At 33.8% G+C, this 72,089-nt stretch overlaps 1 protein-coding gene and 1 long non-coding RNA gene across 2 annotated transcripts; both read left to right on the top strand.

The window, feature by feature from the left end:
• Positions 1 to 21,201: 21,201 nt before the first annotated feature.
• LOC131652793 (uncharacterized) lies at positions 21,202 to 33,131 on the top strand. The gene is made up of 2 exons (XR_009298805.1): positions 21,202 to 23,687; positions 25,864 to 33,131. It is a non-coding gene; the product is annotated as an uncharacterized LOC131652793 (long non-coding RNA).
• A 14,836-nt stretch (positions 33,132 to 47,967) lies between these two features.
• LOC131650481 (uncharacterized) lies at positions 47,968 to 48,729 on the top strand. The gene has a single exon (XM_058920187.1). It carries the CDS (start codon positions 47,968 to 47,970, stop codon positions 48,727 to 48,729), a length of 762 nt encoding a protein of 253 aa, XP_058776170.1.
• Positions 48,730 to 72,089: the final 23,360 nt, after the last annotated feature.

Genomic DNA, 72,089 nt, shown 5'->3' with positions numbered 1-72,089 from the left:
ACAAAAAGTTAGAGGTTAGGACATGGTGGCCTGAGCGAATCGTGAGAATCAATCCTGAGGGAACCTATGGATGGTGTCATCGCACCATTGAGGAGTATGGTTGGCTTAGACTTTGTGAGCCTGCACCTAAGTTTCATTTGGAGATTGTAAGAGAGTTCTATGCTAATGCCGTTCCAAATGAAGAATTTCCGGTCGAAGGTGTCCCCTTTGAGTTCAAAACTTGGGTGCGTGGTAAGGAAATTGATTTTTCTCGTCAGGCTATCCGTGAGTTTCTTGGAACTCAATTACCTTTTGAGGATGGTGAGCTGTGTGGGTATCATGTGCAATTAGCAAGGGGTAATTTCGATTGGGAGCATCTGAGGGAGGTCTTGTGTTCGGTTGGGCAGTCTTATGATCTTAACCCTTCACTACAGCCCCAGAAATTCTCTAGGAAGTCGTTGTCTACTAATGCTCAGATTCTCATGTTTGTGGTCCTTCATAATTTGAGGCCTAGGAGTCACACTTCTTCTTTACCTGCTGAGTCTGCTGCTTTGGTTGCTCGTATGATTGAGCATGAGCCGATTGATATTACTCGCATTATTACGAATGAGCTGAAGAGGGTTGCTTTGAGTGGAACTCGCCATGGTGATCGTGCTCCCTGCAAGTTGATATTCCCGGGTTTGATCATGAATCTGTGCAGGAAAGCGAGAGTGCAGATTCCTTCTGAGGGGCTTATGTCCATTGACACTTTTATTGATGATACTTTTATTGAGCGTTATTGTTTATCCAGGTTAACTGTTGTTCCTGTTGCTGCTGCTCGCCCTGCTCGCCGCCGTAGTGATCCTGATAGAGAGGAGAACTTGGCATTTCATATGGCACATCAGAGAGCATTCATGTTTATGCATGACGCTATGTCTCAGCTGAGGTTGCAGATGATGGAGCCCCATGTGGCTCATCCGTGGAGTTCTCGCCAAGATTTGGTGGATTATGCTAATTGGCCTGAGGTCAGTCCATTTCCTGAGGAGGAGGGAGAAGGTGGCGAGAATGAGAATGTGGAAGATGATGAGGATGAGTAGTTCTTTTTAGTTGATGCTTAGTATGTTTAGTTAGTATGTTTAGTGCTAGTTTTTTTTTTATTTTTGACTGAAGCTTTGTAGTTTTTTTTGTTTTTTTTGTTCCGTCCTTTTATAGGATGAGGTATTTTGAACCTTAGGCATTGCTATGCCTTTTTGGATATTTTGACACCTGTTGGTGTTTGTTTTTAATTTATTAAGTTTTTAGTTTAATTGCTTTTATTTCTATATACATATGCAATTGTGTTTTTAAATTTTTGTTGTTGTTCTTGTGAAAGTGTTTCCTTGAGGGAGCAAGTTTTACATCCAATTGGGGCGGTGATGATATAATGTGAAACTAGTACGTACAAGGTACATTTTTATCGTTTCTTTAATATACCATGAAGTAGATACTTCTAATTGTACAAATTAGATGTCATATTTTATTTAACAAATATAGTTCAATAATGAATCATTTTAGCTCTAAAACTAGTGTGAGGAGCATTTCCATTGTACATATATATATTATTTTGTGGTTACCAACAATGTGCGTTTAACTCGTGTTTATTATGTTTAATCTTGCGGTTTTATTTAATTGTGTAAAGCATGAAAGTGATCAAAGCATTTTGTTTCGCATTACGAGTATAACTTCTCTTCCAAATATACCCTACCCGGTGAGTGTGTGAGTATTTGCTAACCACTTGGAGCCATTTTGCCAAGATTCAATCGATATCATGTCATGCCTTATAATTGCCGATTTTTGATTTGAATCTTGATGACTTTCTTTGAACCTTGAAAAGTACCATGAAATGTGGTTAGGATTGATTCCTTTTCGCCTTAGAATAGGGAGCATTCGTGATTATGTGGTGGTAATATTCAAGTTGGGGAGAATAAAATTTTGATCTTGGTTGTATTGGTGTGTAGAAGAAAATAAATAATTGCTCAAGAGAGAAAAAGAAAAAAAAAATGAATGAAAAGAAAAAGAAAAAGGAAAAGAAAAGAGCTTTGTATATAGCTAGTTCCTTTAAAATAAAAAGATGAACTCTTGGGCAATAAAATTGTGTGATCGGTTGATAAGGATGTGTGGATATAATCATGATTTGAATGCTCTCTTAGGAATTGACCCCTTTTGTTTCAATGGCCTTGAGAAATGACATTTCCTTGTTAACCAACCCAAGTTTCAACCCTAAAGTCTTTGTGATTCTTGCTTTTACGTTTTTTATATAAATGTTGTGTAGATGAATGCATAATTAATTCTGGATGTTGGCGACATTGTTGTGTGAGTGTTAGGACCTCAATTTTGTCTCTTACTAGAGAAGTGTATAGGTTGTGATTCAATTTTGAACTTATTTTGTTTTAGGAATTTTAGACATCAAATATGTATTTAGTATTAGTATCTGCATCATGGTGTTATTTTAGTAAAGGTAAGATGTTACTTGTGTGCTTATGGAATTTGAACCACCCAATTGTTTTTGTCTTACCTTGTGATCTCTTGGTGTATTTGTTTTGTTTGAGGACAAACAAAGGTTTAAGTTGGGGAGAGTTGTTAGTTACCAATTTGTGTAAATATCTTAGGTAATTTTTGGTAACTCTCAAGTCTTTTTGTGGTTAATAGTAGTATTTTATTGTCATTTGGTATATATTTATTCTTATATTTATATTATTGTTGAATAGTTCTTATCTTTGCAATCTATGTTGGATTTTGTAGTTTTTATAGATAATTGGAAGCTTGGACCATGGAAAAAGCACTTTGAAGATGTTCCAAGACCAAAGCCAAGGATTGCTGAAAAGAGGTAGTGCGCTAAGCGAGGGGGAGCCCGCTAAGCGCGCTTTTGAAGAAAAGAAGGAAGTTCTGGCAGAGAGTTCCGCGCTAAGCGAGGTCTGGAGCCCGCTTAGCGCGGTTGGGCGGTTTAAGCAATTATTGATAGCGCGCTTAGCGGGCTGCACCGCGCTAAGCGCGGTCTGCGAAACTTTGTTTATTTGTTTATGGGCCAGATCACTTTTGGAAGTAAGTAGAGATATTTTAGAGAGAAACAAGAGCATAATACACTGTAGCAAATATAGAGTTGAAGATTGGAAGCCTTGATCGTCGATTAATCGCCTTTGATGCTTGTCGATCTTCATCCTTTCCTTCTTGTGCAAGCTACCATTCTCATGGATAGCTAAATCCCTTTTGTATCAAGATAAGATGTAATCTTCCTAGCCTTTTGTATGTTTTTCTTGTGAATATATGTGTATGAACAAGTGATGATCAATATAGATGGTTTAGTTTGTTTATTAAAGCTTTTTCTTTGGTATAAATGTTTGAGACATCAATGTTTGTATCTAGACCTAACTCATCATCTTTCAAACTATAAGTTGCAGACATGGATTTAGAGTTTGATGTTTACTAAGTATCGGATTTAAAACGTTATTTGTATTGTTTAAACGGTGGAGAAATCGTCGGTTAAACAATACGGTAAATCTAACTATATCGTTGCGGACACGGACGATATAGGTGTCGATACGTAATTATATTGATCGTTAGCAGGTTCATAAGCATCTATTTATAAGGAAACATACAAATTTAGGTCGATGAAATCGAATCTTGATACATTTTCTTTAACTTAGAATTTTCATTAATTTACTCTTTGCTACTAAAAGAATTGAATGATCTTTTGCAAACCTAAAACTAAAGTAACATTAACTCAAGACAAAGTAGGCTATAGAACGGCGGTGATATCGCAATAATCCCTGTGGATACGATAATAACGAAAAGTACACCACAATACTCTTTCAACAGATGCACCATACCTAACAAATGAATAAATTATCAAAAGTTGGCCAAAACTATTTTTTTTTACTGCCAGGCCTATTTTCGGAAGTTCATTTCCGAAATATGTTAGGTAACATATTTCGGAAATGAACTTCCGAATTCTATCAGTGTTCAGCAGAATTTTGATGAATCAATGTAGTGAAATAGGGAATGAAATAAGTGATGTTTACCTGAAATTGTAGCTTTTTATGCTCCCTTTAACGTGATCAACGGTTTGAAACTTGATTTTAGGACGAAAAATGGATGGAGATTGATTGGGTTTTGTGGAGGGTTTGGAAAAGTGTTGGAGAAAAATGATGAAATAGTGAAGGAGGGAAATTTGTATATGCAGAAATATTTTCGGAAATGAACTTCCGAAATATTAACGGTTTTGACATCTTCGGAAGTTCATTTCCGAAGACAAAAAATTCAAAAAAAAAAGCGCTTCGGAAGTTCATTTCCGAAGCAGGGGTAGTTTTGGTTTTTTGCTGGGGGTCACCCCATAGGGAGGTGGCTAAAGAAAAAATCTTTTGACAACTCAAAAGTTTTATGAGAAATTTTGGACGAGGGCCTTAGGGTCATGCACACTTTGTAGTTGTCTTTATTGATATCTCATTATCACAAGGAGTCGGAGAGAAAGCTAGGCTTCTCTTATTGAGAGTCTGTGTTGATTTAGATGGTCACTATCTAAACATTATGATGATTAACATATATTTTGGGTTTTAAGGTTTAATTTAAATTCTAATAAATTTAACCAGAGAGTTACAATATATTTACCTAAAAAGTCCAGTACATACCAATCCATGAATATAGCTGCTGCAGCAAAATCATTCAAAATGTTTTAAACAGTTGAGTCAATAAATGTTCTAAGCACTGAAAGTTTTACTTACATCAATGGCCATATATCTATAAAAGGAAAAAAGTTTTGCAACAACCAAGCTATGAAAGTTGTCTAAATAATTGACATAATAGGAAAAAGCAATTAACTGTACATGATGGAAACTGAAGAGAAATGACCACTTTGAGAGTGAACACTATATAGGGCCAAGCATGCTATTTGTGTAGTGAGATAGTGCTCTTGATTAATTATAGGAGAACAGCTAAATATGATATTGCCTTATATGGCCTGTCATTCCATTTCAGCATCAATTTGAAAAAGACTAAGTGCTAATGGGGAACAAAGATGAAAATGCTACTTCTTTAAGTCACAAAGAAAGGGACAGGACAAGATTATATGGAGAACCATGTTTCAAATATGAGGAGAATCTTAAGTGTTAATGGACTCTTATTAGTTCTTTTATTGAATTTTGCCACTTCAATTATTTCAGTAATCATTTTCTCCAATATGTTAATTTATATTTATAGCTAAAGAGATACATATACAATTATATTATTTTATATATATATATATATATATATATATATATATATATATATATATATATATATATATATATATATATATATATATATATATATATATATATATATATATATATATATATTAGAGTTTTAGGGTTATCAATATGATTGGGAAAGAAACAAGGATAAACGAGTTCGGAAGCAATAATTGATCAATGTTGTGACTCTCGGCACGAGCTCTAGATTATTAGGGTCCATTGAACAAAAATAAAGAAAAAAAATTAATTGAAATAGTTGAATTTTGGGTTTATTTTAATAAATAAATTATTTGCAATTTAAATCACAATTAATTAGCAGATGAATGATGAAGCTCAACTGATATCTTTATTTGTTAGTTGAATAAAAGTGTAAACTGCTTATTTAGATTTTAATTTTTAGTGACAATATTAATTTAATTTATTTATTAATGTAAATATTTAGAAATCAATATATTTAAAAACAAATATTTATCATAATAAAATAAGTACATAAATATAAATTTATATAAATAATTTTTAAAGTATAAGATAAAATAAAATAAATTTTTTTTTTTATATACTATAAACTATTTTTATAACTTACCTTGAAAAGTTTATGGGAATAAGCTGAATTTTTTTATGAAAAGATTATAAATTATAATTTTATTTTTAACAATATCAATTTATGTCCGTAAATATGTTTAACTAAGTTAATTTAAATCGATTTTTATTATATTCTTTACTTATTAATTAATTTTTTTTATGTGGTTAGAAGTTTGTTATGTTTCTTTCAAATTAAACTTTGAGTTTAAGATTTAAAAATAAGAAAAAGAATAGACGGGGAATAATTTTAAATGAGTGCATATAACTCAATACTTATTAAAGAACAATCAAAATACTAAACACTCCTTCGCATTTGTTTAAATATTGAAAAATTAAGAAAATTTCTTTAGCCACCTCCCTATGGGGGGTCACCCCAGCGAAAATCCCAAAATACCTCTGCTTCGGAAATGAATTTCCGAAGCGTTTTTTTTTTATTTTTAAATTTCTACATTTCGGAAGTGCATCTCCGAAAACACCTCATGGGGGGGTGTCTTCGGAGATGAACTTCCGAAAACACCTCATGGGGGGTGAATTCGGAAGTTCATTTTCGAATTATGCAGAATCTGTGTTTTTTTTATGTTTTATCTAAAACAGTCTCGCATTTTTAACGGCTCTCGCTCCTGTTGAAAAAAAAAACAAATAAACGACATATATTAAATAAGCGATATATATTAAGTGCTTGACATACCGAATAATGGAAATTAACTTTATAACTTAAATTCTACAACCATAATTAAGTGTTAAGCACATAAATGTAAAACCAGCAAATTATTTTAACACATGATTAGATAAATCAGTCTAAAACTGTTGACATCAATTGAGAGGAAAAAAAAACATATTCAAACAGAAAAACCAGTAAGCAGCGGCAATAGAGTTAGACAGAAGAGAAGGCAGAGTTGAGGAACATCTCATCTTCATGCTCAATATGTAGATTCTTGGATTCCATTAGAAAATCAATTTCTTCGCTTTTAAATTTCAGAAAGAAACCGAATGTGATTAGTTCAGCGAGTACATCTCCGAAAACACCTCATGGGGGGTGTCTTCGGAGATGAACTTCCGAATTATGCAGAAACTGTGTTTTTTTTTAATATTTTTTCTTAACAGTCTTGTATTTTAATTAAAGGAAACCGAAAAATAAAATAAGCGACATATAAACTGAAAATACTAATATGATAAATCCAATCCAAAAACACTGTGTGAAAGATACAATCCGAAATCAAAACAAAACAAAACAAAACACATCAAACAAAACAAAAACACGTTATTCTGCCCGACGATCGAACTCCTCCGAATGAAGATACTGATACCAATCCTCATCCCACTCAGTCTCAGAACCATCAGCGTTGATCATGACTCTCACGCCTGAAGACTGAGCCTGCACGTCCGAGCCATGGACCTCCAGGGGACGAGAAGCAGAACCAGTCAAAACCTTCTTCTTCTCCTTCACCTCCTTCACTCCGCGAGAGCCCGATGTTGAAGAACCCTTTCTTCCCTTAGCGCCACCCATTCCTGCGTAAAAATGAAGAAAGAAAGGTTCATGAGACCTCCTTTTATAAAAGAAGAAAGGGGACAAAAACGCTTGGGAAACGGACAAGTCATTAAAGAACAAAGACATTGGAAACCAGCGACACGCCGTCAAAGAAGTCAGAACGCATGCACACAAACTTCAAAGAAACAATCACAATAAACAAAGGCGTTAAAAATAAAGTACTTGCAAATTAAAACGGACACTCCCTACCCTGTCTAGCCGACGTAGTCTGGGTCTCCCTACCCTGTCCGATGCGTGCTGGTTTGTTGCCTGACATGTTCCTGTAAACAATTGAAATCGATTAATATGCGAGACAAAATAAAAAACTAAAAAATTTGAACTTCTGATACAATTCGGAAGTTCATTTCCGAAAACTGGGATGGAGGTGTTTTCGGAAATGAACTTCCGAAACACCCCTGCGATGGAGTTTTCTGCAACTTTCATGGCAGACCCCAAAATCAAACATAAAACCAATTCAAAAAGCTTCTAAACAACCTAAATACTACTAACAACCAGTCCATATATCATTTATGCAATTGAAACCCTAAATAACATGCATTTGAATAATGAATCTAACAAATTTAAAACTTACAAATTGAGTTATTTGTGGGCTTTTGAATGCTGTATAGCAATGTGATTGGAGCCTTGATGCAGCCTTGGAAGTGTGTTTGCACAAATTTTCGCCTTTGTTTGTTTTTGATTTGAGTTAGGGTAAATGAATGGGGGAGGGGGAGTGTTTTGATAAATCTGCAGAACGCGCAGTATTTCGGAAGTTCACTTCCGAAATGCTGTTTTCGGAAATGAACTTCCGAAATAAGTTATTTTTTTCAAAAAAAAAAGGCGTTTTCGGAGATGCATCTCCGAAAACACATTTTTCTTGCATTTCGGAAATGCATTTCCGAAGTCAGGGGTAGTATGGGGTTTTCACCAGAGGTGGACTAGAAGGTAGGGAGGTTGGCAAAGAAATTTTCAAAATTAATCCTATCAATTGAATGAAAGAGAAAATAGTGAGAGTTAGTTTATGGTTTGCTTCGCTATTTTGGTAAGAATATCTCTTATATTTGTTGGAAAAGTCACTACCACAAAAATATCTTTCACAAGAGTTGGAATAGAGATTTCACCATAACTGATGTTTCATGGTAACGAAAATTGTGATAATAAGTTACTTATCACTACGGGTTAATAATAAATTGGATAGCGCACGATTTTTTATCATGGTTGAAATATCTAACATTAGTAAAAAGTGAAAAGGTCATGGAACTAATACACAGCAACGCCATTTTTTTAGTGTTTTTTTAAACGGTATAGCATGTTACTTATCACCACTCTTGAAAGATCCAATTGTGATTAAATATGGTGTTTTTTTAAAATATTTTTATCAAAATCTCATTATTATAACTTGTATTTTTGTGAATCAAAACACAAAAACAATACATTTGTGAATCAAAACCAAATTGCCAACTATTATGAACCAAAAATATGTATCGTTACATCAAAACCAAAATGCAACACAATGACATACATTTTACACATTGTTACCTAAAACAACTAAACAACCAACATACAAAATTATTCTGCACTCGGTTCATTATTCTGAAGGAAGGAAGATGAACAACGTGACCTAACATCTTTTGGTGTCTTGTCTCTAAACACCTATAATTTCAAATGATAATATTTATTATTATAATACTTGTGGCGCACATGTATAAACGCTTAGAAATTATTACAATTAATAAATTATGAATAAACAATAAAAAATATTTACTTGTTAATTTTCCTATATGCCTTCTTTTCCTATATGCCTTCTTCATGATCATAAGGAATAACATGCACATCATCTGTATCAACTTCTTCATATGAAGTAGATACATGTGTTACGAAAGAACTCAAATATCAAAATTTAAATCTTGATTTTCATCACCATGAGGAATAGGTTTTTCTTGGAGAATAATTAATCATCTTTTGTGAGAAGGATTAGTGACATAAAAAACTTGTTTTATTTGTGATGACATGATGAATTGTCCGGTCATATAAGTTGCCTTGTCAAGGTCAACCTATGTGAATCCTTACACACCGGTTTGTACACCATTGTTCCAGTCAATCTACTTGCATTTTAATAAAGACACTTTGAATATTACATAACCAATCTTCAAATCTCCTCAATGACTCCAAAGTACGGTATATGAATCTTATCTTTAGAAATAAAGAATTGCATGAATTTAGTCACAACCATTACCTCGTTATTTTGTATTATAATTCAACCATCCTTTGATTTTATATAAAGGAAAATTTACTAATGCCGTTTGCAGTCCAAGTTTTTATATTAAATTTAGGCATGTATGACATCCATTTAATTCTCTCAGATGCACTCCCATCATTAAAAATCCTATAATTAAACCAATGTATGAAATTCTTGCTATACTCTTTCAACAACCATTTGCACTCATCTGAGAGAATTTTTTCTTGATAAGTATTTTGCGAGTAGATAAATAAGGTTGAACATCATCAATATATATATATATATATATATATATATATATATATATATATATATATATATATATATATATATATATATATATATATATATATATATATATATATATATGAGCTTGAAGAACTACATCTCGAGCCATTGATTTAACATTTATACTTTGAGTACCTCTACCTTCATATCTTCCATCACTTCGAGATTTTAGATTTCCTATAGGATTGCAAGGGCAAAAAAAATCCTATATTGAACTCCCTTCTTTAACTAAGGATTGCAAGGGCAGAAAAAATTCTATGTTCGACATAGAAGAGTGTTGAATTTTTTTTGTCTTGCAATCTATCTAAAGGAATTATGCATGCAAGTTTGGGACGGCTTCATATAAGTAATGATTAGAGAAAAATTTGTTTAACAGGTGCTTTCATAGTAAAATCGGATTATTTTATCCCTCGGTTATATCAAAAATTGAAGGATTAGATCATTTAGTTTACACTTGTAAATAAATAAAAACATAAATTGAGATAGATGGGCGAAGCATGTCCTAAGTTGTTTTTCCCTTGGTTATAATAAAAATTGAGGGAATATGTGGTTTTTTATTTTTATAAATAATAAAAGATGGCGCGCTAAATATTATACCTCCGTTTTTTTTTGGCTGAGGTGAAAGGTTCGTCATAAAATGTATTATTTATAGTAGTGATTACACATTCCTTTCTAAAAATGTATTATATGTAAGCCTTAAAAAATTTATTTTACCTTAGGGTATAATCACACATACCTTTCTAGATGTAGAATCCTTTCTTGGCTTTCCGTTGCTAATTTGGAATTCATTTTTCCAAAACTATCTCTAATTACTTCGAGCTTTATATTGCAAACAATAAGAACATAAGCAATGTCACATATGTAGTGCACCACACCTTGCTATTTTGGTTAAGCAAGTTCTTTGTGTGTATTGGTTCGTGCACAGTAGTCCTAGAATTGCGGTTCCCAAATTCTATCAAACTCTCTAAAGTTTTCTTGGCCAGATAGCTCTTTAGCTGATAGATATTATCTACAGATACATAGGATTTAAACATCGATATGACCTCCAATCACATGATATGGACAAGATTGAAATGTTGGAGGCGAATAAAATGGTGCTCAAGATGGCATACTCAGTCCTAGCGTTACAAAATATAATTTTCTAGAAAGGCATAAAAATATAATGGTGTTCTTGTAGGAAAGTAGAACCCAAATTGTTGAAACATAATTTTTCTCCAATATCACAATGTTAACCGGCTTTGGCTAATATGCATAAGGAAATCCTTATGCACCATGCATAAGCCTACATAAGTCATTGAAAATTGAGTATTGAGTATTGAGTATTGAGTGGTGAGTATTGAATATTGAGTAATAATAATTTATGTCTAAAATTTGATCCAAGGGTCCATAATGATCTATGCATTGTGCATATATTTTTATCTATGCACGGTAACTGCACTCATGTTAAGCGTTATAAAATTAGATATATTCATTAAGATTTTTCCTCTCAATGATAATAGGTAAAATTGTAGCTTGTGAAATTCATTTTGGTTCCCCTCACCATCCTGCAAGGTGAATCCTCCAATATGTCTCATTGTTGACTTTTCATATTCCCTAACAAAAAATAGCAAAGTCAAGAGTTTTATAATCTTAGAGTCGACATTATGGTGGGTCATTAGGTCTACTTTGGAAGAATGTAAGTGCATTCTCCAAAAATGATCTAAAGCAGTGAAGTGAACTCTACAATAATTTTAGGAAAATTCTTTGGCCACCTCCCAACCTTCTATCTCACATCTGGTGAAAAACTCAAACTACTCCTGATTTCAGAAATGCATCTCCGAAGTGCAAGAAAAAGGTGTTTTCGGAGATGCATCTCCGAAAGCGCCATTTTTTTTGAAAATATTGTCTTATTTCAGAAATGGATTTCCGAAAATAGCATTTTGGAAGTTCATTTCCGAAATATTACGCGTTTTGTAGATTAAGCAAAACAGCCTCCCTCCCCCATTCATTTACCCTAATCTTCATCCAAACTCATCCTCTTTCAAAATTTCTGCAAAAAGGCAAGTGTGAAGTCAAAGAGATTGCCAAAGTCTTCTTCCAATCTCAACCTAAATAATCTCAAACACTAATTGGTAAGTTTATCATTTTTTTCAATTTTAGATCCATTGTTCATTACTCTATTAGGGTGTTTAGAATATGAAAAAATCACATTAAGATAGGTTGGTACTGATATTAGGTTGTTTAGTAGGCATAAAAGTAGTTTTGATTTAGGATTTTGAGGTCTGCCATGGAAGTTGCAGAAAACTTCTACGCAGGGGTGTTTCGGAAGTTCATTTCCGAAAACACCGCCATTCCCAGTTTCGGAAATGAACTTCCGAATTGTATCAGAAGTGCAATTTTTTTTAGTTCTTTATGTTGTCTCGCATATTAATCGATTTCAATTGTTTTCAGGAACATGTCAGACAACCAAGCACGCATCAGATAGGGTAGAGAGACCCAGACTGCGTCGGCTAGACGCTAGCGGGCGGTGGCGCAGTGGGCGTCGACACGGGGACGGGGCAGGGCTGGGGACAACATGTGCGAGTTCCCGTGGAGATGGATGAGGGTACCTCTACATCTAGATTGAGGAGTCGTCTGGCTCGGGTATCTTCTTTCCGCAAGCAAGAGGAGGAGGAGGTACCGGAGGTGGCAGTATCATACCACGAGGCGAAGGATGTACCGGATGTTGACCCTCCACTCGGGGAGGAGGATGAGGAGGAGGAGGGCTACCTAGGAGGGCCTAGAGACACTTTTGTGCTGATATCCTACCGCGAGCACGTCGCTCGGCGTATCTGGGAGGGAGAGGTATTTTTTATAATTTGCCCGACTACATTATTTAACCGTTTATAATTTAGACGTTTATTCAATATTTTCTTAACGGTCTATTTAACATACTTTTTTATTTGTTTTTTTGTAACAGGAGAGAGAGCCGTTGAAAATGGTGAACCACGTCCGGAAGGTTTTCAGTCTGTTTAAACCGACTGCCGAGTGGTTTAACGACGCTGTGAGAGGTTCAGGGTACGTATTTATTTATGTTTCGTATTTGTGTTTCGTATTTACTTATGTTTCGTATTTATTTATGTTTCGTATTTACTTACGGCACGTTACATTATCGTTTTTGTGTTTCAGAGCTGGATCATCTCTTACTTCTCCCGGATCCACGGCTTTCACATTGATCTTGAGTACGTTGACGTCATGCCCAGGGCCGCCAGATACGTTCTCTAGAGGGGGAACAATGCGGTGGGACCATACCGTGGGTACCTGGACCGCACGATGCACGATGACGTCACCTGGAGGCCATTCAGTGACTACACTCAGGTTGTCCCCTTTGACGGCATATCTTTATATTCTGGCTGGTTGGCATGCGGGACCAGCATCATGGTCCGGCATCTCCCTGAGCGGTGCATGCGGCAGTTCGGATTTGTGCAGATGAACCCATGTCACCTTTTGAGGCTTCTCCCGACACAGTGACCAGAGTGCGGCTCACTGCCATATTTGAGGATTGGGAGCATCACGTGGTACCGGAGTATCATCGCATCCAGGTCACCCAGGTCTGACACAGTGTGGAGGGGTACGTCACATGGTTCTACCGGGTGTCACATCCTCTGCTGACACCCGACGCTCCCGGCGCTCCTAGGTCAGCACACGAGGAGATCCTGGAGAACCAGCAGGCCGAGTATGACCACGCCATTGATCTCCTGCCGATCTGCCAGCGGATAGAGATGCTTGGGCGGGACGCGTTGGATCGAGGTGTCGTTCATCAGGGCGGTCCAGAGGCAGTCGCCGTGATGGAGATGATCGTCACTGATGCGGGCCGTGCGGCGGCATACAGGCGGCAGAGGAGGTCTCAGGGAGAGAGGGTTAGGCATACCCAGTAGTGGTCGGGTTTATTTTGTTTTTTTTTTTGTTTTCGGATTATATTGTATCTTTCGTACACTATTATTATTTGGATTTGGATCGGCTTATATATTACTATTTTTATCATATTAGTATATTAGTGTTTTCTGTTTATATATCGCTTATTTTATTTGCCGTCTTCCTTTAATTAAAAATACGAGACTGTTTTCAAAAACATAAAAAAAAAAAAAACAGTTTCTGCATAATTCGGAAGTTCATTTCCGAAACCCCCCAAAATCTGAAAAAAAATGTGTTTTCGGAAGTGCATCTCCGAAAACACCCCCATTTGGTGTTTTCGGAGATGCACTTCCGAAGTCTGAAATTTTTTTAAAAAAAAAATATTTCGGAAATGCATTTCCGAAGCAGGGGTAAACTGGGGTTTTCGCTGGGAGTGACCCCATAGGAAGGTGGGTAAAAAAATTTTCTAATTTTAATCTTGAAGTCTATTGGACATGCCAACTTTCTTGTTAAAACTTGAAAGTTAGTCCTAATATTGACAATTTAATGTGTATTTAACTGATTTCTCACAATTATGATTCTTTTCGCTCCAAGCAATCATGTTGAAGAAGAAATTTTGTTCCTTAATTATAGGTTTCTTTACTACTCCAAAGAATGTTAAGTACATGGTATTAGAGATTTTTAAGCTAGAAATTAAAAAATTCATAAAGTGAAGAAAAAAGGTAAAGGAATAAATAAATATGAAAATAGTTTGATTTTATTGCATTATATTTTAAATATTCGGTATTTGTGAAATTTATAGAGCAACTACTATGTTAATAACCATAAATGGTGGGTAGAGGTGGAAATAGTCCAGACTAATATGAGAGGTTTACATGTTAGTCTATACAGGCTCAGGTTAGGTCATATATTTTTTTAAATAGATAAGACATATGTTTTTTTATAAGCCTATTTAGTTAAAAATGTTAGGTCTCAGACAAAAAAAAATCTTTTAAACATATCAGACTGATCTATTTAAATAAGTATGAATAATTTTTTTATCATCAATATGTTATGTTTTATATTTTGAATTAAAATACATAAATAAAACTTTGTTATCTTAAAGAATTTGTGAAAATAAGATGAAAACACCTAATGAACATTGTTTTCATAAATTCTCTTATATAAATAGTCTTCCAGAACTTATGTTAATATGTAAGTTAAAATTAGTCAATGCACACAAATTTTTATTCTTTTGGTTTTTTAGTGTTTGTCTATTTAAACAATATTTTAATTGATTTACATATGTTTAAAACAAATACTCCCTCCGTCCCATATTATAAGCAAATTTTACCTTTTTAGATTAATTCATTCAATAATTAATGTATCTAGACTATATATAGACTTGATACATTAGTTATTCGATTAATCTAAAAAGATAAAATTTGCTTATAATATGGGACGGGGGAGTAGGCTTTTATGTAGGCTAACAGGCTAACCATGCTTTCGAAAAGTTCAGATTCAAGCCTAAAAATAAGCCTACGACAGACTATTTGTCAGACGTAGGCTTTGATTTTTTTGACAGATCAAACTTAAGTTTGGCAAAACCTAAGATAGCCCTACTTATTTCTACCCCTAATTGTGGGCTATTAAATGAGGTATCTTTAAGATATTTTTTGCGTGTGCTTTATTTTCAGGTTGTATTCCGGCCTAAAACTATAGAGCATGACCTTGATTTTCCAACTATCAAATTTTATTGGTCTTTTTTACTATTCCCTCTCATGGATCCAAGTTACTCCTAGAAAGATTTAGCTCTCTCTTATTTGAATGTAGTTTCACTCATCTTATCCTACTTTGATTAAGAAATATTTGACTAACTTTAAAATTGTCTGATTATTTTTAAATTATAAAGAAACATAAACTAAAATCAGAGTGAATTTTTCATAGTGGCTCAGATAATTCTGTTCAAGTCACTAGCAAATTCGAGCATACAATTGGTATCACTTTACCTCCTCTCATATTCCTTCCACTTAATTGAGAAGATCCCTTTCTAAAAGTAAAGCAGCATCAAGATCCATAGCACCTACCTACAACAAATATCCCACTTCGAGACTATCATTCTCTCACCACCACCCACAGTTTCAAGAAACAACAAAAGAGAAAGTGTCATGTCTTGCTCTATGTAAAACTTGGTCCATCTAATTTTGAGAACACTTTACATACATTTGACTTTATTCGTAGTAATGGGAATAAAGCTTGCTTACATGTCCCACCTCGTAATTGAGCTATGATAAGATCCTTTTCATTTTGTATTAAGAAGAATATTGAACAATACTATATACAAATAATTGCACACAACATTTGTTTTGAGTATTAGTATATTACACCGTTTTTAAATAAGTAATAGCAGTATAATCTCTATCAAAATTTTGGAGCATGAATGTGGAAAAAGGTTAGACTTCTGTAATATATTTTATAAGGTTTTCAATAATATATTTGTATTTTAATATATCTTTAGTATTTTTATTTTATGTCAGGAGATAGACTAACAAGAAGTATTGTAAATGGTACTATCTTTAGAGCCAATCACAAAATTGTGTCATCAAAATGCATAGTTTTGTCATCTTTAAAAATGGGAGATTGTTAGAACAAGATTTAGTTCTGCAATATGTCTCTGAGTTTTGATAATAACAATGAGTATGTTTGTATGAACAATTTTGTTATACTAACGTTTGTTCTGTTGAGTACTTAATAAACAGGTTCTGATTCTAATGAAAAGGTGTGGCCAAAACATTAGAAGCCACTAAGTTATGTTTTTGCGCTACACATGTTCTGATGAACTGTAGCAAAGCTTCAGAAGCATCTGAAGTAATCACTTTGATACGAAGTCTGAATAAATCATTCTGAAGACCAAGTGCTGAAGACTCTCAAGATGTGGTTCTGAAAACTCTGAAGACTAGAAGTTCTGAAGACTCAAGTTTCTGAAGACAAATTGTTTTGAAGACCAAGTGTTGAAGACTCTGAAGACGTGGTTTTGAAGACTTGAAGCTCTGAAGATCCAAAGCTTGTTTTCTTTTCTTCTAACTCATGTTGCGAGCCTCTGAAGTTCAAGAAGAATAGAAAATAATGTTATGTAGTACGAGGTACAAGGTACAGACAAATGTTTCGTTCCACTACCAAGAAAAGACGAATGTTGCGTAATATCTTGTCTCCCACTACGTTCAAGCCGCCAATTCTCTGGAAGTTCCAGGACTGCCCTTCAACGAATATATTATTGTATTGGCTATATAAAGGGCTTGAAAACTAAAGACAAAGTTGTTAATTCACGATCATATCCAATTTGAGAAAACTGTTCATAGTTTTATACTCTTAGTCTAGTTTTGAAATATATCGTTTACATTCAGCTTGTGTAAAAGCACTTATACTGTAAAAAACTCTTATTCAAACTGTTGTTTAATTTTTGCCTCAAGAGACCTGTTGGTTAGTAGTCTTCGGAAGTTTAGGACTAGAGAGTCTTAAAGTTTATTAGTCATAGACGGTTGCTTGTGCAGGGATTAGTCATAGGCGATTGCTTGTGCAGAGTCAGTCACAGGCGGTTGCTTGTGCAAGATTAATCACTTGTGGGTAGCTTGTGCATTGTAGTTAGTCACTTGCGGTAGCTTGTGTAGTGTTAGTTACCGGTGGTTGCCCGTGCAATTGTAATCAGTTTGGTTATAGTGGATTAAGACCTCGATTGAGAGAGGCGAAATCACCTTGGCGGGTGGACTAGAGTAGCTTGGGAATTTCTAGTGTTTTTCACGCCTACACATTGCATGTTACACCAAGAAATGATTTCTTCACATCTTATACTTCTGATAAATTTGGAGTGTTGAAGATGGATAATGATGGTGTATCTAAGGTAATTGGTGTTGGTAATGTTTGCTTGCAAACCAACAAGAGAATGCAATTGTTTCTTAGAGGTGTCAAATATGCTCTAGATATTCGTTTTAATTTGATCTATGTGCATATGCTTAATGATTGTGGTTATGATAATCACTTTGGTTTTGGAAAGTGGAAACTCAACAAAGGTAACTTGGTTGTGGATAGTGGGGGAAATATTTCTAAACTATATTGGAAAAAAGCTTTGGTTTCTAGGGACATTGTGACTACTATCAATATAGAAGCGTCTTTCTAGCACTGAAGAATTAGTTATATTAGTGAAAAGGGGATGAATGTTTTGGCAAAAAATGATGTTCTTCCAGAATTAAAGAATGCAGATTTGGAAAAGTGTTCTCATTAATTGACTCGTAAACAAACTAGAGTGTCTTTCAAGAGACATCCTCCAACAAGGAAGTTGAAGTTGCTTCAATTGGTATATTCTGATGTTTGTAGTCCATTAAAGGTAAAATTCTTTAGCGGTACACTTTATTTTGTTACCTCTATTGATGATTGTTCCAGGAAACTATGGGTTAATGCCTTGAAGACAAAAGACCAATTGTTGGAGAAGTTCAAATAATTCCATTCTTTGGTAGAGAGGCAGATAGGAGAGAAGATGAAATGTGTTTGTTTCGAAAATTTGGTGACTATTGTGGACCATTTGATGTCTATTGCAAGCAACATAGTATTGCACATGAAAAAACTCCTCTTAAAACTCCTTAATTGAATGGTTTATCAAAGAGGGTAAATCAAACACTAATTGAGAGAGTAAGGTGTATGCCCTCTGAAGCTAAGTTTTCGAATCATTATTGAGGCGAGGAACTTTACATGGCAGTGCATGTTCTTAATCTCACTCCTAGTATTTCTTTTAACAGTGAAATTATAGACAAATTTTGGTTTGGAAATAATGTCAAGTATGATCATTTGAGAGTATTTGGTTGTAAGGCTTTTATGCATATTTCAAAGGATGAAAGATCCAAATTGGATGCAAAGTAAAACAATGTATCTGTTGTGGCGGTAAAGCGGCAAGCAACAAAAGATTTGGAAGTATTTATCCGGGAATTATCGTGTCCACACAGATTGGTGAGAAGAACTGTCGTTCGACTATCTCGCGTTCTAAGTTTCATGATTTGGGTGCGGAAAGGTAAATGCGGGAAAAGTAAATAAAAGCAGATAAACAATCTCAATAGCCTAAGAGAAATAGTTATGGAATTGCATTTCGTTCTACCCGTCAAATTCTTAAATCTAAAGATCTATCGCTCGACACTCACATTACGCATCAACATCACCGGGCATCACTCGAGATGCCACATCGGTGTCCATGTCTGCAACACCGACGAAAGCTCAACCGTACTATTCACATCAGCGATTTCTCCACCGACACAAACAACACAGAGGCATTAGATTCGATACCCACAACGATTGTTAGTCCTAAATCCATGTCTGCAACCCAGAAACTAACAGTTATCATTCCTAATCAAGATCTATGGTGTCCATGTCTGCAACAACACAAATCCAGAGCATTTAACCAAAAAGATCAAGAACAACAACAATGATGATTTGTAAAGCGAATATATAAACGATCCCAAGATCCACAAATATACATACAATGAGAGTAGAAACATACATACAACACCCACCATTGGAATGAAACAAAGGGAAGAGAGAAGATGAACCAGAAAGATCTCATCGGTACAATGAAATCGAGACAGATCCATGATCAATCCACATGACATCGAACCCAATGATGTTTCCTAAACCTCTAAACCACCAAGAAAGGATCAGAGCTCAACTTGTCAAGAAGAGGTGATAAAAAACCTAAAAAAAACTATTATAAACTATTTATACAAACTGATTTACGCACAGCGCGCGACGCGCTCAATGCTCTCACTTATGTATCAAAGCGCCCTAACGCGCGAAGCGCCCTAAAAACCGCGCGACGCGCCCAAACTTCTGCCAGCTTATGTTCTTCAAACTCCAAGAGCGCGTGACGCGCCCTACAGCGCGCGAAGCGCCCTACACCAGAACAGCTGAATTATTTCCTCTTGCTCTCGCAGTCGTGCCTTCGACACTTTATTCCTCAAGGCTTCGAAAACGCAAGAATACCTACAAAAATACAACAAAACTATCAAACGGTATAAAAGTGTATGAGAATACAAGTATTCGTAAAGCAAACATTATTACACAAAAACGGGGGATTATTCAAATGGTATTAACAAAAAGCGTCGATAAGTGCCACTATTTACATACACAAAATAACTACAATTTGGCACTTAACAACTCTCCCCAACTAGAATCTGTTTGTCCTCAAACAGGGCAAAACACTCAAATCGCAAAAGTAAAAATCCAAAGAATCAAGAATCAACAAAGTTTAGAAAAACGAAACAATTGTACGGTTCAAACAAAAACGTACGAACAAAATAAATACTTACCACTATCCTACAACGACAACATGAAAATGAAACGATTCCTAAGTACAAAAAGTCATACAAAACATCCTAAAACAAAACAAGCTCAATAATGAATCACGCCTAGCAAAAACTCATCGGTAGATGAAAAACACCGAAAGGTGAGGAGGACTTTGAACACTTATCCAACAATCTTGAAAACAAAAGACAAAATTATGCATTCATCCAAAAATAGTATTGAAAATGCAACGGCACGAATCACAAGGGCTTTCAAGGTTGTAATGTGGCTCGGTTAACAAACAAGTGATAAGTCCTAAAGCTAATCGAAACAAAAACTTGTCTAAACCTAAGGGAGCAATCAATCCACAAAGTTTCACGCAATGAATTCTCGAATAAACTTTTTTTCTTAACCACACGTTTCACACCAAAACACAATACTTATTACACACTTTCATTCCAAACTCTTTTTTGTTATGTTCTTTTTCAAACATTTTCTCTTTTTTCTTTCTTTTTCTTTTCTTTCTTTTTCACATTTTTTTCTTTTCTTTTTCACTACCTCATATCAATCACATCATAAAGAGGCAAACATCTTCTCCCCAACTTGAATTCAACCATAACATAAAGTGAATACTCCCTACTTTCTAAGGCAAGGTAAAAATCCATCTAAACATCATAGGTGCGGGTTCAAGAAAACAAAGAATCAAACATCCATACACAAATGAAAACCAAATGCTCATAGACAAGCATTAAGCAAAAACAATATGGATACTGACAAAAATGCTCAAAAGGGGTTACAAATAGTCACACACTCACAAGGTAAAATGACATTTGGCTATGGTAGTTGTGCTCAAAATGCCTTGATCACTTTCGTGCATTCACAAAATCAATACAGACGAAAGATTAAACATAATAATATCTAGTCAAAACAAGAAATGTCGGTCACTCGCATATATACACAATGGAAATCCACCTCACATTTATGGTAAAAAGGGTAAACTAATTGTGATTCAAGTCATGAGCAAGTTATGCAAAAAGAATGAATAGTATGAAAATTGTACAAATGAAAAGTCTCCTAAACATGCTATGCTATAGAAAGCGATAAATGAGTACCTTGCGACTGTCATACCCAAAAATTTGCCCTCATATATTTATGAAGGCCACTTTATTACGAATAAAAGTGATGGTGCGTTTGGTAAGAGTGTAAGGTCTGCAAGTGCAAGGTTCCGAGTTCGAATCCCACTTACTAACATTTTTCCATTTTTATTTGATTTCTAACTTTAGTATTAATTTTATTTTCATTTATATTCAAAAATCAAAAAATAAGTTTTTTAATAATTTAATTTTAATTTTCGTATTTATTAATTAAGCTTTTTTAAAAAATATTTATTTTCACTTTTTTTCTATTTTTATGTTTTTATAGTCACAAAAATTCAAAAAATAATAAAAGTAGTAATTTTTGCTTAATTTTAGATCCAAGACAATTAACATTAAAGTTTTTGATTTGATTTTTTCTATCATTAGAAAAAATCAAAACAAATATTTAAGTTGTTAATTTGGTCATTTAATTGTGATTTTATTTTTATTAATTCCCTATTTAGTTTACCCTATTTTTTTTTACTATATAAATAGTACCAAACCTATTCCATGGGGGGACGACTCTCGACCGACAATTTCAACCCTTCTTTTTCGAACCCTACTTTTTCTACCCAGTAAATAAACCCTTGCGCGTATATTTTACCAACACCAATTTTCTTCAAACTAACCCTTATACTATATAGACTTTTTCACCTCTTTCACTTTCAAGGAATTTTTCTTACATACCATTCACGAATTCACCCTTATCAGTCCACTCACAATTTTCACTACCACTAAAACAACCAAGAACACATCATGTAATATGAACCTTTACAACAGAATCCAGATCATTCTTTTCAAAAAAAAACTTTACCAAGAACATCACAACAACACCATAATCTCACCAACATCACAAGATTCAAAGCCTGACAGTTAACACTCTATTATCATTGATTTAGCTATTAATCCATCTTCATGTTGGTGTTATTCTGCCTTGATATTTCGTTGCAGGTTCATGAACCACCGAATCGATTGTAATCTACAAAAGCATAACGTAACAACGTGTCCGTCCTCAAAACGATTCCGATCCGTGAACACTCGAAGCATCGCACAAGCAACAACAACGCGACGCCATCCCAAATTCAAATCGGTAATCGTTTCCCTCAATTTCATTTTCGGTTGACTGTGAATCATTCTCTTGTTTTTGATTTCATGTTGATTTTTGAATTTGATTGTGAAACTGTGTTGGATTGTTGCAAGAGACTTGAACTTTTATTGTTGTTGTTTTCATCGAGCGAGAGAGATAGATTTAGCAGAGAGACAAGATGAAGAACCTGTACAGACAAGTAACAAAAAAGCTTCGACGAAGACCGAAACACAGGGATCACCGTTCGAATTCCCCGTCGACTACCCTCCGGATTTGAAGCACCGACAGATCCACCGGACGTCCACCGTGACAACTCCATGCACCACCATAATCTGCAGATCCAGTAACTAATGTCGGCGAAGCTTAATCCATGGTATTTTCTCAGCTTCAACGATTCTTGTTGTTCATTAATAATGTCTTTTGGTGAGTTTACTCTACTTTTGTGTTGCTGGAACTTACTAAAAGAATGAGAGGTGGCGTCATTTTTTTTCAATGTATTTTGTCTTTGGTTGCAGTAACAATGATATGTGGTAATACTAACAATTCTCATACTAACTTTTTTTTTACTTAAAAAATATATACGTGGCAATAAAAAGAAAAGTACAAACTTATTTTAGTTACTTTTTATAATAGTTTCAAAAATTCTTAGGATTATTAGATTTTAGTTTTATATTAGTTTCAAAAATATCAAAACATTTTATTTAGTTATATTTATTAGATTATATTTCTCATATAAAAAATACCAAAAATATTTTGTTTCATGTATTAATTTAGTTTTTTTTTTTTTTGTTTTGTTTGTTTAATTTTCGATTAACAATATGTTCATATGTTTCCACTACTCATATATTCTTTTATACACTGTTACTACCACTTTCTTGTTTTTGCGAGGTACTACCATCGTGAGCATTGGACTGCTTTGCAGACATTCATAGCTTATGCATGCGCGGATTAATCCAACGTTTCAGAGGCTGCAGTCCCATGGTGGACCTTCAAGAGTCGACCGCACCTAATTCACCTAATTCTAGCGTTCAGGGTTACCCCCAGAGTTCCTCCGACTACAAACCATATCAGATCAAATTAAAAGCTAAGTCCTATTTCATATTTATTTTAAATATTCATTCTATTTTATTTTGTTTCTTCCCTCCAAATTAGAGTTAGCCTTAATTGTCGTTGAATTAGCCATACACTCACTGTATTTTATTCTTCTGTCAATTCTCAGATGGTCAGAGTCAATGCTTCAGGCTACCTCCGACTATAAACCTTCGTCAATCGAAGCTAAGTTTCTTTTACCCTTTTTCTTTTATTGTTATTTTATTAATTAGGGTTAACTATGATTGCCTCTGAACCGATAATGCACTCACCCATTTTTCTGTTTATTCTTTCTTTCCCAATCTTCAGGGTTTGTCAATTGCCAAAGCTACGAGTATCGGTAACCCTAAACTCTAATATTTTCTGTTTTAATTTTTAATTATATCCCGCTGGTTTCAATTCCCCTCTCCTCCGCTGGTTACAATTTCCCTTCCCCATTATTATTGTTATATTATTGTGTGGTTAGTAATCTTAGGGAGTGCAAGCCTTAAATCAATGTAGATAATTAATTATAAGATAATTTTCTGAATATAATCACGTGATTGGTGCACACACGCACGCTTTTGGGTAACCTCTCTGTTGCCTTGTTGCCTGTTGCCTTGTGTTTTTTGCAGAATAAGCTATGTCCCTCGAATTTGAGGATACCTCAGCCATGCTGCCTCGATAATAAAAGGTCATGCGACCCTAAATGATGCTGCCTTCGATACACAATTATGACCCCGACCCTCGGATGTTGCCTACGGAAAATGGCTGAGGTATCTTCTGGTTGCCTAACGGAAAAATGGCTTATTCTGATCCTTGCCTCAGACTACCTGCCCTTCTATGGCATGGGACAGTTTTATGGCAAAGGATGCTTCGACGACCCTTCAACCTCCAAACGAAAGGCTTCCTGCCCTCTTATGGCAAGGATAGACCCTTTCATTCTGAAAGGCTAAAAAGAGACCTATCATCTGAGTTTAAGGTAATTGCCCCTAATTGCCTTGCAATGCTCATCTTTAATATTCTTTCTCACAATTCTTCGAAAACTGGCTACGCTCATTTACGAGCTAAAGTCCACTTTTTTCTTTCATCTACCTTTTTTTAAAAAAACAAACGAGCAAGCAAAGCAATTAAGAGCCCATGGAAAACCATGGATGCAAAGGGTGCCTTACACCTTCCCTTTGCATAAATTACCCCCCGAACTTAGATTTCTTTAAAAAGGTTTTTTTCTGTTTCTTTTTGCCTTTCCGAATTTGTTTGGATAAAATAAAAGTCGGTGGCGACTCTTGCTTACCGCGACATTTCGATCGATAAAAAGTCAGTTCACCGTATTACAGAACTGGCGACTCTGCTGGGGATTTAAATTCGATAAAAGAGGGGTTACCTTAAAAGTTTAGGAATCATTTAAATGTTTTCTATTGTTTGCTTTGCTTGTTTTATTTTTTCAGGGTTGTCTTGGGAAAACTGAAGGACGAATCCTATTCCCGGATTCAAGAACACTTAAGATTAGGAGCGGCATAGTCATGGAGACCCCCCTTGTGCATGCTTGGGGTTGGTCAAAATGAAGTTCGCGCTTGAGTTAGGCCTCCACTGGTTATTGTGTACCTCTTTTGCATGAGAGAGGTTTATGCATGTATCTTTGGGTGCGTCGGAGCTCAAGGACCTTTAGTAACCCTTAACCCATCCTAACTTTTAGGAACGTAGTGGGGGGGCTATTCTTGGTGCATGCCAAGTTATGGTCGCTACCCGATACTACAGCTCAGATAGGTTTCTTTCTAAAGTATCATTGCGTGGTATGCATGTACCATGTTCGAGGGTGCTTTAGAGGGGGCTGACAATTCTGAGTCACTTGGTAGAACCCGTTGCTGAAATCCCCTCATCCATAGAAATACCCTTGGGAAGGACACCTGATCAGACTCCATGCAAGCCTTAAGCCAAAAACTGTGTGACTTGTGTGACTTGCGTGATTGGTGTGACTTGTTTGTGTTTACTACTAACTTTCATTTCCTTGCAGGTTTTGTTGAAAGGACTTGTTTGTCCTTACCACCTCGCACTAAGTCTAATGAACTGCATTCGCATAACATCATGACATCATGACATCATAAGCATAACATAATTAACTAACCCTTTCAAGGATCTTAGGAATTTAGGGCGCGCAATTTCAGGTGCTCTTATCAAGGACTGAATCCCTATCTAGGGGCAAGAGGATTTATTTTCTTCTAGCCACATGCCTTCCAATTCAAAGACGCAGTACTTAGCAAGGGGAAAGAGGATTTATTTTCCTCTAGCCACATACCTTCAAATTTAGAAGTATCCCGAATCAGAGGCGATGACCCACTCGATATGGTGAGCTTGATTCTCAAAGAAAGACGTTCAGAGACAAAGTTCAGATTTCTTCAAATAAGGACGCGACCAAACCATTTTAATGTTGCTAACTAAATTCCTACAGATCCTTGAAAACATTGCATTTGCATCCATAACATCGCATAACAGTTTATTACAATAGGTCTCTCATCCTCCCTCGTTGTTTATTTCAGCATCATGGATCCTGAACGATCTGTCAAAAATCTCCAAGCTCAGAATGTTGAATTCCAAGCTTTGATCCTTAACTTGGCCAAGGGGCAAGAAGAATTAAAGGCACTTCTGATCGAGAAGGGGAAGAATCAACATAAGCATCAAGGTGGTCAAGATAATCAGAGATCCAAGCCTAAGAGGTCCTTTACTCCATTACATATACCGCTGTCTCAAGTTCTCCAACAACTGCTCAATCAGAATTTGATAACTCTACTACCTCCATATTCATTTCCTACCAACCCCACTCCTGGGTATAAGTACCATGCGAGATGTGCTTATCATTCGAATAGTCCTAGTCATGATACAAAGGATTGTTGGCAATTAAAGCACAAGATTCAAGACTTAATTGATGAAAAGATCATTGACTTCAACTCACCTGAAGAACCTCACATGACTAAGGCTGTGTACAATCGGAAAGGTCGCAATGAACACAATCAATCTGTGGGGGCATTTCTGATCTCTACACCAATTCCACAACAAAGGCGCAAGTCAGAGGTACCTAAACGACAGTTCACAAAGATCAACATGACTTTGGCTGAAGCATTACAACAGATGTTGAAGAAAGGGCTAATTACTTTGAGGGATCCTCCTGTGAAGCCCAACATTTTCGCTCCTAGCTATAAGCCTAATGCGAGGTGCGCGTATCACTCCAATAGCCCTGGACATGATACGAATGATTGTTGGCCATTAAAGAACAAGATTCAAGACATGATCGATGCTGGTGAAATTGAATTCCCTCATCCCAAGACTCCTGTAATAATCACTGCTCCCATGCACAATCACGACAAGACTGATTAATGTTAGAGTGGATGAACTTTAGATCATTAGATTTACTTTCATTTGCAATTTCTATTCTGTTTGTTTAAACATTCAAAATTATGATAGACATTATCTGTCTTAATAATCATCATCAGTGCATTGCATATGTTTGTCTTGAATAAATTATTTCGTTATCACTCATTTTAAATTATGTTTTTACTTTGCATGTGTTTTGTGATATTCAACTCCCGCTAAAGTTGTAAGTCTTTTAAGGGAGGATGACGAAAACGATACCGCAACCTCATACAGTATGCTTTTGAGCGGACTATGCTGACGATGTACAGGTATTGTTTCGATTCCTAAACAGCGGAGATATAAGGATGTTAATCCCTCGTCAACCCCCTTTGAGCCTAAGAAGTAGAAGTTTCTTTTTTTTGTATTGAAACCCTTGATCATAACCTGGGGCAGGGTAGTTCTCAGTTTAATTTGGCTGTGCATTCTATTTTAAGAGAATCACTCAGTACACCTTTCAACAAGGATTTCAATCACAAGCATTCATCCGCACACATCAAAGGAGTGTTGGAGATGTCAACGAAAAGACAATGATGGTTCATCAATCATCAAACAAGGCAGTCAATATCTTTCAAAAAGAAAAATGATGGAAAAAACATATATACAAAGAAAAGCCTGCTAAATCAAAAATCAAAAGATGACTTAGGCAAAAATCAAGGCATCCCGCTGACTGCAATCTCAAAATAGACAGTTCAGGCAAAAGTTAGGGATATCAAAAAGATGAAAAAGAGAAGTCAATAAATTCCTGAACAACACAATGTTGTGACTACCAAAAGGAAGAAGTGACTGCCATCTCAAAGGCTCTCTTAGCTTACAAACCATCATCGTTATCAAAAGCGCAAATCCAAAAGTCTCTTGGAACCTGAATGCATAAGTTGAGTTGACTGAGCTTAGGACTGAAGATCATCACGAAGAGGGGTGGGTACAATCAAATTTTGAGCCATTATCCTTTGTTTCTTAAACCGTGAACCAAGCCACGTTACAACCCTTAAAAGTCCTAATTGAAGCATGGTTAGTTCGAAAGCATACTGTCACAAAAAAAGGTATCCTGACTCCTTAAGGTTTACCACAAATGCTGAGTTGACACTTCGTTTTTTTACAAACATCACGTTTTTATAAAACATCATGCTTTTACATATCCAATTTTAATGTTTTTCAACAAACTCAAGACAAACGTATGCAGTGCATCTCATGAATACATTATTAAACATATTCTGCTACATAATTTCAAATGTTAGCAACAGAAAGAATTTGCACAGGGTACAACTAATGATTGAAAGTTATCCCGACAGACAAAATTACTCCAAGGAAGCCCTGTCTCTTACGTATACAAGGGGCATGACATGTTTTCGTCCAATCAATCTGGGGCAATCAAGTCAAGATTCTGAGAATCTCTCATGGATGCTCGAACAATCAGGGGCATGCATCCAAGTATATCTAAAACTACTCCCCAATCAACGTGAGATATTGTCATGAGCCTATGATTACTGGGGGCATATCGCCCATAGTAAACATCTCATAAAGTCCTCGCGAGGCGAATCTTTCCAAAGTTCCTGCTAACTGGGGCAAATCTATGCAAGTCCAAATTCAACATCTTGATCAATACTCAGTGGCGTGTCCTGAACCAAGTAGTAAGTTACTATGATACTGGGGGCAACTTTCAAGACACCCATGTCTCCCCACAGAGCCAGGTTCACAAAACCACCTCCCCGCAGAGTAATCATTAAGAAGACATCTTTAAACATATTCGTCTCAACAAAGACATGACTCCCCAACAGAGTTTACATCTTCCGCATTACCGGTCATCCAATATGTTGCTCTTCTCCAACATGGTTTATCTCTAAAAACAGGGTACATCAAACTACTAATCATCCCCAAGTAGAAACCATAAATCACCAGCTGAGCATCTTCAAGACAAGATCCGACAATAAAATCACAAGGATATAGAGATTTATTTTCTCAATCAGGACAACATAAATCATATTCGCATATCATATGTCATAAACATATTCATACAATTGCATACACGTTCATACATAATACATAAAACAGCGCGACAATTGCATACATAACATACGAGGTCCTCATTTATTTTGAGAATCCCGTCACACAAACACATTGCATGCATCATGACATGGCATAAAGAAAACTAACCTCTACTTTTCAGGATACCACTATCTCCATTTACAAGAGTTAAGTCGACACCTTTGACAGTTCCTTAACGACCTTTCAGAATTAAGTCGATACCTTTGACGGTTCCTTAATAATCCATTTCAAAGTTAAGTCGACACCTTTGACGGTTCCTTAACGACCTTTCAGAATTAAGTCGATACCTTTGACGGTTCCTTAATGATCAACATTTCAGATATAAGTCGATACCTTTGACGGTTCCTTATACAATCTATCTACATATCTGAGTCGATACCTTTGACGGTGCCTCAATGATATGCTTCAGAGTTAAGTCGATACCTTTGACGGTTCCTTAACAACCCACATCAAGAGTTAAGTCGACACCTTTGACGGTTCCTTAACGACATACTTCAGATATAAGTCGACACCTTTGACGATTCCTTATACAATCTATCCGCATATCTGAGTCGATACCTTTGACGGTGCCTCAACAATATGCTTCGAATTTAAGTCGATACCTTTGACGGTGCCTCAACAATATGCTTCGAATTTAAGTCGATACCTTTGACGGTTCCTCAACATTCAAAAGAGGGAAGACAGCAAAAGCAGAAATTGTGTAACAATCTATACTCCAACAACTATCAGATGGCATCTACAAGCCCATCTCCGACAAAAGTCCCTACTTCAAATAGGGCAAATTTCTTGGTATTCTAGTGTTCAATCATCTTCCACTTTCAGATACCGACTGGCATACAAACCACTCTACATCTTCAGGTTTAAGATAATTGAACAGGGGCAGCTGTCATACCCAAAAATTTGCCCTCATATATTTATGAAGGCCACTTTATTACGAATAAAAGTGATGGTGCGTTTGGTAAGAGTGTAAGGTCTGCAAGTGCAAGGTTCCGAGTTCGAATCCCACTTACTAACATTTTTCCATTTTTATTTGATTTCTAACTTTAGTATTAATTTTATTTTCATTTATATTCAAAAATCAAAAAATAAGTTTTTTAATAATTTAATTTTAATTTTCGTATTTATTAATTAAGCTTTTTTAAAAAATATTTATTTTCACTTTTTTTCTATTTTTATGTTTTTATAGTCACAAAAATTCAAAAAATAATAAAAGTAGTAATTTTTGCTTAATTTTAGATCCAAGACAATTAACATTAAAGTTTTTGATTTGATTTTTTCTATCATTAGAAAAAATCAAAACAAATATTTAAGTTGTTAATTTGGTCATTTAATTGTGATTTTATTTTTATTAATTCCCTATTTAGTTTACCCTATTTTTTTTTACTATATAAATAGTACCAAACCTATTCCATGGGGGGACGACTCTCGACCGACAATTTCAACCCTTCTTTTTCGAACCCTACTTTTTCTACCCAGTAAATAAACCCTTGCGCGTATATTTTACCAACACCAATTTTCTTCAAACTAACCCTTATACTATATAGACTTTTTCACCTCTTTCACTTTCAAGGAATTTTTCTTACATACCATTCACGAATTCACCCTTATCAGTCCACTCACAATTTTCACTACCACTAAAACAACCAAGAACACATCATGTAATATGAACCTTTACAACAGAATCCAGATCATTCTTTTCAAAAAAAAACTTTACCAAGAACATCACAACAACACCATAATCTCACCAACATCACAAGATTCAAAGCCTGACAGTTAACACTCTATTATCATTGATTTAGCTATTAATCCATCTTCATGTTGGTGTTATTCTGCCTTGATATTTCGTTGCAGGTTCATGAACCACCGAATCGATTGTAATCTACAAAAGCATAACGTAACAACGTGTCCGTCCTCAAAACGATTCCGATCCGTGAACACTCGAAGCATCGCACAAGCAACAACAACGCGACGCCATCCCAAATTCAAATCGGTAATCGTTTCCCTCAATTTCATTTTCGGTTGACTGTGAATCATTCTCTTGTTTTTGATTTCATGTTGATTTTTGAATTTGATTGTGAAACTGTGTTGGATTGTTGCAAGAGACTTGAACTTTTATTGTTGTTGTTTTCATCGAGCGAGAGAGATAGATTTAGCAGAGAGACAAGATGAAGAACCTGTACAGACAAGTAACAAAAAAGCTTCGACGAAGACCGAAACACAGGGATCACCGTTCGAATTCCCCGTCGACTACCCTCCGGATTTGAAGCACCGACAGATCCACCGGACGTCCACCGTGACAACTCCATGCACCACCATAATCTGCAGATCCAGTAACTAATGTCGGCGAAGCTTAATCCATGGTATTTTCTCAGCTTCAACGATTCTTGTTGTTCATTAATAATGTCTTTTGGTGAGTTTACTCTACTTTTGTGTTGCTGGAACTTACTAAAAGAATGAGAGGTGGCGTCATTTTTTTTCAATGTATTTTGTCTTTGGTTGCAGTAACAATGATATGTGGTAATACTAACAATTCTCATACTAACTTTTTTTTTACTTAAAAAATATATACGTGGCAATAAAAAGAAAAGTACAAACTTATTTTAGTTACTTTTTATAATAGTTTCAAAAATTCTTAGGATTATTAGATTTTAGTTTTATATTAGTTTCAAAAATATCAAAACATTTTATTTAGTTATATTTATTAGATTATATTTCTCATATAAAAAATACCAAAAATATTTTGTTTCATGTATTAATTTAGTTTTTTTTTTTTTTGTTTTGTTTGTTTAATTTTCGATTAACAATATGTTCATATGTTTCCACTACTCATATATTCTTTTATACACTGTTACTACCACTTTCTTGTTTTTGCGAGGTACTACCATCGTGAGCATTGGACTGCTTTGCAGACATTCATAGCTTATGCATGCGCGGATTAATCCAACGTTTCAGAGGCTGCAGTCCCATGGTGGACCTTCAAGAGTCGACCGCACCTAATTCACCTAATTCTAGCGTTCAGGGTTACCCCCAGAGTTCCTCCGACTACAAACCATATCAGATCAAATTAAAAGCTAAGTCCTATTTCATATTTATTTTAAATATTCATTCTATTTTATTTTGTTTCTTCCCTCCAAATTAGAGTTAGCCTTAATTGTCGTTGAATTAGCCATACACTCACTGTATTTTATTCTTCTGTCAATTCTCAGATGGTCAGAGTCAATGCTTCAGGCTACCTCCGACTATAAACCTTCGTCAATCGAAGCTAAGTTTCTTTTACCCTTTTTCTTTTATTGTTATTTTATTAATTAGGGTTAACTATGATTGCCTCTGAACCGATAATGCACTCACCCATTTTTCTGTTTATTCTTTCTTTCCCAATCTTCAGGGTTTGTCAATTGCCAAAGCTACGAGTATCGGTAACCCTAAACTCTAATATTTTCTGTTTTAATTTTTAATTATATCCCGCTGGTTTCAATTCCCCTCTCCTCCGCTGGTTACAATTTCCCTTCCCCATTATTATTGTTATATTATTGTGTGGTTAGTAATCTTAGGGAGTGCAAGCCTTAAATCAATGTAGATAATTAATTATAAGATAATTTTCTGAATATAATCACGTGATTGGTGCACACACGCACGCTTTTGGGTAACCTCTCTGTTGCCTGTTGCCTTGTGTTTTTTGCAGAATAAGCTATGTCCCTCGAATTTGAGGATACCTCAGCCATGCTGCCTCGATAATAAAAGGTCATGCGACCCTAAATGATGCTGCCTTCGATACACAATTATGACCCCGACCCTCGGATGTTGCCTACGGAAAATGGCTGAGGTATCTTCTGGTTGCCTAACGGAAAAATGGCTTATTCTGATCCTTGCCTCAGACTACCTGCCCTTCTATGGCATGGGACAGTTTTATGGCAAAGGATGCTTCGACGACCCTTCAACCTCCAAACGAAAGGCTTCCTGCCCTCTTATGGCAAGGATAGACCCTTTCATTCTGAAAGGCTAAAAAGAGACCTATCATCTGAGTTTAAGGTAATTGCCCCTAATTGCCTTGCAATGCTCATCTTTAATATTCTTTCTCACAATTCTTCGAAAACTGGCTACGCTCATTTACGAGCTAAAGTCCACTTTTTTCTTTCATCTACCTTTTTTTAAAAAAACAAACGAGCAAGCAAAGCAATTAAGAGCCCATGGAAAACCATGGATGCAAAGGGTGCCTTACACCTTCCCTTTGCATAAATTACCCCCCGAACTTAGATTTCTTTAAAAAGGTTTTTTTCTGTTTCTTTTTGCCTTTCCGAATTTGTTTGGATAAAATAAAAGTCGGTGGCGACTCTTGCTTACCGCGACATTTCGATCGATAAAAAGTTAGTTCACCGTATTACAGCGACGTACAAAGTCGATCAATCATTACCGCACAACCGGCTTGTTGAATCAATCAAAGTTGGAGAATTACCAAATGCGACCACAAGCGAACGAGCCAAAGTTTGAAACTAAACACAAAAAAAACATTGAAATATAAAACTATAAAAACTATACTAGAAAGCCTTGGTGTAAGTGGAAAAAAGGTAAGCCGAGTGACCCGTTAAAAAGAGGTCACTGGCCAGAAGCAACATAGCGCGCGGCGCGCGCTACACCAGAAAAACAGAACCAGTCTAAAAAGACCAGAATTTCCAATGAGCCACCACTTAACACCTACACAACTCAATTACAGAAAAACAGAAAAATATAACCGTTGGGGTGCCTCCCAACAAGCGCTCGTTTAACGTCGTTAGCTCGACGCCTTTATTGTTTCGCGAATGGTAAGAAACTTCCTCGCGGTACGCCAATGCTTTCGCCTCAAATGCAACCTAAAGAAAACGTCCTGCCCAAACACTTAACAAACGAATCAAAAGCAAAAGTATATACAAGTCTGTGTAAAAACACCAAATTACAACTGAATGGTGAAATTGACTAAACAAGTTGAAAAGTGAAGATATGTAATTTAAGAGCTAATCCGAGTTCAACTTGTTTAGTCAGTTCACCAAACAAAACGAAACAAGTATAACTATACAAGAAAATACAAGTATGAGTCTATACACAAAATATACGCTATGGACATATATACGAAACTTAAACATAAAACCATCGCAATACGATTAATCTCAACCAATCCCCGGCAACGGCGCCATTTTGTTGTGGCGGTAAAGCGGCAAGCAACAAAAGATTTGGAAGTATTTATCCGGGAATTATCGTGTCCACAGAGATTGGTGAGAAGAACTGACGTTCGACTATCTCGCGTTCTAAGTTTCATGATTTGGGTGCGGAAAGGTAAATGCGGGAAAAGTAAATAAAAGCATATAAACAATCTCAATAGCCTAAGAGAAATAGTTATGGAATTGCATTTTGTTCTACCCGTCAAATACTTAAAAATGAAGATCTATCGCTCGACTCTCACAATACGCATCAACATCACCGGGCATCACTCGAGATGCCACATCGGTGTCCATGTCTGCAACACCGACGAAAGCTCAACCGTACTATTCACATCAGTGATTTCTCCACCGACACAAACAACACGGAGGCATTAGACTCGATACCCACAACGATTGTTAGTCCTAAATCCATGTCTGCAACCCAGAAACTAACAGTTATCATTCCTAATCAAGATCTACGGTGTACATGTCTGCAACAACACAAATCCAGAGCATTTAACCAAAAAGATCAAGAACAACAACAATGATGATTTGTAAAGCGAGTATATAAACAATCCCAAGATCCACAAATATACATACAATAAGAGTAGAAACATACATACAACACCCACCATTGGAATGAAACAAAGGGAAGAGAGAAGATGAACCAGAAATATCTCACCGGTACAATGAAATCGAGACAGATCCATGATCAATCCACATGATGTCGCACCCAATGGTGATTCCTAAACCTCTAATCCACCAAGAAAGTATCAGAGCTCAACTTGTCAAGAAGAGGTGATAAAAAACCTAAAAAAAATATGTTATAAACTATTTATACAAATTGATTTACGCACAGCACGCGACGCGCTCGATGCAACGCGTGTAGCGCGCTCTCACTTATGTATCAAACCGCCCTAACGCGCGAAGCGCCCTAAAAACCGCGCGACACGCCCAAACTTCTGTCATCTTATGTTCTTCAAACTCCAAGAGCGCGCGACGCGCCCTACAGCGCGCGAAGCGCCCTGCACCAGAACAACAGAATTATTTCCTCTTGCTCTCTCAGCCGTGTCTTCGACACTTTATTCCTCAAGGCTCCGAAAACGCAAGAATACCTACAAAAATACAACAAAACTATCAAACGGTATAAAAGTGTATGAAAATACAAGTATTCGTAAAGTAAACGTAATTACACAAAAACAGGGGATTATTCAAATGGTATTAACAAAAAACATCGATAAGTGCCACTATTTACATACACAAAATAACTACAATTTGGAACTTAACAGTATCTTCATTAGCTATGGGCAAGATGAGTTTGGTTACAAGTTGTATGATCTTATAGGGAAGAAGCTTATCTACGTCACGATGTAGTATTCTTTAAAAACCAAACTATTGAAGACATAGATAAGGTAGAGAAGACTACACTCAAGAAAGATATCAGTTTGTTTAATATTGATCTAGTTTTATTACCTAGTCATAATCTAGATGATGTTGGTGGTGGTGATCAGAATGGTGAGCCATATGATTGTGTTAATGATAAATAACTTGGAGATGAGGTAAATATTCCAACTAATGATGATGAAGGGGAAAGTAATATGTCACAGGATGAGAATCTTTGTGAAGTTCCAGAATCATCTCAAGTTCTACTTAAGAGGTCTAATATGTAGAGATAACCTTCTACAAGGTTTAATTCCAATGAGTATGTGACCTTGTCTGATGAGGTTAAACCTGAGTGTTTCCAAGAGGCCATGGAAAGTGATAAAAATCACAAGTTATTGGATGCAATGCATGATGAGATGAAATCGTGGCATGATAATCACACTTATGATTTAGTGAAGTTTCCTAATAGAAAAAGGGCTTTGGAAAACATGTGGATTTATAGAGTTAAACATGATAGAAACTCTAATTCTCCAAGGTATAAAGACAAATTAGTGGCGAAAGGTTTCCGTCAAAGAAATGGCATTGATTTTAATGATATTTTCTCAATTGTTGTAAATATGTCATCAATCAGAACCATGTGAAGTTTGACTTCTACTCTTGATTTAGAGGTTGAGCAAATGGATGTGAAAACGCCTTTCCTTCATGGTGTCTTGGAGGAAGAGATCTACATGAAACAACCTGATGGTTTTCAAGTTAAAGGCAATGAAGATCAAGTGTGTAGATTGAGAAAGAGTCTATCTGGGTTTAAGCAAGCTCCAAGGAAATGACACAATAAGTTTGAGTCTATTATGTATGATCAAGAATATCAGAAGACTACTTTAGATTATTTTTCATACAAATTTCTAATGATGACTTCATTATCCTGTTGTTATATGTTGATGATATGCTTTTTGTAGGAAAAAGTATTTCTAACATTAACATGTTAAAAAAAGCAGTTGGGAGAGTCATTTTCCACGAAAGACATAGGAGCAGCCATGGACGGACCTATGTTAAGGCTGAGTGTGGCTATAGCCACACCAGTTTTTTCAATATTTTTTTTATCATATACATATATGGTTCTGGTATCTTGTGAATATTATTATAGTCACTTTTGTGGTAAAAAAAGAAATGACATTGCTATACTGATGGAATGACAACTATAACACTATTGTAGCCAACAGATTTGGCCAAAAATAAGAAACATTTCTTCAAGTGTATACACTAGTTTCATTGTAGTTGCCTAGTTTAATATTGTTTTATGACAGTATCATGTATTTTTGTTACTGTAAATATGATTTTTAACTTTTAATTATTAATTTCTTCAAAAAAAATTTTTATATAATAACAAGAACTGCATGTGATTATTTATATTTTATTAGTAATGTGATGTGTTCTAATAGATCCACGTGATTATAAATATTTAAATAATATTTTATTTATTAAACAAATATTATGTGTGTTATTGTATTTATTAAACAAATAATTACATTTTTAAATATTATTTCTTTAATAAAATATTTAAAAGTGAATTAAGTGTTACAAAAAGTAACCAGTGTTATTTTTATAAGTTTTTTCTTAAAAAGTCGCTATTTGAAGCATGAGAATGAACCCATTTCGAAGTTATACTATATTTAGTTTCATCTAGTGATTAATCGTATTTTTAGGCCCACTTTTTAAACTTGAACAGGGTTTTTGAATTGATCAAGCCAACCCTAGAAATGAATAGTAGATGATCTTTATTGTAAATGTACTGTATTAACAATAATATTTTTTATTTTCAATATAATTTAGTTTATATTTTTTTTTTTATGTTTAGCCTCACCAATATGCCATGTCTAGATCCGTCCCTGGGAGCAGCTAAACAGTTCCTGACATTAGAATCATGTTTGACAGAAAGGAGAAGAAATTTAGATGTCACAAGAATATTATATCGAAATAGTGCTGCAAAGATTCAAAATAGAAAGTTCTAAGGAGGTAAGCACTCCTCTTGCTACTCATTTCAAGTTGAGTTCTAATCAAAGTCCTTCAAATGAAGAAGAAATGTTTGACATGAAACGTGTTCCTTATGTGTCTGATGAGGGAAGTTTGATGTATGCAATGTTGTGTACAATACCAAATTAGCACATGTTGGCATAATCAATAGATTTTTGTCAAATCAAAGTATAGAGAATTAGAATACGGTAAAATGGATTTTAAGGTATCTTCGCGGTACTACTTCTATGAGGCTTTGCTTTGGAGGAGATAAGCCTACTCTAGTGGGATATTATGACTCTCATATGGATAAAGACATTGATTCCAGAAATTCTACTTCGGGATACTTTGATTAAATTTACAAGGGAAGTTGTGGTTTGGAAATCCATATTGCAAAAGTCTGTAGCATTGTCAACTAAAGACTCTAAGTTCATTGCCATTACCTAATCATGCAAAGAGTTGTTGTGGTTGAAGAAATTTTTGCAGGAGCTTGGTATTGTTTAAGACAAATATGTGTTTCTTATTAATAGTTGAAGCGCTATTCGTCATGGTAAGAATCCAAATTTTCATAATAGGTCCAAACACATTGGTATGAGATATCATTGGATACGTGATATTTTGGATGCTAAGTTGTTGGAGTTAGCTAAAGTTCATACAAATGATAATGGTTGTGATATGATGACTAAAGCATTACCAAGAGGGAAGTTTAAATCTTGTTGTGATATCACTGGTTTGGCGATTTCCTCCACATAGTTGTGAGAGGGATATTTGTTGGGTTTGAGCTCCCTTCCTATGTGGAGTGTCACGCCATGAAAAATACCGAGTGTATCTCACATTTGAAATATAACACAGAGTCGCCGCCAAAGTTTTTTTGTTGAAGGGGCACGTTGAGAAAATTCTTAAAGAGGACAAAACATGTTCATCACAATCAGTTTAAGGTTCAGGAGTCAGTTATGCGAGGGGAATGTGTTAGGCACCCCTTAGATCCATTGTACTCAACGGGAACCTCCTTATAGACCAGGGTTAAATTGTTTGCTTAAGGGCATGTTTATAAGGTTTTATTTATTTCTACTAAATTATTACAGAAAAAGATAAAGGAGGCAAAAGTTATTTTTGTTGCTAGTGAGCTCGCCATAGTTTTGCAACCCCTTGCCTACGTATTCTCATCGAGTAATGACAAAATCAGAATCTACGTAGTTCGGCATGTGTTGCTTAGTTTTTTTATATAATAATGCTAGATCACCTTTAAGCTATTAAACACATGCATGTATATGCATGTATTGCTCGCACGATGAAGACTTAGGCGTTGCTCGTATTCACATTTAAGAAACTGGGTTGTTCTTTTTTTAAAAATGATATTTGGTTCTTAAGTTACATGCACAAGAGATATTTGATTATTTAGAAGTTTTTTTCTTTTTAGTTTATGATTAGTAAAAAGAAAAAACTTAATTAGGATAAGCACTTCAACATTTTTTTTGCATATGTACAAAAGAAAATATCGTTTTGGTATTTTTTTACAATTTTTTTACTCAATAAAAATAGAATAAGTTGAAACCCTAGTTAACTAAAATTCCAATTCCTAATTAATTAATAAAATCGTAAACTAAAACTAAAAGAAAGTAATTAACAAAGAGGGTGTGCATTACTTTGGGCTAGTAAATCTAGGAGTGTGGAAAAGAGAATATTGACGGCCCAAAATAATTGAGCCCAGGACGCTAGTCAGAAGTCCAGGGAGAGAGTCAACCCCTGACTCTCTTTCTACCCCAAGAATTGTATATCTTCTTCCCTCCTGGAACTGGAAGGACCAATCACCATGAAGAGTTGTCGTCCATAATTTTAGAATCTCTTAAGGAAGCTTCATTACTCAGATTCGAGGAAGTTCCCGCCACTTCTGCATCGACCTAGTCATAGTCTAATGCAAACAGACGACGCTAAAGATTCAAATGCTCCAGAACCTCAGCATCGTTTGGCTCACGGCCTTCAATCCTCGGGAAAACTTGAATAAAATCTTTAGCGTGTTGCCTCCTTTGCAAATTGGCTCGTGCCTCCTCTTCCGACAAGATTGGAGGGGGGCATAGGGACCTCAGTATGATTTATTCCTCTACCAAAATTTGTTATATGGGCATCTAACGATCCAGAAGAAGATGCTTATTCCTCCAAGGAAGCTTCTGATATCTCTTCTTACATGTAATCATTGTATATAGATATAATTTCTAGTCCTACGTGATCACTATTATGAGAAGGATAATGAGAATCATGGGATAACTGAGATAAAGTTTCCAATTTAGAGAAATGCTAGCAACACTCTCTTTTAAACACTCTTTCCAACACTCACCTTCTTATTGGTTGAAACATGTGTCGGTCCTACCACTTTATGTGGGATCCATTTTCAATGTGAGGGACCCACACATGTTTCAACCAATAAAAAAATGAGTGTTGGAGAGAGTGTTGAAAAGAGAGTGTTGCTAGCACTCCTCTTTCAATTTATAATCACTCATTAAATTAATGGTGGTATCACTCATCCTAATTAAAAGCAGGAAATGTTGAAGGGGAAATCTTGAATTAGAAGGGTGCTTGTTTAAAAGAGATTGATGAAATAGAAGGGTACTTATTTTTTCCATCAAATATTTGATTTTCACCTTAAGTTACTACTAAACTTAAATTTCATTAGGATGAACAATATGTTGCAAAAATACATTCCTTATTATAAAAGTCGACCAAACAGCCTATATTTTTTTCTTCCAAACAATTTTTTTGATAAATTAAAAAATATAATTAATTTTATAAGAAATAAAAGAAAAAATAAGTTACTATTTTACAAAAGTATTCTAAAATAATTTAGTTCTAAGAAAATAGAAAAAAAGTGTATATTAATATGATAAAAATAAACATTCATATTTAATAAATTAAAGGTTGGAAAATCTTTAACTCTCTGGTTTATATCATCTTAATTATTAAAAAATATATATGTTTAATGAATATTGTGAAACATTAAGACAACCTCCATTATAGAGTAGTAGTTTCTTTCCGTTTGTCATGATTAAGCTCCAAGATGCATCTCCTATGAAAAAGAGAGATTATCATGGTATAGTAGTGATTTCAAATCTTAAGTGCCTATTGCCCATTGTGTTCTTTCATTTAATTTGGGTTGTCTAGTCACAATCACAATGATAAATGAATCAATTCTCAATTAGTATAATCAATCCAATCAATATGTATAGTAATCATACATTATTAATCATATTTTTGGATAAGTATTTTTAAATCAATTTTTATTTTGTAATTTTCCTCGAATTGACAGCTAAAGATTTTATAAGAATGGATTCGATAAGAAAATGTTTTCTTATTAATTATTATAACTATGTGTTTGAAGACAGCTAGCCATGGCTTTCTTTTCTTCACTCAAACCTTATGCCAGTAATGAAGTTTAATTTAAGAATAAAAACTAAAAACATCACATTCAAAAATATCGATTGTGATATAGATATAATAAACATGGATTGCACCTATATAGTAAATAACTAGCTAATCAAACCATAGGTATTAATAAATAAACCATTTTTTGTTTACTTTCAATTCATATTTTAGTAGTTTGCAATGTAAACAACTTTCGTTCTTATTATATAATTGATAATGACGTTGCATTATTTCCAATAATCCTCATCACGATGTTGGCATTAGCCATTAGGGTCGTCAAGAAGATTAATGCTCTATTTGTTGTATAATACATTTCGTTTTCTCAAGTAAGAAAACACTAGTTCAAAAACTTAAAGTAAATAGAAAAAATTATGTAAAATAAATATAATAAATATGGTAATGTTAAGTATTAGTGAAACAGTAAAATATCAGTGACTATGATTCTTTATTTGAATTAATAAAATACTTAACTAGAACAATTAATTCTTTTAAAATAGTTATTGATTTTTAATCAAATTAAAAATAAATATTTAAATAATGATCTCTACATATTTAAAAGTTAGAAATTTTAATTTAAATAATAAAAAAATTGTGTATTAATTATTTTAAGTTAGGGGTGTTTTTGTCCTTTCAAAAACAATTACACTTCTCTCTTCTATTTCTCTTATAATTCTCTTATAACAAATAAATCACCAAATTTATTATATTTCTCACATATTTCTCTCTTCTTACACTCTCTTATTTATTTTTCTCTTCACAACTTCACATCTTAAAAGCTAGAATTTCTAATTTTTAAGTTTAAAAGAGGTTTTTACCTTGAAAGTTATAATTCAATTCGCTTTTATATGAATTAATTCAAATATAAATTTATTTATTTTTAACTTAATTTTAATCAGAATCAATCAGAAGCTGGAAGTGAAAGGTATTGAAGATGATAGCGTCCAAATAAAAGCAATCATAAGGCGGTCTTATTGTAAACTATTGTGGAAAATTCAACTTGGCTCTCCTTAGCAAGTAGAAGTGGCGTATCTTGAAGTGGCTCTCCTCAGCTGAATTTCCTTTTGACGCAGAAATCGAAAGAACGTTTCACACAAGACGTAAACAAGTTCGACCAGCTAAACTAGAATCAGAAGAGGAAGTTGTCTCAATTCATTCAGGTTTAGAATCTGAAAGAGAAAAAGAAGATATGGTGAAAATCCTCCACCACCTGAGAGACTCCTTGAAGACTATGGTGTGGCAAATACACCAGGTGATAGACTAATAATTGTCAACCGAATGCTTCTAATTTTCAACTGCATCTAAGCACCTTGGAGTTTAATCATTATATAAACAATGATCTCATTTTTCATATATGATCACACAATAAATTTATTCATTTGATACCTACAAGCACTATCTAACTTAGACATCAAAATATTTTTTAAGTAACATCTTCCTTCGTATCAAGAAAAACACTAAAATTAGGAAATAAAGAGAAGATTGAAGCAATATGAACGGTAAAACTTAACTCACGTCACCTACCAGTGAGATATGCAAATCACTGGATGAATTTTTTATAGTAATTTCTTAATAGACCTTTATGTCTTTTTAGAGGTTCTTGACAAAAACTCAAAAATACCTCATCAATCAAATATGCATATCCGAACGCACCCAATATTTCATTTTCAGGGCTTTTTAGATATGTATCTCCAAAGTATCCTGGTATTTTATCTTCATGGGGTTTTCAGATATGCATGTCCAAAATAACTAGGGCTGGAAATGAACCGAGCCAACTCGAAAATAGTTCAGAAGTCGGTTTGACAATTAAATCGTTGAACTAGGTTCATGAACCAAATGAGTTTAATATGAGCTAAAAACTAAGTTACTTAACTAAATGAGAGTTGAACTTGAACTATACACAGTTCGACTCGTTAGATTCACAAGTCAACTCGAGTATATATGAGATGGATTATATTGTTTCTAAGAGTAGGTTTAAAGATTTGCTCTAAATCTTAGCCCTATAATTGTTATAATCTAATGATTTTAATTGATAATTTATATTCTCAAGTAAGCAAAATATTTTTAAAAATAATAATACAAAGGGTTAATGAACTTTTTGGTCCCTCTAAATATTGCAGATTTCGTTTTTAATCCCTCCAAAATTTTCCTTTAAGAAATCGTCCCTTAAAAAATTTTCGTCTAAACTATTGGTCCCTAACGTAAAATTTGCTAGAAATTAGCTACGAATTTAGTCACCGATTAGCTACGAAATTTGACGTTAGGGACCAATAGTTCGGAAGAAAAATTTTGAAGGGACGATTTCTTAAAGGAAAATTTTGGAGGGACTAAAAACAAAATCTGCAATATTTAAAGGGACGAAAAAGTTCATTAACCCTAATACAAATAACATAAACATCGTATAAATATCAATCTTATAATTTTTATTTAAAAAATATATAAATTTAAAATGTCAAATATATAAAAAGAATAGAATTAAAAAAATGACTTTTCAGTCTAAGAGAAGCAAATGAGTGAAAAAAAAATTTAATAACCAAGTTTTAAAAAATATATACATAACTAACTCATATTTCAAGAAAATTACCCCAATAACCATGTTTGGGGGTGTTTCCCACGTAGGCGCCATTCCATATGGCGCCTCCTATATTTTTTTTTAAAATTTTTCAGTTATCTGTGGATTTACCTGCGGATTTACCTGCAGAATATTTTAATATTTGGTCTGCATGTAAATCCGCAGGTAAATTCGCAGGTAACGCTAAATCCGCAGGTAACTGGAAAAAAAAATTAAAAAAAGGAGGTGCCATATGGAATGACGCCTACGTGTAAAACACCCCAAACATGGTTATTGGAGTAATTTTCTTGAAATATGGGTTACTTATGTATATATCTTTTAAAACTTGGTTATTAAAAAAAAAATCCCAAATGAGTTGAACCGAGTTAATTGTGAACTTCTAATGAGTCAAGTTTGAGCTGGAAAAAAAGTTTGTGACAAACTCGAACCGATATTTGAGCTGAATCAATTCTTAACGAGTTGAGTCGAGCTGAGGTGAGTTCGACTCGACTCATTTCCAGCCTTAGAAATAACTCAATATTTCGCCTTTATGGATTTTTTGATATAAATATCCGAACAAACGGAATGCTAAAATTCAATTGGAATCAAAGTGTATCAATTTTATTAATTGTATTACTTTATTATATACAATTTATATGAATATAAATATACATTAAAGATATATTTGCATTGCGTTGTAAAAAATTAATATATATTAAATAACAATTTTTTAACCTTATAATAGATATGAAAAACTTATATGTAATAAAAAAATATATTAATAAAAATATTATTATCTTTTTTAAGATAAGTTTTAAAATTTATGTATATTAATAATTTAAACCAATTCTTTTTAATTGAGAATGAATGTTGTCGATACTGTTAATTGTGAGGAAACAATAAAAATTATTCTAAGAATGGCGAAATGGGGAAGGGGGCGTCCGAAGCTTGCGGTTCCTCCATCACCGGTGAGCCAATCATCACCGGCGGTGCCAACGGTGACGAACACAGAAAAACGACACGATGCTGGAACAGAAACACACCCTCCGGAAGCAGGTGTGGAGAAATCTCCACCTATAGAAGGAGATGAGAAGAAGGAAGTTAGAAAGTTGTGGGTTGACGTACTGAGCAAAAATCAAAATCCGGCGAAGGGGATGGTTATGTCATATGTGCCACCGAGTGTGGTTGAAGGGACAGTTGAGATTGAGATCGAAGCGGAAGACATCGCATCTGAAATCCAATTCTGGGAGAATACTCTAATCCTTTATGTCTTCGGGGAGGATCTGAGTATGAACACTATGAAGAATTTTATGGTGAAGATGTGGAACTTTGTACAATTGCCAGACCTGTTCTATCATGACGAAGGTTACTTTCTTCTTCGTTTCAAATTGGAGGAGGATTGTGATGCAGTGATGATGAGAGGCCCTTACACGATCAGAAGTGTTCCTGTGTTGCTCAAAGAAGGGAGGCCTGAGTTTAACCTGAAGCGGGACATGTTGCAAACATTGCCAATTTAAGTTAAGCTGCCCCAACTACCTCTACATTTGTGGGGAGCGCGTAGCTTGAACAAAATAGGGAGTGATATCGGAGTGCCTCTAGTAACGGATGAGTGCACTGCTCACAAGCTTATGGTGTCATACGCTCGAATTCTAGTAGAGGTAGATATCACCCTTAAGCTGCTTGATGAAATTACCATTAAGGATAGTGATGGAAGAAAGATGCAGTAGAGTATCGAGTATGAATGGTGTCCTAAGTTCTGCGACAAATGTCAAAGGGTAGGACATAAGTGTGGAGAACCAATCAAGAAGAAGGTATGGCAACCAAAGGAACATACATTGAACCAACCTAGCACGTCTGAAGTTGTTACACCCCCGAGGGTTGAGGAGATTCACCCTCCAAATGCTAAGGATTGTAGCCCAGAAAGAGTGGAGGAAAACAAATGGACAACAATCAGTAAAACTACTCGTGATAGGGGAAAAAGTATCTTCAGAACTGAAACACCAGAAATACCGTGCGAGAATGAATTTGATGCTTTGGAGGTTTTGAATGACCACCAAGCAACCATTCTAAATCCATGTTAATATCTTGGAATGTGCGGGGGCTCAATAAATGTTGAAAGCTTAGGGAGATATGCTCCCATCTCCTAGAGCTGAAGCCACATATCATGATTCTGCTGGAAACGCGTGTGAAGAGAAATAAGGCTGCAGCCATTAGAGGTAAATTCCACATCTATGATAACTTCATTGATAATTACCACAAGCATAATAATGGTCGTATATGGATAGCTTGGAATTCTGATAAACTGAATATTAGAGTGAAGGAAGCCACGAGCCAATCTATCCACTGTGAGGTTTATGATATTGATGGCAATTTTAGGTTATGGCTCACTGCAGTCTATGCACACAACCAAGTTGAGGATATGAAAAAACTATGGCACCATATTGAGGACCTGTCCAATTCAGTATCAGGGGCCTGGTGTGTTGTTGAAGATTTTAACAATGTGAACAAGGCTCAGGATAGGATTGGAGGCAGGTTGGTTAAAGAAGCAGAATATGAGGATCTCCACCTGATGATGAGCAATACGGGGCTATCAGAAGTGGACAGCATAGGAGATTACTTTACCTGGAGTAATAAGCAAGCTAGGGATCCCATTTAATCCCATATAGATAAGAGCATAGCTAATGTGAGATGGTTCCAAGACTATTCTAATTATACCCTGAAGATTATCCCTCCTAATATCTCTGACCATGCACTTTTGCATCTGTGTAGTGATCAGATAAAGTATAGGAAGGGCAGCTTTAAATTCAATAATTGTTTGGTGGATATGGATGGTTATAATGAGACTATTTTAAACAGTTGGAGGAAACACACATAGGGCAGCCCTATGAATATTTTATGGAACAAGCTGAAAAGACTCAAGGGAGATTTAAAATCTCTGAACAAGCCACTGACTGGTTTGAAGCAAAAATTGGCAAGGGGTAAACATGACCTCCTGATTGCCCAACAGGATCTTGTCCATGATAGAATGAATCAGCAGAAAATAGAAAACATCAAAAAGCTCACTGAAGAGGTCATTGATATGAATGAGATGGAAAGTAGGTGGTTGATGCAGAAAACAAAAATTGAGTGGATAAGGCAGGGGGTGGGAATAATGCATTTTTCCATGCTTACTTGAAGGCCAAGCATCATGCAAAGAGTATGAGAATGATAAAAAGAGAAGATGGTACTATCCTCACTGAGCAAAAGGATATTGAAACTGAAGTGATAGAGTTCTATAGAAAGTTAATGGGCAAGGCTACACATCATATAACTCATATTGATGTTGCAGCAATGAGAAGTGGCAAGCAATTGAATAGTGAGCAGAGACAATACCTTATTAGACAGGTCACTGATAAGGAGATTGAGACAGCACTAAAAGGAATTGATGCTATGAAATCCCCTGGGGTTGATGGATATGGATCCAAGTTCTTTAAGGCAAGTTGGCATATTGTGAAGGATGATGTGACAAAGGTTGTCCATGAATTTTTTCAGAAGGGGAGAATGTACACTGAGTTCAACAAGACTATAATTACTTTGATCCCTAAATCTGAGCAGGCAATCAGTATGAAGGAGTATAGGCCAATAGCTGGGTGTACTACCTTTTACAAAATTGTGTCTAAAGTGCTTACAGCAAGATTAGGGAAGGTGTTACAAGGAACCATTAGTTTGAGCCAAGCTACCTTTATACCAGGGCAAAATATCCACCACCACATAATGCTTGCATATGAGCTGATCAAAGGGTACAGTAGAAAGAATGGTACTCCTAGATGCATGATGTAGTTAGACTTGCAGAAGGCCTATGATATGGTGCACTGGGGGGCTCTTGAAGAAGTCATGCATGAATTGGGTATACCTTGGCAATTCATTAAATGGACTCTAGCCCTTGTAAAGAATGTTAGCTATGTCTTCAATGTGAATGGAGAAAGAACAGAAACCATGAAAGCCTGCAGAGGGATAAGGCAAGGAGATCCCCTCTCCCCCTCCTTTTTGTGATCATGATGGAGTACCTACATAGATTGCTGCAGGGTATCCATAAAGAGACAGACTTTAAATTCCACTCCAAATGCAAGAAACTCAATCTTACAAGCTTGATTTTTGCAGATGATATATTACTATTCTGCAGGGGAGATGCTAGATCTGTTCAAAAGATGATTGACATAGTGAAGAAGTTCACTGCTTCCACATGTTTGGTCATTAATCCTGCCAAGTGCAAAATATATTTTAGTGGTGTGTCTGGAGAGACTGCTCAGGCTATTAAGAGGATAACTGAATTTGAGGAAGGATCCCTTCCTTTCAAGGATCTTGGTGTGCCTCTTAGTAATAAGAAACTCCACATAGCTTACTACCTGCCCTTAATTGAGAAAATTGTAGCTAAAATCCGACATTGGACAGCAAAATTATTGAGTTATGCTGGTAGAGTCCAACTTGTTAAGAGCATCAGTTTTGTTGTTACACAATACTGGATGCAATGATTTCCCTTACCAAAAGTAGTGATTCATAAGATTGATGCATTGTGCAAATCATACATTTGGTCTAGCAGCCAGGACATAACTAAGAAGAGTCCAGTGGCTTGGAAATCCTTATGCAAACCGTATAACAAAGGGGGCCTAAATGTCATTGATATGGAAAAATGGAACAAGATAGCATTGATGAAATGCCTATGGAATTTATGTGTGAAAAGTGATACACTGTGGGTCAAGTGGATCAACTTTTACTATATGAAAGGGCGGGATGTTATGGAGTGTGAGGCTGGTACCAGTTGGTCATGGGTGATCAAACATATCCTGAAGCAAAAGGACCTTGCTATCCAACATCAATCTATCTGGACTAAAGCTGAACAAAGGAGGAGTTTCAGTATGAGAAATATGTATATTGCCATGATGCAAGAGGAACAGGGTGTTGTGTGGAAGGGCCTTGTCCAAGGGAATCATGCCAGACCTAGAGCTGTTTTGATGTTATGGATACTATGCCATGGCAAGATTGCAACAAAGGATCGGTTGTGTCGGTTTGGTATCATTACTGACAGAATTTACAGCCTGTGTAAAGCTGCAGATGAGACCATAAGTCATGTGTTTTTTGAGTGCAGGATTACCAATCAAATCTGGAAAGACGTGATGGAATGGCTGCAAATTAAAAGACAACCAAGGGGTTGGACTGAGGAAATAAACTGGATGATTGAAAATACGAGAAAGAAGGGCTGGAAAGCATACTTATTGAAGATAGCTTGTGCAGAAAGTGTTTATGGTATATGGCACCATAGGAACGAGACTGTTTTTTATAGAAACAATCCGAATACTATTACACAGGATATAATAGATAGAATTACTTATAGGGGATGGATGAATCAGAATTATAGGAAACATGTAGCGGGTTTGATGACCTAGATAGGGTATCTGTTGTCTTCATGATGAGTTGAATTCCTTAGGGATTGCTTTGTACTCAAATGCTTTTTTGAATTAATATATTCCTCCTTTGATTCAAAAAAAAATATTGTTTTTACATTATTAACAACATTCATTTTTAATTAAGAGAATTGTATCTGTCTTAATTTTTCATTTATTGAAAAGGTATGTATGTATTTAATGAGACAATGTTAGTATATTTATATTCATATAAATTGTAATATATGATAAGGTAATACAACTAATACAATTGATACACGTTGATTCTAATTTGTTCTTAACACTCCATTAGTTTGGATATTTATATCCAAAAATCCCCTTAAAAATGAGATATTGGGTTATTTTATATATGCATATACGAAAATCTCCTAAAAATAAAATGTTCGGTGCATTTGAATATGCATATTCCAATGACAAATTGAGATTTTCAGAGGTTTGGTTCGCCTCATCAGGGTTTATTAAAAAATCTAATTATTAAATTATTTTAAAAGATTAAAAATCTAAATTAAACACGTTTATATACAAAATGAAAATTTAAAAAAATCTACTTCTAAACTAGACATATTAAATTAACTACTCGTTTTTCTTTATATATGAGAATACAAAAACCATCAATAAAAAAAGACGTAAGATGTGTTTGATTTATTAAAAAATAAGAGATCGAACAACACAATTCTAATTGTCTTATGTCTGATTTGAAAAATATGCATGGGACACGATAAAAATTAGGATTAAGCATTGAACAAAAATTAAAATGTGTGTCTCTCATTAAATCATGAGACAACTTTTTTTGTCCATAGTATAAGTTATTTAAATTTTGAAAATACTCTTATATTTTCGTCTAAAAATATATTCTCTCTATATCTCATGTTAATATTTATGAAAATATCTTCTTGTTTTATATTAAGTGTTATAAAATAAGGAGAAAGAAGATAAAAGAGGAGAGAAAGATGAGAACGATTGTGTATTATTTCATCGATGTATTTTTCTACAATGAGATTAGTCCTATTTATAGGACATCATACCAACAATGTAATAAATATAAATTATTATAAATAAGGAATAAAGTTATTGGGAGACAATCATCCAATTATTCACAACACTCCCCCTTGGATGTTTGTTTTGGATATGCCTTGTTAAAATCTTTATTAGAAAAAACTCAGTGGGAAAAAATCAAGTGAAGGAAAAAAGAGTACAATATGTTTTTAAAATAAATTTATTTCTCCCCCTCAGGTAAACAATTATTTATTCGACGATAAAGACCAATTTTTTGTACTAGTTGATTAAAAGTTCTACTTGGGAGGGACTTTGTGAAAAGATCAACAAGATTATCACATGAACGGATTTATGGGATATTTATATCATCATTCTTCTTCTGAAGATCATGAGTGAAAAATAATTTTGGAGAGATGTGTTTTGTTCGGTCTCCTTTAATGTAACAATCTCTCAATTGAGTGATGCATGCAGTATTATCTTCATATATGGTTGTTGTAATTGTTTTTTCATAAGACAAACCACAAGTATTTTTTATGTGTTGGATTAAGGATCTCAACCAAACGCAATCTCGACTTGCCTCATGTAGTGATAAAAGTTCTTCATGATTAAATGAAGTTGCTGCTATTATTTGTTTCACCAATATCTATGAAATGGTTGTACCATCACATGTAAAAAAATAACTTGTTTGTGATCTACCACTGTGAGGATCTGACAACTAACCTGCATATGCATAACCTGTTAATTCGAATCTGGATACTTTTGTATAAAATAAACCCATGTTTATTGTACCTCTAAGGTAACAAAGTAACCAAGCCCGTGTTTATTGTACCTCTAAGGTAACAAAGTATATGTTTGACTCTGGTATATGTTTGACCTTGTTCTAATATTTTAGTGTAGGTGAAGAATTGTATCTTGCTAATATATTTACATATAATGATATATTAGAATGTGTATAATTAGCAAGGTACATTAGTACTCCAATTGCATTGAGATATGGTACTTCAGGACCAAACAGTTCGTCATCCTTTTATCGAGATCTGAAAGAATCTTATCCAAATCCAATGATCTAACATCATCGGAATATACAAAAATTGAGACTTGCCCATGTAGAAATGCATTATCACGTTTTCTATATAAATTTATTTGGTGTACAAATTTCTATTATCCAAATGTTCATTTAGTAAGGACTTTGTCTTTCCCAATTCCTTCATCTCAAACAATTTATTTAAGCAATTATACCTTTTGGTAGCTCTTCAGGAGTTCCAATAATATTTATGTCATCCTCATGTACATCCATTATAACAAATACTTTTCCATATATTTTTATAAAAATGCAACGACAAATGGAGTTATCTTAGAAAATATTCACTGAGACGATTATAACACTTGCGTTCAAATTATTTTAGTCCATAGTGTGAAGTCAAGACTCAACATGTATTAGTTTTGATGAAGACAAAGTTTAACATTAAGTGCTCATATCAAAAAGTGGAGAAAAGCCTCTAAATGCACATCACCAACTATAGGAATCGAGACACTCATTCATGGAAGCTTGCATAATGATATCTAAGACTCTTGCCAAAGGACTTAACATGGATTGTGTTCACTAAAAGTAGAAGCATGCAAAAATATGATAAGTATAATGCTCAAAACATTCAAACACGTGCATATCAAAGACACATAACTAACCATCACACAAATGCATTTATCTATGTAAAATTTCATTTTGTGCCTAGTGTAACCGGTTACACTCTTGAAATTTCCCATTCTTAGCTACTAGAACTGGTATGAGAAAAGTTGTAATTGATTACGTAACCGATTACAGGCCCATTTACACTAAGTACTCATTGACATTCACACTTTCACATTGATTTTTTTCTGTATTAGTGTGTCATACAAGTTCAAAAAAAGTCATTTCATAAATCATAAACATTGAGTACTATACTATCATATTAATTTCTCTTTTGGAAAGGAAGATCAATCTATAGATTGATACATATTCATATACTTTCTTACTTAAACAAATATTCAGATTTGTTGATTATTGTTGACTTGTTATCTAGGATTGTTGGATGCAAGGGTTGATTGATTAAAGAGATGATTATTCTCTTAATCATTTGGTTTGAACAAGGAGAGGATTGTTCTCTTAATCATTTATTAGTCAATCACAAGAGGATTATTCTTGTGGATTGCATAGGCTTTTGTAAGTTGCTTACACTAGTAAAATCTCTTTCGTGTTTGAAAGGGGACTGGAGTACTCTCGGACCGTGAGGGGAACCAGGATATATCGACGTGTCATTTATTTTTCTGCAATTTACATCTTTCATAATGTAACACCCCATACATAACTGACTAGTATATTATGCATGAAACGTTAAAATTGATATTGAGTACATACAAAAGCTAAGGATACAAAATGATCCATTTAGATTACAACATGAAATAATAATAATAGTTACAAAACATGAGCCTTCAATGGATCTTGCACAGCGGAAAATGAGATCTGACGAGGTCTCCGAGCCATCACCACTTCCAAGTATTCAGTCCAAACCTGTTACTGACCAAACGCTACTAACTGCACCTGAAAAAAATATAAGTTGATTGGGGTGAGATTACTAAATCTCAGTGAGTCCTCCTATCCTATGGGTCCTCTCGGTTCTACAGGGTACATGCATCAAAACCGAATCCACCATTGATCCGGGGTTTATCCTCGCATCCGGTACAAATACGGAGCAAACACATGATTCGTCCACCATAGGAGTCATCATATCACAAGTATACAAATAGTATAACAACCACGTATGCCATAACCCATACCCGTGTATGGGGAATCCAGAAGTACGTTAATACCGCTAGACTAAGCTACTAACACACCCTCGGTGGGTTCACCCATGCCTATTTGTCAAGAGACTTGCACAAGCACCCTGCAAGAATGATTAAATGGGTTCGCACAAGCCTACATGGCTGCGAGATGACCTTGCCTAAGAGGCGACACCGTCCCATTAACCATCTGTACGCACGTGGTGTTAACAGCAAGTGCAACACGCCGTCTCGACGCATGAGCCCATCCGGGTAGGAACCTAATGATGTAGCCTACATGGCATCACTAGAGATGGTTTACCTGTTATGCGTAGGCTTACTTAGCCGCATAACGCCATCATACCGAGCACGCGAGTGTGTATACAGCAAGTGAGTAAAAAGCCCCGTACGGCACTCACAAGCACACTGCAACGGTAGTTCAGGTATGTGCCTCTGGGATCCATGATCAGGGCAGTCCCACGGACAACTCCAGGACCCACGGTCCGAATCGTAACTTAGTACCGGGTCTACTTCGATTCTAGCATACCACACGCATAACAAGCGTCAATCACACAATACAATCAATACCGATCGTTTAACCAAAACGACGGTGTTAGCAGGATTTTCATGTATAAAACATAATGGCATAACATCCTCAATTAAGGATATCACATCACAATAAGCAATAAACAACTATGCCATGCTTAACATAAGAATTATTATTCAATTGGTAAAGACATAAGTTCCCATGCTAATCCGTTGATTTACTAAGTGGGGCTCCACTATCATTAAATCAATAATTCTGGTTTGGGGACCTATTTAATTAGAAAGTACACGTTACTAGCTTTCCAACGATATAAAGTTTGCGCGAAACGGACTTACGACGCAAAAGTTATGAATTTCTGAAGTTTTAGAAAATCTGCCCAAACAGCAATGTAACGGGTTACATGAATCATGTAACCGGTTACATCACCGTAAAACTGCGTTTTTCACCCTTTTTCACACATGTAACCGGTTACGTCAACCATGTAACCGGTTACATCGCTGACAGACCCAAAAATTCTGCATTTTAAGGTTCTAACTCCAATCCAACTTCACCCAAATCAATCCCAACATGCTATAACATTCTAAATCATGTCTCTACCTACACATATCAGAATTTAGCAAGTACAGAAACATTGATTATCAACATGCAATTAGAATTACTCATCAAAAGCATACTAGCATCAAGGTTCATGAATTATCTCTCAAAATCCCAAAACCCCAAATACAACCCTTGCATGCAATTTCCCCAAGTTTCTATCTAAAGGACTCACCTTGGATTGATAGAGGTTTAGATGGTGCTCTTGCTACTATTGTATCTCCCTCTTGCTCAAACTTCCACCTCCATTAGCAAGAAATTCGTAGCTCACCTTCATACACATTCAGCATTGACCACCCAACTTCAAACTCGTTTTTCTCCTTCAAAACAGAAGCTATAAATGCGAACCATAGGTGCAAATCGAAGAGAAATTCGTTAGCTATCCAATGGGACCAGAATCGTTACGATCGGAGTTACGAGTTGAGAGTTATACCTGTTTTAGTGGAAGCTGTCCATTGTGTACGAAAATGAGTCTTGAAGGTGACATCCATGAGCTTCTCTTCTAAACTCTCTCCACTTAAGTTGTAAAAATCTGACTTAGAAACACTAACCCTCCAAACATGCCCTTATGATCATGCAATAGAGGTTAATGTCTCATTTGCCCTCTAACTAAGTCATATTCACCAAATTGCCATTTTGTTGGTTTCTAATCACTCTCTTTGGATCCTAACCATTCCAAATAAACATTCTCTTAACAATTGTTAATGATGCTTAATAGTATGTTGACACTTATTAGTCATTAGGCATCACTAAATATTCATGCTTTGAGAAATAGGGATGTTACATTCTCCCCCCCTTAATTTGAATTCGTCCTCGAATTCTTCCGTTCACCAAGAAAACCAACTCTTCATATCTATCAAACCAAGAGAGAGAATGTTACTCACATTCCTCTTTAGATAATCTCGCTACTCTGTCTGATGGTCATTCGGTACGAAGAAACATAATCTGCCAAGATGCTTGCATCCCACTACACATGATTAGAAACCTTAACTCTCAAGCAACACGTCTAATCTAATACTTCGTCTTGACATTCCTGACCGGAAACCTTAGTACTCACCCAACGCATCTTCTCTGGAACTTCATCTCAATAACCCTGAGAAAGATCTTCTAATACTCTTAATTTCCGCTGACCTACACTGGACTTTCATGCCTTCGAAAGCCGTAATACCCTATCCCTGTCGGGCGTCCTTAGTTTCAATCTTCGCTGAACTTATCCTTGCTCAACACACATTACTAATTCTTCCTCAACTCCTCGAATCGCTTCCTGTTCATAAATCCTCGCTACCACGTTGCTCTCCACAACGAAACGTCGGATTACCTTCTACATTAGTCCATTCAATGACGTTAAGATGACTGCCAATTCCCTTGGTCTTAACTTCCAACTCCTTGATGCTTACGACGACTCGATCCAAGTTCCCCTTTGCGTATGCAACTAAGGCTTCTTACTTCGATTCTCGTTTCGCTATTATCCGTAACAACCGTCATTACCATCCACAAGGTGAAACACTCTGCAACTACAACCTTGTTATTCCACCACCTCACACAAGATTCCACTGATGAAAGGTGAAATTCAACAGTTAACCTGCAAATACTGCCCACGTCTTCCTCCACACTTGTCCTGCATAAGGCATAGCCACAAGGAACTTACGCCAATTGCAATTCTTCACTTGCTTTCAGCATTTCAACGGTCACGATGCTCTATCCAACCCTTGATGCTTACAAGCTAAACTGATGACTTACGAACATTGGACCGCCTGCCATCCACAAAATGTATTCCCAAGCTGGCCCATTGACCACACCGCTCGAGTTCATGGTGGATCCCTAAGAGACTGGAATGAACGAAACGTTGCTTCGACAATTTCCCTTAGGAACATACTTTCATCCCAATGTAAAATCCCAAAAATAGTCCATTCGTTCCTACCTCAGACTTACCTGATTCTTCCTTGATCCGTTGCGCTACTCTGATCCCAACAAGTCACACACCTTGAAATCCTTTGAGTCGCGTTATATCCATAGTCCACTTAGTTTCAGTTAATACACAATAATTCCTTATCCACAGTCGTCCAATTACAACACGTCCCATAACTCCATATACATCCATCATCAACTACTCGTCAAAGTTGCATACTCTCCAGAATCAAGCTTCTACTTACCCTGCCATTCCATATAGTTCATCTACCACAACTTAGGTACACGTTTCATCCTCAGGACATTGAAACCCAAACACTCACTGACTTAGAGGTTCGTCCTTGTCACTGATTTCCACAGTGTACATCAGCTATGTTTTTCATTCCAACAAATCTTTGTTGCTCAACCGGTATATCGAATCCTTCACGACATACTGCAGTTCATGATAACTCTAGCAGTTTACACAACTTTTACCCAACCATGCACCTTCATTCTCTTAGCGTAGTATCACCTCTGATAACTCGTGCGACTTACTAATATAACTATCCTCCCATAGCCACACTCCATTCACACAGTCATCTAACGTATGTTCCACCTCTGAATCAGACACTGAACTGACTTCCTCAGCGGCTGCATCCTTCATTGCAGTACTTCTAACAGTCAGAGTGTAGCCACAATGCAAGAAATTGCACTTTGCACTTCGAACATTTCTCTTATAAACTCCTTAGCAGTTCTCAGACCAAAACGTCCATGCTTTACCAAGATTAACTCTTTTCCACTCAGAGTATCTAGCAATACCTTACCGGACACATCACACATCGAGCCGATCCAAGATACAACTTGCATATTCCATCACCGGTCGCCAATGGTACATGATATCCACTCACTATGCTTACCAGGATATCATGACCGCATATGAGTCTCACTCTAGACACTCATGCAAGATTTCCAACTTAACACTTCACGAAACGAGAACATCCCCAAGGTACAATCGGATACTAACTCACGCGATCACGATCACTCAGAGTCTCCATGAGTACAGTATTGGGTCTTGATCCATCACATCATCGCCTGTCTAGTTATTCCTTTACTATCGAGTGCGATGTATGGATCCTTATCCCACATACCTTATGAGAGTCTGGATCTGTGTCTCACGAGTGCCAAATCAGAATTCCACCTTGAGCTTCAGATCACCTTTGTCCCACACATGTCGGAAAAAGGATGACTCACGCATCTCGTGCACGATAGCGATACTGTGGCATTATACCCGTCTAGTAGTACCAACATGGTGGTCCAACTCCGAGGCCATGTATCTAGGTAACCTACCTCAGTGGCGTATAATGATCTCCACGCGTATCCTAAAGTCACAACCGACAAGTGTCAGAACAGACCTCCAATAGGTTCTTCGTTCCTCAAGTCCTTCGAACCACACTCCTCAGGATGCTAAAACCTGAGAGTGCTACACATCAAGGTTACTAACTCGGAAAACCAAAACGGCAAGCACGAAGATATGAAGTTCAGCTCCGGGTTACCATGCAGTGCGGGTACCCACTCGTCCCACGCATGCATGAGATTCCAAGGATAATTCAGTGCAGATAGGAATACTATAGTTCCTAACATCCGACGCAACTGCGATCATCCTGCTGACGTTCCAGATAGTTCTTAGTTACTACTCGCCTGAACGCCCAACGCCAAGCGTAGTTCTATGGCTTCACTCGGGGTCAAACGAACAACAACTAACAAGAACTTAGGTCACTGCATTTCACGCTTCTACATCATTTCACATTCCATCTAGCGTAGTTCTAGAACTTAAATATAAAATGATAAGAACAGAAATACATATCCTCTTCTATCGACCGGGTATTCAAGCCTCACCCAATCGTAAGCTACCACACTCGTACATTCCACCAACATCTACTAGGTAACTACTCTCAATTAGGGTACTTCAAGTTGGATCAGGATCTATTACTTCATCCATCCAATTACTGTCCGTACCAGCACAAACAGAAAGGTCTGACTCCTCTGTTCGCATTTCCAAGGGTTATTCTGTCCTATCAACTCATCAGTCGCACTCAACACCAGCAGCATCATCGGTACTGAATCTTACTAATTCTCAGCTCAACACCTTCGGAGAATCCCACTTACAAGGCTCCTACTCATTCCTATTTGGATTTCCCTTGCTATTACCAAGACTTAGAGAAATCTTCACTTCGTCCAATCAAAATCCTGGGGGTTCAAGCTGTTTCCATCCACTCCTTGACAGTTTGGGTATTACTACTTTGTGTCGAACGCTCTCCTTAAGCTTGACGACTCCAATATTATCCACTTAAAACGTCCAACAATTCATTACTCATCCCACTCCAACAACTTGGGTTCACAACACTTACAGGTTTTTACGAGTCCTCGTGGCGGCTCTGCCGTAATTCTACTGTCTCACACTCAGTCGATGAGTTGATCAAGTTCAACAACTGAATGAGATACTAGTAAAATCAGGCCAGCAACGCACACATGTGAGGAGGAAAGGATTTGCTAGTGATGTCTCATGGCTCGGCCGAGAATCGACCTGCTCTGATACCAACTGTAACACCCCATACATAACTGACTAGTATATTATGCATGAAACGTTAAAATTGATATTGAGTACATACAAAAGCTAAGGATACAAAATGATCCATTTAGATTACAACATGAAATAATAATAATAGTTACAAAACATGAGCCTTCAATGGATCTTGCACAGCGGAAAATGAGATCTGACGAGGTCTCCGAGCCATCACCACTTCCAAGTATTCAGTCCAAACCTGTTACTGACCAAACGCTACTAACTGCACCTGAAAAAAATATAAGTTGATTGGGGTGAGATTACTAAATCTCAGTGAGTCCTCCTATCCTATGGGTCCTCTCGGTTCTACAGGGTACATGCATCAAAACCGAATCCACCATTGATCCGGGGTTTATCCTCGCATCCGGTACAAATACGGAGCAAACACATGATTCGTCCACCATAGGAGTCATCATATCACAAGTATACAAATAGTATAACAACCACGTATGCCATAACCCATACCCGTGTATGGGGAATCCAGAAGTACGTTAATACCGCTAGACTAAGCTACTAACACACCCTCGGTGGGTTCACCCATGCCTATTTGTCAAGAGACTTGCACAAGCACCCTGCAAGAATGATTAAATGGGTTCGCACAAGCCTACATGGCTGCGAGATGACCTTGCCTAAGAGGCGACACCGTCCCATTAACCATCTGTACGCACGTGGTGTTAACAGCAAGTGCAACACGCCGTCTCGACGCATGAGCCCATCCGGGTAGGAACCTAATGATGTAGCCTACATGGCATCACTAGAGATGGTTTACCTGTTATGCGTAGGCTTACTTAGCCGCATAACGCCATCATACCGAGCACGCGAGTGTGTATACAGCAAGTGAGTAAAAAGCCCCGTACGGCACTCACAAGCACACTGCAACGGTAGTTCAGGTATGTGCCTCTGGGATCCATGATCAGGGCAGTCCCACGGACAACTCCAGGACCCACGGTCCGAATCGTAACTTAGTACCGGGTCTACTTCGATTCTAGCATACCACACGCATAACAAGCGTCAATCACACAATACAATCAATACCGATCGTTTAACCAAAACGACGGTGTTAGCAGGATTTTCATGTATAAAACATAATGGCATAACATCCTCAATTAAGGATATCACATCACAATAAGCAATAAACAACTATGCCATGCTTAACATAAGAATTATTATTCAATTGGTAAAGACATAAGTTCCCATGCTAATCCGTTGATTTACTAAGTGGGGCTCCACTATCATTAAATCAATAATTCTGGTTTGGGGACCTATTTAATTAGAAAGTACACGTTACTAGCTTTCCAACGATATAAAGTTTGCGCGAAACGGACTTACGACGCAAAAGTTATGAATTTCTGAAGTTTTAGAAAATCTGCCCAAACAGCAATGTAACGGGTTACATGAATCATGTAACCGGTTACATCACCGTAAAACTGCGTTTTTCACCCTTTTTCACACATGTAACCGGTTACGTCAACCATGTAACCGGTTACATCGCTGACAGACCCAAAAATTCTGCATTTTAAGGTTCTAACTCCAATCCAACTTCACCCAAATCAATCCCAACATGCTATAACATTCTAAATCATGTCTCTACCTACACATATCAGAATTTAGCAAGTACAGAAACATTGATTATCAACATGCAATTAGAATTACTCATCAAAAGCATACTAGCATCAAGGTTCATGAATTATCTCTCAAAATCCCAAAACCCCAAATACAACCCTTGCATGCAATTTCCCCAAGTTTCTATCTAAAGGACTCACCTTGGATTGATAGAGGTTTAGATGGTGCTCTTGCTACTATTGTATCTCCCTCTTGCTCAAACTTCCACCTCCATTAGCAAGAAATTCGTAGCTCACCTTCATACACATTCAGCATTGACCACCCAACTTCAAACTCGTTTTTCTCCTTCAAAACAGAAGCTATAAATGCGAACCATAGGTGCAAATCGAAGAGAAATTCGTTAGCTATCCAATGGGACCAGAATCGTTACGATCGGAGTTACGAGTTGAGAGTTATACCTGTTTTAGTGGAAGCTGTCCATTGTGTACGAAAATGAGTCTTGAAGGTGACATCCATGAGCTTCTCTTCTAAACTCTCTCCACTTAAGTTGTAAAAATCTGACTTAGAAACACTAACCCTCCAAACATGCCCTTATGATCATGCAATAGAGGTTAATGTCTCATTTGCCCTCTAACTAAGTCATATTCACCAAATTGCCATTTTGTTGGTTTCTAATCACTCTCTTTGGATCCTAACCATTCCAAATAAACATTCTCTTAACAATTGTTAATGATGCTTAATAGTATGTTGACACTTATTAGTCATTAGGCATCACTAAATATTCATGCTTTGAGAAATAGGGATGTTACACATAACATAACCATTAACCAGAAAAATAATACCATCATCCTCAATCACCGATAAAATTTTAAAGTACCTAATTCACCTCTCCCCCTCGTAGGCGTAATCTGTACTTACACATAGTTAGAGTTGCTCAATTTGATGGAGTAGCTTTCTAAAAATCCATAATCATATGCATCTGGTATATTGAACCCTTCAGGGAGTTTCAAGTAAATTTCACTATCTAGTGATTCATACAAATAAATAAGTTGTTACGACATTCATCATGTGAAAATTAAATCTTTCATGTGCTACAAGATTTATTAAATATCGAAAAGTACCTGCACCTACTACAGGTGAATCTGTCTCATCAAAATCAATTCCAGATCTCTGCAAAAATCTTTGAGTTACTAGTTCGGCTTTGTATCTCAAAATTTCATTATTTTTATTTTCGCACGTAAATCCATCTGTATCCAACTGGATTTAAACCTTGAGGTCTTCGGACTACATGTCTAAAAACTTGTCTTTTGTAGAGTGAGTTTAATTCTGCTTCAATTGCATCTTTCCATTTTGGTCAATCCTCACTTTGTTTACAATTTTTAATAGACGTTGGTTCATGATCCTCTTTTTCATTTATAACATTTAGCGCTATATTTTACAAAAAATATCATCAATGTCGACTTTGTGTCAGTTCCATTGTATTTTATTTTGGACACAATTTATCGAGATCTCTTTATTTTCACGAGTTTCAGGTACCTGATCAATCTCTTCTGGAGATGAAATGCTTATTATGTCTGAAGATTCTTTTAGATTTTCTATATCCTCACTCGTGTCATCTTTAATTTTAGCTTATTTACTTGGTAGAGAATTATTAATATTGGAACCACCTTTCCTACCATGCATCATGCACGATTTCAATTTATTTGCAATATTTGATTATCCAACAGGACAATCAAATATGAAAATGAATAATCTTTTGAACTTCTGGTTCATATTGGTTTGTACGAGGATCAAGATCTAAAATTGTTCATTTGAACTTCTTGTTCATGATTTCAGCTGCTTATTCCCTCCCCTTAATATTGAGAAAATTAATTTATCAAGTGTTATCCGCCTACTGGGCTGCAATCAAGTATTTGATTATTTGCTCAAATTATATCCTCAAAATTGAGATTCATATTAATTATATTTTTCCAATATTCTTTCATGACTCATCTTAATGTATTATATTGGAGCAATTGGAATATACACAACACATCCAAAGGTTCACTTAGATGAGAAGTATTAGAATAAATTAGGGAGGACTAAGATATAGTATCTTGTTGGCTTGATGCGGATAAATATTTTAATATCATATTTGGGTGTTTCCATAAGTATCAACCATATAATTAACTTTAGACGTCTAAAGAATGGATCTTCAGGTCCACTTTCTTTTTATGAATATATATTACATGATATTCAATATCAATTTTAATAATATATGTGATACTTATATAGGAATTTCTAAAAAAATTCCAGAAAACAAGATCTTCGTCTAATTAATTGAGAAAATAATTTCACAAACTTCTGGTTGTGAGTAGAGACATATGCATGATCTTTTATTCGATGCAACAATTAATGTCATAAAAACTCAATTCCTCAAATTTTTCTTTGAAAACACACAGATTTTATTGGATTGAAGAAACTTATGGTTCTTCAAAACTAATTCACGCATCATAATACATCCTAGATGACCAAACCAATTTTGCCAACAATTCACTTAAGTGTAATCTGTAAACTTCTGATTTACATTAATACATATGATTATATTCTTCAAATTTGTTTCAATCCATAGTAAATATATAATTTAATTAAAGCACATAGTGTAATCTGTAAACTTCTGATTTACATTAATACATATGATTAATTAATTTTGATAATAATCACGTAGTACTTAAAGCACATTACTACATTTCCTTACGCTTTATGTATATAGAATGTAGAGTACAAAAATTATTCGATAAATATAAATAACTCTAAAAATTTTATGCAAGAATTATAACTTAATAAAAAAATTTGAATAAAAAAATATTGTTCATTAGAAAATTAAACAAAAGAAAATATATGTATACTATAAAATGCATTATTTTTAAGAAAATAATTTATTCAATCAAATCACCATTAAGAATTATATTTACAATACAAAAATTTAAAAAATAAATATCTAACACGGAGGAAAAATTTATTTTATATTTGGGCGATTTGTTTTATTTTTATTTTTATAAAACACACTAATAACAATAACACAAATTAATAACAAATTGATAACCTTTAATTATCAAATAAATACTTGTCAATCTTAATAAAATACTCATAAGACTAATAAGACTATAACATTCTGTTATAAAATAAATATTAAATTAATCACATCAATTTTTTCAATCAATAATTTATAACAAATTAATAACATTTAGTTAAGAAATATATATTTTTAAATATTAATAAATCTACAATCATGAATATTTCTTTTTAAGTAGTTATTCAGGATTTCAATCAAAAATATTTTATTAATAAAAATAAAAATATTTTTAATATTACTGATACAATCCTTCAGGAAATCTTTAATAATAATTATTTTTTCGAGAAACTTTAACATTATTGATTTAATCCTTCTGGGAAATCCTTCTGGGACTATTTAACATGATTGATGCAATTCTTATAAAATTCATGAAAAACATCATTAATACTTTTTGATTAATGGAGAGAGAATAGTTATATTTTATCAATCTTCAAAGATAAAATAAATTATTCTTAGAACAATCCTCTTGAAATCCTTTATATATATATATATATATATATATATATATATATATATATATATATATATATATATATATATATATATATATATACTTTATTTTTCCAAGAGCTAGATCATAGATCTGATATATAAAATTCTTACTTAAATATGAATCCTTTGTGGATGTATGCAATTCTGCAAGAACATTTGAACATTAATTTTGTTATAACTTTGGCATGTTCTTTATAATTCATGATAAATAAAATATTATTCATTGTGAATATTGTAAATATTTGTAAACCAATGTATGCTAAATGGTTAGTTCTCCAAGAACTCGACAATAATTTAATTTTTTTTTAAGTTCTTCAAGAACTCAATCTCAAATCTTTTACAAAGTTCTTTAGAAATTCAATCACAAATTTTTTTATAAAGTTCTTCAGGAACTCAATCATAAATCTTTTTATTAATAAAAATAATAGTATTTGTAAATTTTTAGTTATTCAAAAAGTATAAAACAAATTTATTATTTTTCTATCATCGGTTATTCAGGAACTATAAAACAAATTCATAATTTTTCTATCCTTCATAATGATTTATATGTTCTTCAGGAACTATATAAGAAATTCATTATTTTGCTATCCTACATGGATGCTTTATATGTTCTTCAGTAACTACTAAGAAATTCAATATATTTTGATCCTTTAAGAATGCTTTATATGTTTTTCAAGAATAATATAAGAAATTCAATATGTTTTCGAACATGCTTCATATGTTCTTCAACAACTATATAACAAACTCATTACTATCTTTCAGGGATATTTGTTAAGTTTTTCAGGAACTATATAAATAATTTATTTTGCTATTCTTCAGAGATGCTTAATAAATTCTTCAGGAACTATATAAATAATTTGTTTTGCTATCCTTCAGGGATGCTTAATAAATTCTTCAGGAACTATATAAATAATTTGTTTTTGCTATCCTTCAAGGATGCTTAATAAATTCTTCAGGAACTATATAAATAATTTGTTTTGCTATCCTTCAAGGATGCTTAATAAATTCTTCGGGAACTATATAAATAATTTGTTTTGCTATCCTTCAGAGATGCTTCATAAGTTAACAAGATATAATATCATATCAAAATTCAAAGCTAATAACATTAAAAAAAAAAAACATAAAAGAAAGGATCAATATTACCTCTAATAGTTAGAACTTCGATGTTTTTTCTTTTCAAGTTTGCTAGAATTTCGTGCTGATATGTTATAAAATAAGGAGAAAAAAGAGGAGAGAAAGATGAGAACAATTATGTATTATTTCATCGGTGTATTTTTTTACAATGAGATTAGTCCTATTTATAGGATAACATACCCACAATGTAATAAATATAAATTATTATAAGGAATAAAGTTATTGGAAGACAATCATTCAATTCTTTTTGTCCATGTTACAAGTTATTTAAATTTTGAAAATACTCTTATATTTTCGTCTAAAAATATATTCTCTATATATCTCAGGTTAATATTTATGAAAATACCTTTTTATTTTATATTAAGAATATATTCTCCTCACTATATCATATATCATATTAATATTTATGAAAATATCTCTTTTATTTTCTATTAAAAATATATGTTTTGTTCTTTCTCATACTAATATATACGAAAAAACCTTTTTATTTTTTATTAAAAATATGTTCTCTTATATTAAAATGGGTTAATAGTCATTTACCCTGCAATATAGGCGTGTTTTGATTTATCCCTTTAAAATAAAGTTTTTAAAAACTTCCTTGAAATATTAAAATTCTAAGTCTTTTACCCCACAGATGACAAAAATTATTTTATTTACCACCATAGTTTTTACACGTTTAAGGGTACCCAAAATTATAGGGGTGTATTTAAAAAAATAATTAAAGGGGGTAAATCGAAACACGCCTATATTATAGGGATAAATCGAACCACGCCTATATTACAGGGGTAAATCACTATTAACCCTATTAATATTTATGAAAATACTTTTTTATTTTCTATTAAAAATATATTCTCCCGCTCTCTCATTAATATTTACGAAAATATTCTTTTTTATTTTCTATTAAAAATATATTTTCCCTCTCTCTCATATTAATATTTATGAAAATACTCTTATTTTTTATTAAAAATATATTCTCCGCTCTCATAAGTATTTACAAAAATACCTTTTTACTTTTATTAGAAACTAGATTTCCGACCTGTGCTTCGCACAGATATATTAAAAGAAGTTATATAAAATTATTTGCATATAAAATTATCTCGTAAAATATTTAGATTATGTTTGCAATTATACTGTTAATTTTTTTAATGTAAAAGACAATAAAGTAGAAAAAAATAATTATCAAGATAATTTAAAATGTACAAATTTAAAGAAAGAAATATTAATTAACTAAAGAATATGCTGTTAATTTTTTTTAATGTGAAAGACAATGAAATAGAAGAAAAAAATTATCATGATAATTAAAAATGTGTAAATTTAAAGAAAGAAAAATTATTTAACAAAATAATATTATTAAATACTTTTAAAAACTGTATCTGATGTTGTATCTATATTTTTACATTCATCATTAGTTATCAATATCATCAATTTTTTCTTTGAAATAATATAATGAATATAATATGAATTAAATATAATATTTTTAATTGTTGTTTTTGACTACTATATTATTATGGATTTAATGAAAATACACTAACAGTGTAAAGCAATTTTACACTGTCAGTGAATCGTAGTAGTTAAATATTTATTGAATTTTGATTTTTATTTTAAATATTTAGAAAATAATATATGTAAATGGTTGTGATGCATTGACTGTGTAAAGAATTTTACACTAACAGTGCATATCCATTAAATCCCTATTATTATTTGTAACTAATTATATTATTATTATTATTATTATTATTATTATTATTATTATTATTATTAATGTAGATTAAATTTAAGAGAAAAAATAGAATTATGGTTGATGTTATAGCAGCTATCAAGATGACATGTGAATCTCAATATGTAAAAAAAAAATAATAATAACTATGAGTTTTTTTAAAAGTGACACATCATTTTTTTTAATTGGTGACATTTGCATTTCAATACTTTATAATGTTTTTATGATAAAATATATATTTTCATTATATTTTATAAAAATTGATATATCAAATTATGTTTAAATGAGTTTTTTTTACATAATATATTTTGTGAAGAATAATAATTTTAAATAAAGATAAAAATAGTTAAACGTTACACACTTGGTTATCTAATCTTAATAATATATTTGTTGCTATAATTATATGTAATAGTTTTTTTCATATTTATTATACAATTCTATCCATTTAAAATAAGTAACACATAATATTTTCACTAAGATGAAAAATATCCAACTTACAATGAATATTTTACCATACACCATAGCAATTCAGTAAATATTAGTATTTTAACTATAAATATAACAAATAGAAAGAAAAGTGGTATATATATATATATATATATATATATATATATATATATATATATATATATATATATATATATATATATATTTTGTATAAGAATTGATCTCTCAACAAAATTCTCGTATATATCTTCAAACATGCACATGAAATTTTTTTTAAAAAAATGACACATTTTAAAAAATGGAATAGTAAATATTTGAAAATTAAAAAGAAACGGAAAAATAGAATTTTTTAAGATGTTATAAAAAGAGACGTGTAAATTGTATATTTAATACTATAAAAATACACAAAGTAGTTGAAATGCTGATAAGATCTTCATATTAGTCTATACAATTCAATCCAATTTAAAATAACTAATTCATAATATTAACAATGAAGATGAAAAATATAAACAAAATAGAGATAAAAAATTTATAATAAATTTTTTATCATACAACCGAAATAACAAAAGTAACATATTAGTATTTCACATAAAAAATAATGAACAAAACGAAAAAGAAATAATATACATTCATTGAAATGAGAAATATATATAAGTGAGTGATTGACTAAGAAGCTTTATACAAATTCATTGAAATTTAGACATGACTCTCCACTGCAAAAATAACATATTACCCACAAGTGTAATATTACCCAAAAATAATATAATTGGTATAAGGCGATAATAATATAATTGGTATAAGCCGATAATATTGATAAAGTATAAATTATATTAAAAATAATATAATACTACCTCCGTTCCTTTTTATAAGAGAAAATTCACTTTTTAGATTCATTGAATAATCAATGTATCTAGTCTATAAAGAGACCAAATACATTAGTTATTCAATGAACTTAAAAAATGACTTGTCTCTTATAAAAAGGAACGGAGGTAGTATAATTACAATGTTAGAACAGAAATATCATGTCAAATTAGTTTGTAACTCACCACCAATCAGTACAATTCATTGAAAAAATATCTATTTTGTAATTACACAAACATTGAATCACAATATAAATTTGAATGAAATCTTGTATGACAAAGATATAATATCTACCTTTAGAACATGTGAATTTCTGTGTGAAAATTTTACTTTTTATGTGGTATAACAAATACAATGTCTAAAGAGAGTTTGTGAAGAAAGACATTTAAATAGTGATGTTAGAAGAGAATATTTTATTAGTGGTGTTGTGGTTGACAAAAGAGTTTTACAACATAATTATACAATGAAACACATGAAAATGAAAAGTAAATATAGAAGATGGAAACTAAAACATTATAATGGGTGAGAAATTGAATGTTACTTTTTGTTTTGAAACTAGCAAAGGACCCGTGCGATCGCACGGGTCACGTAAAGTCGATATAAATATTAAATAAATATTATATAGTTGTGGTTAAAAAATGTATACTAATTTATACGAATTAACATAAAAAATTTCAATGTTATTCTCATACAAAGATTAGTTTATATACATATGTTTTGTAAATTGTAATTGTTATTAAACCAAATATATGGTGGAAAAACAGGACTGACTCGTCGGACATGCCTATAATATTTATAATTGTTTATAATTTTAATTTTATAATTTCTATTAAAAATTATTATAAAATAAACATATTATACACCAAAAAAATATATTGGTTTAATAATTTGCTTAGATTTAATGATTTGAATAATATTATGTTTGTTAACTTTAAGTAGTAATTTAGAAGTTATATGCTATAGTAATTCAGAAGTACATATGATTTCTAATATCTGTTTAATTTAAGTAAGTATTTTGTCGGCCCGTCAGAAAAATAGGTTCGGATCGTCGGGGATGCTTATAATTTTTAAAAGGCTCGGATCGTTGGGCATGCCCGTCGGACATGCCTATAATTTTTAAATTCTTCTGTATTGTATTATCGACTCTGTTGTAAATTTGGGATTGGATTTATATACTCATGACTTATAACTTTATATATGTCATTTTCTTCATAGCCTTCGTAATGTCGAATCTTAGTATACATTATAATTATTTGATTTGAGAAACAATTAAGTACGTATATTAATTTATACTTATACGAATTAACAGGAAAAAAATTCAATGTCGATTGTCATACAAATATAATTTAATTTATGAAATTGTAGTAGTTGTCAGGATATACATAGATTTCATAATTGCTATTAAATCAAATATACGGAGTATATGATCTTTAAGAAATGTGATAAGAAAATTGTGTAGTAATTTTGTGTAGTAATTTAAAAAATTATATGTTATAGTATATGTTAAATTTGTGTAGTAATTTAGAAATTATATGCTATAGTATATGATCTTTAAGAAATGTGATAAGAAAATTGTAAAAAGTATCATATAAATATAAAATTCATATATTATGAATTTACATATACAAAAATATAGTATGAATTTATCTTTATTTTTTATAAATATTAAATAATAATAATATAAATTAAATAAAAAATGACAAATTTGAGTTTTTCATAAGAAAATTGTATTTTTCATACATCATAATTTTCCAACTAATGAAATTATGATGCATGGAAAACACAGTTTTCTCGAGAATATTATGGATTTTTTAATTTAATAGCCATTTTTTTAAACTATAGTATTCATCTTTATTATCCATCCAAATTAATTGATCTTCAAACTCGTCTTGTATATAAGGATGCTATTTGACTCATTCCTACTGGGCACATGTAACCGGTACGTGTTATAATTGGTATGAATGAATAATTGGTAAAAAACCAAATATTTATATCATTAATTAAATCATAATTGACATTAATTTTCATTATTCACTCGAAATCAAATTTATTCATAATATCAATAATCAAATAATTTGTATTAATTTTTAAAAAATATGGATTATAATGCATTATTTCTTTTCCTATAAATTAATCATCTTTATAATTATACATTAATATTATAATCATTTATTTATTCTCATAAATTTGGATTTAGATTGAATTATTTTCTTATTTGTGTTCACAAGTATATTTTTAACAACCCGTGTTGCTCTCTAAACCGTGTAATTTTATGGAAATAATGGAAAGAATCAATTAAAATTGGATGTATTAATTATGTTGTTTTTAATAATGATTATGTATTAATTAGGATAATAATTTATTTTTTTGTGATAATTACTTTTTATATATTAAAGTAGAAAATTAAATGATATTTATTGGAAAGAGAACGGGAATAACAATTTATTATAATTAATAATTAATTCACATTTATAGGAAAAAGAATAAGTGATTAAAAAAAAGGAAATATAAGAATTGCTCATTAAGATTAACAAATTTATATTCTCATTCAAACTTTGTGAATTCACCAATCATAATTATTTCATTTTTTTATAAAAAAAAAATATTTATATAATTTTTTAATGCTAATATTTTATTATAAAACTTTTAAGCATATACTTGTCATATGCTTGATATTTATAGAATACAACAACATGCTTACAAAGTATATCTTAATCATGTCTTTAAATAAATAATATTGCAGAGAAAAATAAATAATCTTATTAAAAAATAATAAACCTTTTTTTTTCATATGAAAAGGTAAACAGGTGCAATAAAAAAATAATGGAAAAAAAATTACTTTCATGTGAAGAGTACTAAACGAATAATAATGTTGGAATGAATTTTAAAAATGACAACCATAGTGTATTCGCATTGTTCCACTTAAAAATTAAATACTTTTTAATTTTATTATATACATCCCTTGAAGGAATGGTAGAAGAAAACTTTGGACCTGGGTCGAAATCATTTGCCATAATTTATAGATTAATGAGAGTAGAATTTGAAGGGTTTTGAAGAAGGCTAAGATGTTAAAGAAGCTAAATCGTTTTTTGCAGTTCCAAGGTGGTTCAAGATGACGCATGCTGTATATTGATTATTTCAAAAAGAGTGTTTTGGTGGCTAAGATAATGGCTCTAGAATTTCGTTAATGATGGAAGTTTTCCACAATTCCAATACAAAGCTATCACGACAGTATTAATGATGGAAAAGAAAATGGAAAATTGAAAGGTTATTAAATGATGAAAAAAATTAAGTATTAATGAAAAAAATTATTATATTAAAAGTAGATTTAAAAAAAACATTTAATGAAAATAAAATGAATGGTGTTGAAAAATATATATATTTTTCCATTTTTAAGAACAATAATGAACGACAAAAATAGAAAAATTTGAAATTAGGTGAGTCATATATATATATATATATATATATATATATATATATATATATATATATATATATATATAACAATAAAATAGAAATAAATCATACTATTAATCATGGCATAAATGTAATGATGATTTTAGTTTTTGATTTTTTTTAACTTGTCGACGTAATCATATAAAAAAATGTTTAAGGCAGTAATAATGATGAAGCAAATTTAATTTTTTTAATTAAAATAGTAGACAATAATAGTATCAAAAACATAAAAAGAAATCATTACTTTTAAATACAGAAAAAATTTAATTTATATTGGAACAAATAATTTAAGCCTATTTATAAACTAATTATTTAATGTTAATGCACTTATTTGTATTACAGATTAATGATATGTAAAAAAAATTAGAAATTTAATAGACATTTAATATATTTTATTAGTTTGTTACAACAAATTAGACCAAAATACAACACAACACTTATCAATGTATGAGAAAATACAACTCTTCTACACTAAAAAATATTCAAAAATTATTAAAACCAAATGTATTAAAAAATTATACATTGCCTGACAATGTATGATGACTGATGTAGATTGTCTTGAAGTAAATATCTTTTCACTTTTATGAAAATTGTATTAAAAAATTAAAACCAAATGAAAGAGAGATGATTTCAAATTCTTTAATACTCGCAATCATAGACAGAACCGACTCAACATCGTAGCAGAACCAACTCAACACCGTAGATCATCACTTTTAAGTTTCGTCCCTTTGACATAATAGTTTATATTTTTATTTACAAATTTTGAACAACATCATAGCAGAAACAACCAAAGAAGTTATCACAACAGCCACAACAATAAAATAGCAATACAACAACACTTCTATAGTAGAGAAATCAAAAGAGAAAGAAGAGGAAAGAATTCATCGGCAATCAGTAAGCAAAATGTGAAAATTTGATTCAAGCCACAAACTCTCAAGTATCAAAAAGTTTTTGTTTCCAAATATTTTGAACAAAATATTACAATTTTCTCAATTTTGAACAAAATTTTTAAAGAATTTTCCTGAAAGGGTCACTTCTTCTGTCATTGCTAAATCCTTCTTGTCAGTCTTCTTCAAAGCTCACACCATGCTCGAGCTTTCTACCGCTCACCCAT

Source organism: Vicia villosa, linkage group LG2 (assembly GCF_029867415.1).
Source record: "Vicia villosa cultivar HV-30 ecotype Madison, WI linkage group LG2, Vvil1.0, whole genome shotgun sequence".
In the NCBI taxonomy this organism is placed as follows: domain Eukaryota; kingdom Viridiplantae; phylum Streptophyta; class Magnoliopsida; order Fabales; family Fabaceae; genus Vicia; species Vicia villosa.
The sequence above is the reverse complement of the archived record's forward strand: the minus strand, read 5'-3'. Positions and strand labels throughout refer to the sequence as shown.

Bases quoted from the DNA above. Each gene is read 5' to 3' on its own strand.
- LOC131650481 (XM_058920187.1), top strand. From the start codon at position 47,968: ATGGAAAAATGGAACAAGATAGCATTGATGAAATGCCTATGGAATTTA.